Source organism: Myotis yumanensis, unplaced genomic scaffold (genome assembly GCF_028538775.1).
Source record: "Myotis yumanensis isolate MYYU_CA2020_CCGP unplaced genomic scaffold, mMyoYum1.0.hap1 SCAF_2, whole genome shotgun sequence".
Classification (NCBI taxonomy): domain Eukaryota; kingdom Metazoa; phylum Chordata; class Mammalia; order Chiroptera; family Vespertilionidae; genus Myotis; species Myotis yumanensis.
Window position 1 is genome coordinate 5,441,923 of NW_027223753.1, and position 70,410 is coordinate 5,512,332.

Sequence of the window (70,410 nt, forward strand, 5' to 3'; positions counted from 1 at the left end):
AGGGCTCCCAGCCTTGGTGTTTTTCTTTCACACAGGCTCCTGAGGATGTGCGCCTCCAGCAAACAAAGGACTATTTTTACCGCCGGATTGTTTCCTCTCCGCGTCCTAGGTCCCCAGCCAAGGTACACCTCCGCCCTCCCTCCCTGCCCGCTCCACAGGCTCTGCTGTGCCAGGTGCCAGCAGCTCAGCCACCTGCTGTCCCTGGGGCTGCCTTGGAGAGACCAGGGCGGCAGGTGAGGCTGGGGAAGAGCGCAGGGGTGCCAGAGCCCGGCCTGGGAGACCCTTTGCCGAGGTCGGCATCAGTCCCCTCCCACAGCCACAGCCCCCCACATCCCCGGCCTGCTGCCCCTCAAGCAAGGCTCCAGCCTAAGGGGAGGTCAAAGGTTGGGGGCAGCCCCGGGGTTGGCATTGCTGGTGCATGGAGACAAAGAAATAGGAAACCAGACTTTGAGTCAGTTCTATTGTTTTGAAATCCTCTCCAGCCAGTACATCCTCCATTGCCTGGCCTCGGGCAGGCACGGAACTGGCAAAGTCTGGATTCGAACCCAGGTCTGGTAGCTCTGAGCCCAGGGCAGCCATCACACCAAGAGGCATTTAGGGGCTTTGTCCCAGGTCTGCTGGGCTTTGGGCAAGAAGGGAAGGGAATAGGAGAAGGACCCTCAGGTCCTGGGGAGTGGGCGAAGGAGGGGCAGGGAGGGAGGAGGGGAGGGTGCTGGCACTTGGGGCTCAGGGCCCAGCAGCTCCCAGTCCTCCTGTTGCTCGCAGAGGCGGCTGCAGTGGGAAGGTGCCTCTGAGTGATGGTTTTTTTTAAACCACTTGATCATGATCAAGGATTTAATTTTATCCCCTTCCCTGGCTGGCTCTGATTCTATTTGGAGTTTAAGCGCAAGTGAGAAGAAGGGTCCCTGGAACACAGGCCGCCCACCCCAGGCTCTGCAAGGCCCCTCCCTGCCTGTCCAGACCCCTCAGCTCCGGCCCTTCCCCCAGGCAAAGCTGCTTAGCAGAGAGGAAGGCCCAGGGGTGGGGGTGGGGAGCAGGAGGCAGCTCCCGTCCTGGCTTCTGTCAGGGGGATCATCTCAGCCCTTTCATCCTCATCAAAAAGCGTTTAACCAGCACCTGGCTGCACCTGGCGCTGTGCCCCTGCCCGCCGGGAGCCAGGAGTGCAGACAAGGCCTTGCTCTGAATGACATAGCAGAGAGGATGGGGGGCACCATCGTGGTGACCTAATGATGAGCTTATGTGCTGACCACTCACTGTGGGTAGGTCATTCGGCCACGACCACTCACTGTGGGCAGGTCACTCGGCCACCTTGTCGTATGCATCATCTCATTAATTCTCGGCAGCAGCCTTATGCGGTGCTCCTGTTTTTCCCTTTTTTCCAATAAATGATTTGTCCTAAATCACACAGCTGCCAAATGGCCGGTCCAGACTCCATTCCCACAGCCAGAACGTCTCCCATGAAGATTTACACTGTGAGAGTAAACAGCCTAAATCAGGGTCAGGATCAAGTAACGTTTGACCAGGGTTTTACTGGGTTCAAAGCATTTTTGTGCAGACTTTGGCAAAGGCACAATAGTTTTATTATCATCCCCACTTTACAGATAAGAGAAGTAAGGCCAGACCTGCCCAAGGGCACAGGGTCACAGGAGGGCGGCAGGGCTGTGGCTGCCCTCGGTGGGGGGGCAGGTGTGCCTCCAGGCGGGATGGCCAGGTGCCAGCTGTGAACAGGAAGAGCTGTACAAAGTGGAAGAGCAGCTTATTCTAGAAAAACCAGCTTAGCCTGGAGGAGTGCCGGGCCCCCACCAGAGCCAGTGTGGGAGGGCAGCAGCTTCACTGGGGAGAGGAGGGGTGGCCCCAGGTTAACCCCATCAGAGGGTTAACCCATCTGACAAATATTTGTTAATAACCTACTACAATGGGACTGGATGGGGCTTGAGAACAGGGCCAAATACCAGACTGGTCCTGGGGTCACAGAGCTGGCCAGGGAGAGGGTGCTGGGCAGCCCAGTGATCCAGGATTGACCCCCACCCCCACCCGCTCCCTTCTGTCAACAACCTGGGCCCAAGTCCTGGCTGCGCCCCACTGACCTCTGGCAAACGATGGAACCCCCGTTTTCTCTTCTGTAAAACCACATACTTAGCTCCCACACGACTGAAGAGGGTGTATATGAATTGTGATGCACCTGCACACCATTCGCTGTCCTCAGACCAGGGCATGGAGACACCTGCATAAAAGATGTTTTTGGCCCGGCCAGTGTGGCTCCGTGGTTGAGCTTTGACCCAGGAACCAAGAGGTCACTGGTTCGATTCCTGGTCAGGGCACACACCCAGGCTTTGGGCTTGATCTCCAGTGGGGGTGTGCAAGAGGCAGTTGGTTGATGATTCTCTATCATTGATGATTCTCTATCATTGATGTTTCTACCTCTCTATTCCCCTCCCTTCTTCTCTCTCTAAAAATAAATAAAAACATTAAAAAAAAGTTTTAAAAAAATAGGTGTTTGTGGCCCTGGCTATGTGGCTCAGTTGGCTGAGCATCATCCCACACACCAAACGGTCACGGGTTTGATCCCTGGTTGGGGTCCGTACAAGAGGCAATTGGTGATGTTTCTCTTAGATTGATGGTTTCTTTTTCTCTCTCCTTTCCACTCTCTCTAAAATCAATTGAAAAAATACATAACCTCGGGTGACGATTTATAAATAATAAGTAAATAAATGATGTTAATGAAAACCCACCTCCTTCCACGGCCAAGGCCAAGGGCCAGGAGGCGGGAACTCTCAGAGGCTCTGAGTCTGAGGTCACACCTGGGGCTGTGCAGTGGGGGTGGGGGCTCCCCCAGGTGTGCAAACAGAGGCCACCTGGGCTCACTCCGCTGCTTCCCTGGACTCGGTGAAAGGCCTGCGGGTGGGGCTCAGCTCCCAGCAGCAGTGTCTGTCTGTCTGTCTGTCTCTCTCCCTCTCTCTCTCTCACCCTCTCCTGGCCTCCCTGCCCGCAGGCCTGGGAAACCGTCCCTGGGAACCATCCGTGAGGTTCCAACCTCTTGGAGGAAAGTGAAAGCGAGGCTCTGGCTGAGGTTCAGAAAGCCTTTCACTGCCCTTGCCTCTGAGGAGGCCTTTCTTTAAATTAGGATTCGCAGCCATGGTCCCCCAAATTTCCTAAACACCCAGCTGTCTCCCCAGAAGAGAAAGGTCCTTCATTGGACAGAGGAGCGTATTTTAAACACGGACTCAGAGTTAGTCTGGGCCTATTTCACCCTCCAGGAAAGGAAGAGGGGTGGGCAGCCATGAGCCACAGTGAGAGGGGTCGGGGAGAGAGGAGAGAGAGGACCGGCCAGGAAGGCAGGGCAGGTGGGTGGTGGCGGGGTCCCCTGGGGCCCACAGAGCTCCTGTGGGGCTGGGAAGCTGGCTCCTGCCCCCACCACTGAACCAGGGGCCGTGGAGGGATTGTTTTCGCTGCTACAAAGGGCCCTCGCTGTTCGAAGGCTGGAGCAGCCTGGATTCTCACCGCTGCTATTCACCTGTGGGAACAGGGAGATGAAGCACTTCATTCATTCTCCACCTCCCTCCCCCCCAGGGTTGGGAAACACCAGCAAAAGGCAGGGTGTCCTGCCTCCATCCTCAGCTCATCCCGGCCTCCCCCAGGCTCAGCTTGGCCCCCAGCGGTCTGGGGCCTGGGCAGTTCCAATCCTGGGTGGGCGTCATCACTGGCCATGCACCTGCACCTAGGAAGGTGGACCCGGGAGGTTGCCTGCTGCGTGGGCTGAGGGACCCGGGAAGACCCAGCACTCCCCCTCTCCTCCCCCGGCCCCCCGCCCCCCGCCCACCCCAAGCTTTCCATTTGCCTGCTGAGGTGTCCCAAGTCATCCAATTCCCCTGAGGCCGGGGAGTGAGACTGCTCTGGGAGGGCCCCTCCCTCAGCGCCAGTCCCAGGGTCTCCGTCGGGGCTGGGCAGGTAGGACAGGGCCACCAGCTCCTCCCTCTCTGCTCAATGGCCCAGATGAGGAGAGCCCTTACCTCCAAGGTTAGCTACCAACAGTGCCACTCGGAACACTGGGGTGGCCCTGGCCAGTTTGGTTCAGTGGATGGAGCATCGGGCTGCGAACCGAAGGGTCCCGGGTTTGATTCTGGTCAAGGGCATGTGCCCAGGTTGTGGGCTCATCCCCAGTAGGGGGCGTGCAGGAGGCAGCCGATTGATGATATTTCTCTATTATTGATGTTTCTATTTCTCGTTTCCTCTCCCTTCCTCTCTGAAACCAATAAAAATATTTTTTTAAAAAGAACACTGGCATGGAGGTGCAGGAGTTTACACCTCATGTGAGCCCTTGATATGTGCCCCTATGTCATTTCTGGTTAACATAGCTGTCTTCCTTTCCATAACTAAGCTCCTTCCTGGAAAAGGAAGTTACAGAGAAACTTAAGCTAAGGATGGACGCCTGCAGATGGAATGCATTGCCTTGTGAGGTAGTGAGTTCCCCGGGTATTCAAGCAGAGATGGGGCAAGCCCTCTTCAGAGATGCTGCAGAGGGGACTCACACCTCTGGCCCCTGCCTGGCTGCTAGGCAACCCCGTCTCCCTCGACACTAAGATTAAATGATGGAATTGTGCACCTGCCACCATATTCCATAAACCCCAGAGCATGTAGCACCCAGTGAGACTCTTTGAAAGGGAAATAGAAGTAGTGAGTCTATGTAATCAACAACAACAACAACAAAAAGTAGAAATGAAAAATTCTGGAACTTGCTTCCAAAGCAAAAATTCCTAAAGCAGAAATGATTTCAGCTTCCAAACTTGGATCACACCTGAGCACGGGTAGATCTTCCGTTTCTGGAATGACGCGAGGGACGGATGTGCTGGTCGGGCTTTTGTCACAAGCATTCTGAGAGCCACTGCCTCGCCCCGCACAGGGCGCTGGAGTGTCTAGACTGGAAGGGTCGCCACACCTTAGGGCAGTGGTTCTCAACCTTCCTCATGCCGCGACCCTTTAATACAGTTCCTCATGTTGTGGTGACCCCCAACCATAAAATTCTTTTCGTTGCTACTTCATAACTAATTTTGCTACTGTTATGAATCGTCATGTAAATATCTGATACGCAGGATGTATTTTCATTGTTACAAATTGAACATAATGAAAGCATAGTGATTAATCACAAAAACAATATGTAATTATATGTGTTTTCTGATGGTCTTAGGCGACCCCTGTGAAAGGGTCGTTTGACTCCCAAAGGGGTCGAGACCCACAGGTTGAGAACCGCTGCCTTAGGGGATACTCAGTGTCCGCTCACGAGCTCGGACGGTGAGGTCACCTCCGAAGCTTCCTGCTCGGTCAAATCCAGGATGACATTTGGAATCTCCAGGTCAAATGGGGGGGGGCTCAGCCTTCCCATGGCCCTGGCAGCCGGGCGGGTAGACCTGGAACCTCTTCCAAACCCCGAGCTCCTCTCCAGTCCCCGACAACTCACTAGCATGTTTCCACCCTCCAAGGCCCTTCTTGGGGAGGGAGGGCCCCCAGCACAGCCCAGTGATGCGGGGAAGTCGCCGCGGGAGACAGCTCCGCTCACGCACCAAGGTATTAAACATCTTTATTGCTAATTTTTCTCTCCGACAGGTATATTTTTAGTTGAAACAAGAAGCCACGGCAACATTTTCACTTTTCTTCTTCAGGAGATGAGACAGATCAGGGCAATCACTGTTACAAGAGGGAGCCCCAGGACCTTGACAAGGACGGGCTGGGGTGGAGAACACACCGTGGGCCAGGACGTGGACCCTTCCCGGGAGCGACAGGTACAAAGAGAGCGGGCAGCCAGCGACACCGGCATCCACGCCTGATAGCAGAGGGGCTGGAGAAGCTCACCTTTCCCCAGGGGCTCCGCTGGAGCTGCAGACCAGAGTGTGTGCTTGCGTGTTGGTGTATGTTCTCACACAGGCGTCTTCCTTCCCCCGGGAGGAAGATGCTCTGAGGCCCCTGGTGGGGTCCCCACAGTCCTCGTCCCTGGGGATCAATGGCCTTTGCAGTTAATGGTCCACTAACCAGGGCCAGGGGCCCGTGCATGGAGGAGGACACGGTGTTTAGGCCATGACACTCTGACACTCAAGTCTTGCTTCTGGGGCAAGATCAGCACAGGGTGACCCCCCTCCCCCGATTCGCCGCCCCCCCCCCCCCCCCCCCCGAACCATAGGGCTCTCCCAGGCTCAGGCCTAGGACACGCTAACATTCGGCCCCTGTGCTCCACGGCAGCCCAAGCCCTGAGAAGGGGAGATGTGGCTGAGTCTGCTCTGGCTCTGGGCTCCTGGGCGTCTACCTTAGGGGGAGGGGCGGCTTCCCCTCCCTGCATCTTCCTCCTCCTGCCCAGGTGGATCCTGTGAGAGGAGAGGGGAGAAGGGCAGGCTGCCTCAGGGAAGGGGGAGAGCAGGTGGGAAGACTGGGGTGCCCGTAGCCATTCAAAGACGGGGCGCTGCCATGAGCTTCGGGGCCGGGGCTGAGGACAGGCTGTGGTCTGTGCTCATTGAAGCCCTTCATAAAAGACGCCTCCCTTCCAGGCTGACTCGGAGGGACCTTTGGGAAGGAGGTGTACTGAGAGGCACAGGCCGCATGAGAGAACCAGAGTGTTGGCCGGGACCCACCGTCCAGCAGCAGACACTTGGGGAGCCTGGCTGGGGGCGGTCAGGGGTGGGTGATTGGAGGCAAAGGACTCGCAGGCTTTGTGCATCAAGCTGGGGTCTTTGTGTGGGTTCCGGGCTCCTGGGCAGACACTGTGGGGTCTCACAGCTGGGGGAGCAGCTCCTGCCCTTTCCAGGAGGACCCCCAGAGGAGGCCTCAGGAAGCAGATGCAGAGAATGGATTCGACAGAGCTGCCTGGTGCAGCTTCTGCTCAGCTCGGTCGGGCTCAGGCGGGAGGCCCGGCGCAGCGGGCCCTCCATTCTCGTCCAGGGAAGCTGGCCGGCCGCCAGCCTGGAAGTGATGCACGTAAATCCTGGCTAATGGCCAGTCACCGCTCAGCTCCCGCTGCTCCTTCAGGACAACACAGACCTCCTTGGGGGCCCCATTTTGCAGCTGCGGATGCTGCTGGGGTTCCTCGAGGTCCCCTTACTGGTGGAGTCAGGGGTGGTCACTAAAGCAAATGCACCTTCCAGGTGGACCCGGGCTGCAGAGGGCCTGCGTGCAGCAGAGGGGGTGAGGGGTGGGGGGTGGGGGGCAGAGCAACGGGAGTCATGGGGGAGCCAATGGGAAACGAAACACACAATCAAATGCAAACACAAACGAAACACGTGAAAGCAGCCAGCTGTGTAATAAATATTGCAAAGCGCACTTGGTTTCTTTCTTTTTTTTTCAAGTCAAATATAACAACCAATGTCCCAAACCCTGTATTCAGCATTCAAGAGAGAAGCTGTTGCTATCAGCAGAACACCTGCAGCCATTCAAGAAAAAAATCGTTTCCCGTTAGCCAGCCAATCAACATCCTTTTCGAGTCTGAGCAGCCAATCAGACCTCTTCACGTTCCTAAAAAGTGACCTAAATAAAGAAAGCACCAGAGCTCGGAGAGCTTCCTGGGAAGCCATGTACCCGAGGCGCAAATTTAAAAAATAAGAGTCAGAAATAAAAATAAAAGGTTTCCGTTGGTCAAGATTTAAAAATAAAAAGGTTTCTTCCTGAAGCCAATCATGAGTCCGTCCCTTGAAGCCAATCACAACTGCACAACCGGTGTTTTCCTCGATGCCAGCCCTGCTGAGTGGCCGTGGGGTGGGGTGGGTGGGGTGGGGGTGGGGTGGGTGGGGTGAAGAGGGGGAATGGGGAAGGTGACCCGCTGCCACTCAGCCAGACGAGGTCCACACAGATCTCTTGGCCGGTGCCAGCTTTCAGGATGTTCCCTGGGATTCGTAGCTACTGCCTCCGGTCCTCTGTCTCCGACCTGGAAAACGCCATCACCACGTCCTCTGCACCTGGGGACAAGCGGAAGAGACTTGCTGGATGGGCCTCCGGCACCAGGTGCAACCTGGGAGGAGGCGAGGAGGCTGTGGCCTCAGGTGCAGCATCAGTCCACCTCTGGGAGGTGCTTTCGAGTACAAAGCACTTCCCAGGAAGCCCACCTCCCCACAGGCCTCCCCTGCAGCCTGGCCAGGGGATATGCCTGCAACCGGCTGCAGGGTTGAGGGGGGAAGGGGTGAGGCTCAGGCCTGCTGAAGGCTGCACGGCTAGGAGGTGAGTGTGAGAACCCAGGGCTGCTGCTGGAGCAGGGCTCTGCTCACACCGTTGCTCCAAAGCCACCACAGTCAGGTCCTTCGGAACCTCCCCTTTTCTTCCTAAGATTCTTATCTTGATCGCTTAGGAGGACCTTGCTCATTATGGTTTCTACGAGCCAGGCCTCTTTGCCCAAACCCAACACCTGTTCCAAGGAGCAGGCGGTCTGGCTCCATAGGAGACAGATAACGGCCATAATCTTTATTGCTGCTGTTTTTAATCATGGACTTGAGGATCTGGCCCAGGCACTCATGAAATCACTTCCTTTGTCTTGTTTTCCATAAGGCAGGCTCTGACACGCAGCCAAAACCAGCAGGAGAGGGAGGGAAAGCGCCTGGAACCCTGACCTGCCTCCCACCCAGAGGTGCCGGGAGGAAGGAGCTGACTTAGCGGCAGACCCTGCAGGGCAGGTGAGGGGACCGGGGTCCCCCTGCGCCTCTGGCCCTGGCCCTCCCTGAGTCCTGCCACGTTCCCCCCTTTTCTAAAGGATGGCTCTTGGCTGCGCCCAGAATTGGCGTATTTCTCTTCTGTGCTAACTGGAGGAGTTCTCCCGGGAGGGAGGACTGGAACAGCAGACACAGAAAGGCCACTGAAGGGGGAGCGGGTGTGGGAGGCGCACAGTGGAACTGGCCTGTGAAACGGCTTCCGCCCCCAGGCATGGTGCTGGCCGCTTCCCCACCTCAGGGCACCCTCTCCTTCACTGGCAGTCGCCGGCTGACCTCCTTCCTACCTGGCTGCCTCATGGACAACGGAGGGGGCACCCGCCACGGGCGCTGCAGGAGGGCCCGCCCACAAGGCTGGATCATCGCAGAAATGCGCCTTCCATTGGCACCAGAGCACAGGTGCTGTCACCACCCACCTGCCTCGATGGGGCTCTGACAGTGCACCCTGAAAAGGGGAATAAGGTCTAAAGGAGCTCAGATCATCTGACTCCTGGGGATGGGGCTCCTTGGCTTGGGAGGCCCTGCAAATCCTCCCTGTCTTCTCGGGGACATTCTGTTCTCGCCTCAGTCCCAGGACCACGCAGAATTTCCCTAGCAACCACAGAGTCCAGGATTACATCATACCCTGCGTGGCAGCTGAGCTGCTACCTAACAGATGCCAGCCTTCCCCAGGCCGCCTCCCCAGCTCGCTCATCAGTGGGGGCTGGCGGGAGATCACTGGAGGGGCGCTGTCCGCACAGGAAGCCTGGCTCGCTGAGCAGAGGCAGACACTCGCTTTTCCTGGCCTGCCTTGGGGGCTTCCTCACAGGGCCCTGAGCTGCAGTCACACAAACAGCACTGGCTGCCCCGGGAGGGATGGAGTCGGCAGAGGGAATGGCCACTGCTCCCCGGAGGAGCCCAGGCCTAGGCGCAGGGCCCCTGACACCCCAGCTGCCCAGCCTGTGTCCCCAGCCTCTCCATTCTATCAGGTGGCCTGGCGCCCATCATCAGCAGGCCCCTCGGCGAGGACACACCTTTCCCTCCCCCTTTCTCCACGGGATTTGGGGGTAACCTAGCAGGGAGGGTGAGCTGCTCAGTGAGTTCCCATGAGTCAAGCTGTCCGAGCTTTAGAGCCACGAGGGCCCTCAGAGATGATCAGCATGTGGTGTCTCCCGTGGGTGCTCCCACTGTGTGGAGTCATGGGACTCAGAACAGGAAGACACTGCACAGAGGCCAGCAGCCCCGCCCACTGCCTCCAGGCGGTTGGCTGGCTAGGCTTCCTCCCCCCTTTACAGGTGAGGCCGTCTGCCACGTGGGCACTTCTGCCGACACGTCTGTACCCGGGCTCAGAGCTCCTGTTCGTCCCTTCCCACCAGGACAAAGAGAGCCAGAACCAGACAAGACAGCAAAGAAAAGAACTGCAGACCAGGATCTCATATGGCTACAGATACTCATCACACCTGTGCTCTGCAAAAATACTAAAAAAATACTAGCAAACTGAAAAAAGCAACACAAAATAATTACATCCTCTGACCAAAGAGAATGGAACCAAAGCCGGGATTTAAAAACCAACATCAAAGTGGCCCTCGGGCGCCTTGAAGAAAATTCAGCATGGAACCCAGAATGCCACCCTGGGAGTGCCCCCCCCCCACCCGTCCCATGCCCCGCCCCCTGCCTGGCCGCTGCCTGCCAGACACCTCCCCGTCCCATGGCTCACCTGCTATGGAAAGCAGGGCCCAGGCCCTGCTGAGGGCACAGCTCTGAACCAGGGCAGGGCACGCAGTGGGCCGTCTCAGCCCACGCCTAATGCCAGCTTTGCCCCTTTAACAGAGTCCAGTCAAGTGACTGGGGAGAGAAAAATGACAACTATGCAGGAGCTTGTGAAAGGGAAGCTGGCCCGGGGCCGGGGGCGGGAGACAGACAATGGGGAGCTGGTCTGTTTCAAGCTCGGGATGAATTCACAACAGCAGCATGGAAAGCCCAGATCCGGCTCCACACCCAGCACCAGCCTGGGCCCAGGTCCCAGCTGACGACGGGGAGCTACACGTGGCCATCAGGAAGCCCAGCTCACTGCAGGGTGCTGGCCCAGGAGGCAGTGTGGTTTGGAGAAAGCCCACAAGGCGCTCAGACAGTTGAGACTCTAAGTTGAAGTCTTTCAAAGGTCTTTGCATCAATACACTAGGCGCCTCAATCTGTGTCCGGAATTGTGAGAACATACCCCTATCAGCCACATGTGAGAACTGGGTCCGTGATGGTGGATGAAGAACAGGAAGGTACAGGGAGATGGCGCGGCCCTGAGGCCGATGGGTGGAGTGGCGGGACTCACAGCCTCTGTGTCTCAGATGTGGCCATAAACCCTAGTGGAGACCTCGCCCTTTTCTAGGGGCTCAGAACTCAGTCCTGGAAAAGCACTGAGTCTGGGGCTCACCGAGAGCTGGGCTGGGGCCCCAGGGCAGACCAGGACAGCTCCCAACTCCATCCTCCCTCTCCAGGAGCGACCACAGAGGGCCCAGCGAGGGAGGCAGGGACACTGCAGTTCCTGCTGTTCCACCGGGTGGCAGGGGGACCAGGGGACCCCAGAGCTCTCCCAGCTCCAGATCCTGCACTGCCCCGAGCAGAGCTGGCTCTTACAGGTGGAAGGGAGAGAGAAAGCAGCCCCGAGCAGCCCTAGCCAAGAAACTGACACAAGGTTCAAGATGCTGGGTTCAGCTCCCAACGGAGGCCGGCCCCGGGCCCCACAGTCCAGGACCCAGCCCTGTACAAATGTCCCCGGGGGAAAGGGGCTACTCCCAGAAGCGCCATCAGCCGTGGGTGGGGGCGCCCACATCACCCGATTTGGAGCCAGGGGCTCCTCCAGGCCCCGCTCCCACGGCCATGTGCTCTGGGGACAGGGGCCTCTCTGAAACCCGGTACCCCCTGTTTGCAGGGCTTCCCAGGGCTCCTCCAGGGTCAGATGTGCTGGGGTCTCTTGACCTCCTGACCTCGAAGGGGCCTAACACCTTCCTAATGAGGGTAAACCACTGGGGCAAGCATGTCAAACTCGCGGCCCACAACGAATATGTCTGCGGCCCAGCCAATATAACGGGTGAGCAGTTATTACAATTATGAAAGGAAAGAAGTCTCCTGTCAGATCCAGAATCACTGACATTTGCCTGGGCTCAGTTTTGAAAGTAATCATTGCGAACAAGATTTCCCCGAAATAGGAAAGTAGTAGCAGAGAAGAGATGCCAAGTGTCAGGAAGAAAACATTCATCTTATCATTGCTCTTGTGCTTTTTTTATACTATGCTTTTCGAAATAAACCTAATTTCTATGAAAACTGAACCTTTTGTTTTTCTGCGGCCCACATAAACTTAAACCTTATGTGGCCTGTGTTAGCCTTTGAGTTTGACACGCTTGCACTGGGGCCCAGGAAACTCAGAAATACAAACTGAAGCCCCGGTCTCCAATTCCCACACTGCGGGGGCAGGGGACAGCAGAGGGGTTCCCTTCAGCTAATGCTTCAAAGCCGTCCAGGGAGCCCAACCTGCTGGGCCCGGGCCCCCCTCCACGCTCACAGCCACCAGCCAAAGAGGGAACACGACCACACGCCTCCCCTGTGTCCCCTTCTCTGCCATGATTTCTGGTTGTGGTACCTCTTCACCCAATGACCTCATTGTCTTGCTGTCAACACCAACTAGAGTCTGCCACCCGCCACTCAACACGCAGCAGCTCAGCTACTGGCTCTGCAGAGAGGAGCCAGGCAGTGAGGCTCCTGGACAAACAGGTCTCAGCTGCTCCTCCTCTGGGGAAAGTTTCCATGGGGACCAGGAAAGGGATGAGGCTCGAGCACCACCCCAGACTAGGCCTCCTCCCAAACTCCGCCCACTGGGTGGCACTCACTGTTTATAGCAGCTGCAGCCTAGGAACCCGGGTTCTATAGGTCTCAGCTCTGATGCCCAAAGTTCCCAGGGGATGGCTTTTACCCAGAGATAGCAAGACATGGGTTGCCATGGGGACAGCAGCCCTGATCCACCAAGGAGTCAGCAGCCAAAGTGGGCTCCAGGCTTGGGCTCCCAGCTGACAGCACATCACCAGGCACCCAGGCTGCCAGGACGAGGGGCACACCAGGGAGCATGCAGCGGGCTCCCAGCAGGGGCGGGCCTCCTGACCAGCCATTGAGGGCCCTGCCTGGGCTTGGGCAGCCTCTGTGGACGCTGGGACCCTGGAACCTGGTTCTGAGCCTGACCTGGCCTACTTTGTGACGCAGGGCGAGTCCCTGCACATCCACTCCCGTTTCTTCATCTGCAAAACCTGAAGCATCACACCTCTTCTCCCCACCTGAGCGCCAGGACAACGTCCACACACAGGGCACCAAAGTTAGCATTTGTGGGGTCACAACTCGGGTTCTACACACCAGCTCTTCTCCAGTCCAGACCCCACCCCTTAACACACCTGCTCTAGTCCAGACCCCTCCCACAAACCCACTTGCTCTACTCCAGACCCCTCCCCCAAACCCACCTGTTCTAATCCAGGCCCCTCCCCCAAACCCACTTGCTTTAGTGCAGACCCCTCTCCCAAACCCACCTGCTCTAGTCCAGACCCCTCCCCCAAACCCACCTGCTCTAGTCCAGACCCCTCCTCCAAACCCACCTGCTTTAGTGCAGACCCCTCCCCCAAACCCACCTGCTCTAATCCAGGCCCCTCCCCCAAACCCACCTGCTTTAGTGCAGACCCCTCCCCCAAACCCACCTGCTCTAGTCCAGACCCCTCCCCCAAACCCACCTGATCTAGTCCAGACCTCTCCCCCAAACCCACCTGATCTAGTCCAGACCCCCTCCTCCAAACCCACCTGCTTTAGTGCAGACCCCTCCCCCAAACCCACCTGCTCTAGTCCAGACCCCTCCCCCAAACCCACCTGCTCTAGACCAGACTCCTCCCCCAAACACACCTGCTCTACTCCAGACCTCTCCCCCAAACACACCTGCTCTACTCCAGACCCCTCCCCCAAACCCACCTGCTCTAGTCCAGACCCCTCCCCCAAACCACCTGCTCTAGTCCAGACCCCTCCCCCAAACCCACCTGCTCTAGTCCAGACCCCTCCCCAAACCACTTGCTCTAGTCCAGACCCCTCCCCCAAGCCCACCTGCTCTAGTCCAGACCCCTCCCCCAAGCCCACCTGCTCTAGTCCAGACCCCTCCCCCAAACCCACCTGCTCTACTCCAGACCCCTCCCCCAAACCCACCTGTTCTAGTCCAGACCCCTCCCCCAAACCACTTGCTCTAGTCCAGACCCCTCCCCCAAACCACCTGCTCTAGTCCAGACCCCTCCCCCAAACCCACCTGCTCTACTCCAGACCCCTCCCCAAACCCACCTGTTCTAGTCCAGACCCCTCCCCCAAACCCACCTGCTCTACTCCAGACCCCTCCCCAAACCCACCTGCTCTAGTCCAGACCCCTCCCCCACACCACCTGCTCTAGTCCAGACCCCTCCCCCAAACCCACCTGCTCTAGTCCAGACCCTTCCCCCACACCACCTGCTCTAGTCCAGACCCCTCCCCCACACCACCTGCTCTAGTCCAGACCCCTCCCCCAAACCCACCTGCTCTAGTCCAGACCCCTCCCCCAAACCCACCTGCTCTACTCCAGACCCCTCCCCAAACCCACCTGTTCTAGTCCAGACCCCTCCCCCAAACCCACCTGCTCTAGTCCAGACCTGTTTCCCTAAACTCACATCGCCCCGTCCCACCCTCCACATGCCCCTGAACCCAACACACACAACCTACCTCTGGAGTCTGTCCTCTCAGGTCATTGAGGTGCCCCCTCATTCTAATTCTTTTGTTTCCCAAAATGTAAGCTCTCCCTGACCAGAGGCTTGACTATAGAGAAAGGGCCAGGATCTGGGAGGAGTGGGTGGTTCCCTGCAGGGTCAGGAAAGACCAGGTCTGCAAAGGCCTGCATGTTCCCGGATTCTAAGAGGCATCAGAATCACCAGGAGGGTGGTTTCACATGCCAGTTCCCCGGCCTACCTGCCTGATTTCACAGGGCTGGGGGGGAAGGGGGTGTCTGCATTTTAACAAGTATCCTCGGTGATTCAGTGTGGTCATCTGTGGCCCACACTCAGAGAACTCGATGCTACAGACTGTCCCTTGATCTCCGCTCCCCACCCATGTTGTCCCTTCTCGGCCAATGTTCAGAAAGAGGTCTGTCCTGCTTCCACTCCCTCGCTTTTCGCTTACTCCCTGGCCCACAGCAATCTGGCTTCCAGCTGGCGCTCCATAGAAACTGTTTTGGGGAAAGTCACCACTGGCCTCTCAATCAGAAGCCCAGGGACCCTGACAGTGACCCTGCGGACCCTGCCCCTCCCAGAGCTGCTCCTCCCACTGCCCTCCGTGCTGTGCCTACTGAGTTCCCCTTGCCCTCGCCCTGCCTGCTTTCCCTGGACGACCTCACCTGACCCCAGGCCTCACCAATACCCAAACCCCGTCCTCCATCTGCTCCCACCTTGCACCTGCGCTCTGACCTTGCTCTCACCCCTCCTGGACACCCACAGGCCCCTCCCACTCAGAGCTCCCCTCCCTGTCTCATCCACTAGGACCTCAGTCTCAGATCCCAACCCCACCTGCTCGCCCAGCCTGCAGGTTCTCTGTCCTAAATGTCCCGCATCACTTTGCACCGGCCATCACTGTGACCTTCCAGCTGTCTTCCTGCCTCGCCTTCTGCCCATGACCTCTCCCCAGCGCTCACCCTAAATCAGTGGTTCTCAACCTTCCTAATGCCGTTCCTCATGTTGTGGTGACCCCCAACCATAACATTATTTTCGTTGCTACTTCATAACTGTAATTTTGCTACTGTTATGAATCATCATGTAAATATCTGATATGCAGGATGTGTTTTCATTGTTACAAATTGAACATAATGAAAGCATAGTGATTAATCACAAAAACAATAGGTAATTATATACGTGTTTTCCGACGGTCTTAGGCGACCCCGTGAAAGGGTCATTTGACCCCCAAAGAGGTCGCGACCCACAGGTTGAGAACTGCTGCCCTAAATGGATGACAACTGACGCTTCTAGCTCCCCTTCAGGCCGTGGGGACCCCTTACAGTCTTCAGAATAAACTCCGTCCTGAGCCCATTTGCCTTTCGGCCACTCACCACGTGTAGACACGTAGACACTCAAAACTCTCGCACACTGGGCAGGCTCCGGGCTCCCCCGGCCTGTGCCGTCCTCCCCTAGGTCTCCCACGCACACACTCCCACGCACCCTTCCCGGCCCAGGCGAACGGCGCCTCTTCTCTGTGGCTTCCTCGTGAGGTGTCCTTCTCTCGGGACCAGTCCTCCTGTGATCTGTGTGCCCAAAGTTCTTTACACATTTGCTCTTGCGTCTGCCCTGCTGGACCAGCAGCTCGAGGGCGGGGCTGTGAAAAGGCAGGTGCCTGGCACACAGATCCCGATCCGGGGCTAACATGAGCAAAAGTGTCCCATCACCGGGAGAGCGGCCCCCTAGTGCTCTTGTCCAAGGCAGAGGTCGCCTCTTAGGGGCGTCTGGAGGCTAATTAGAGTTGCACAAGGGCATTGTTCTCAGTTCTAAACAATAGGCCCCGTGACACTGCAAGGAAGGTCAAAGCAGCCCTTTGCCAGCCGGAACCAGAATGCGGAACTGAGCAGCTGGCCTGCGTTTCAGCACATTCCTTACCCTTTCTTGGATTTTTATTTTTCTGTAACACAAGTTACCAAGTCCCTCTGGCTGATTTTTCAGTTGGATCCAATGTATATGTAATTTTTTGGGTTCAATTTCATTATTATTAGGTCACAGGTAATTCTCTCATAAGTGTTGATTAAAGTGAAAACAGATTAGCTTCCCATCCATAGGGTGAGTCCTCCGGGGCCTGACTGTGATTTCAGCCCTAAGCTTGTTAGCACCAGTGCCTCTGGGAGAAGCCCGGGTCCACGCGAGGATCCAGCAAAGCCCAGCTGTGGGCCAGAAGCTGGACTAGGGCTGAACACAGCGCTGACCTGGCCCCACGGACCCTGGCACAATGTGATTATGGAGACTCAGCTCAGCAGCGAGAGGAGCAGCGACGACCCGAAAGGCGCAAGGAGGGCTGCATGGAGGAGGTGAGAGAGCAGAGGAGGGAAGGGGTGCGAGAGGTTCCAGGAAGAACGCTGGCTGTAAGATGGAGATGGTGTCAGCACTTCCACCGACGCTGCTGAGGGGGCCAAGTGGGGTGACCGACTGCAAAGTGCTGTGCAAGGGGTGGGCCACTCCCTCGGAGCTGCTGGCTCCCTGCTGTTGCCCATGACCATGACCACAGCCCCTTTACCCGGATTCCGTGTAAACCTAAGATCAAATGACCTATTTTGGGCTCTCTGGCTGCATGCCCTGAGCCAGTAGCCTCGGCTTCAGAGGGTGGGAGCCAGCAGAGCCTGGGACAGCCCAGCTGGCTCCAGGCTGGGGACCTTCCCTGGAAAGTCTCTTGCAGAAAAAGTGTGATCAGATGAGGCTGGGACCGGCGTGAGGAGCCACCCAGCCTGCACCACAGCTCCCAGCCCAGGAGAGGGGAAGAGAAGGACAAGAGCTTCCTTAGCAAATCGGGGTCCCTCACAGCCCCAGGACACCTAGGCAAGGGCCCATACGAAGCACCGCACCAGGATGACAACTCTGCAGGTGACGGGCCACAGGGGGCCTCTGCCCTGTGCACTGGGGCCTGGGATGGGCACCCGCTGGGCCCCGTTCCCGGGGCGGTGCTGGGGCGGGAAGAGACTGGCGCTCTCGAGAACCACACACTCAAAGGCCTGCAGGGCCCGGGACAACAATGCTGTGCCTCCTGAGATGCCACGGTGACTGCCACGTCTCTCCTGTTGCTTGGAAACGCGTGGGGCCTGTAAGCCACCCCTAGAATTCTCTTAAAATAACTGAAGATTTACACATAGAAAGTCAACATGTGGCACAGCCTGGACCCGCTGACCGGCTCTATGGCCTTGGACTTGTTACTTAACCTCTCCAGCCACTGACTCTTTTTGAAAGTGAAGAGGCCTCTTGTGAGGCTTCCTGGGAAAACCCTCAACAAGCAACCAGGCTCAGAGCAGGACCTCAGTGAGTGTTTGCTGTTGTGATTTTTTTTTTTGACTCTTCCCCCTTCACCTGCTTTAATAGCTCTAAAACACCAAAGAGGAGGGCCTTGGGTTTCGCTGGCTCTGCTTTAAAACATCATGGCTTTCTGTTCCATAGGAGAGGAGGGGGCCGCAGAGGGCCCAGCCCACGGGGGTGACTGGGTTGTCCCCGGTCTTGTTGCATAGACAAGGCTGGGGTAGGAGAGGACACCGCAGCGCCGCTGCGAGGTTCCTGGGTGGTCCCACCCAAGCCAGACAGTGTGCTACCTCGTTCCACCACCAGGAGGCGACTGTTCCGTCTGGCTTTTCTTCCTTTGGGGTTGCTGGCCGGATGGGCGGGGAAGGGAGGCAAGAAAAGGGATGTAGTGTGGCATCGCCGTAGGTGAAGCGAAATCTAGGCCTGGGGCTGTCGTGGGGGGAAAGCTTCCTCTCTCCGCGGGGAGTCGGTGCAGGAGGATTCCTCCTTGACCTAAGCCTGGGAGAGGGGAAGTTACCGGCCAGGCAGCCGTTAAAGTTCTCTCGCCTACAAGGGAACCTCTTCCTCCCAGTTCAGAGGACGAGCTTTTAGGAAACGCTGCTGCCTTCCCAGGAATGCGCGTCACCCAGGTTGGGCCACCGTCCAGAATTGAAGTGTTTGCTGTGGCTCTGAGGGGGGCGGCCGCGCTGGCTTAACTGCATGGATAGTTCGGATCGGCTCTGAACTCCCTCCTTCAGCCCCCGAATGGACGGGCCTGGAATTCTAGAAATTCCACACCAAAGGGGGACATACCAAAGCGAAAGGGAAAGGAAGTTAAAAAACTAGATTGTCTTTCCCCGATCTCCCTTCCTCACTCCTGGTCGAGGCGCCCCCTGCAGGCCGCCGTCTCAGCACGCCTCCAGCACCTGCTGCAGGTGGAGGCGCACGTCGTGGGCGGTCTCCCAGGGCACCACGGTGGCGCGGAACGAGCTGGGCTCGGCCTCCTGCGCCTCCTGGATCAGGCGGTGCATGGGGTAGCCGCGGCGCGGGAAGGCCACGTCGCCGCCGGCCAGCAGCCCCATGGGGCAGAAGTCATTGGCGCCGTCGCCCACGTAGAACAGGCGCTCGAAGTGCACGCCGTCCTGGGCCCGCTCGCGCAGGTAGTCGCTGAGCACCTTGTGCTTGCACATGTTGCTGGGGCACCGCGCGCAGCTGTGCGTGTGGAAGGGCCGCAGCGCCAGCAGCCCCTGCGCGTCGGGCCCCGACGGGTTGCTGAGGATGCGGCGGAACAGGCCCAGGTGGCTGGCGGCGCGCAGCGTGCTCTCCAAGCCGAAGGTGTTGGCATCCGAGATGAGAATCACCTCGAAGCAGGCTCCTTGCTTGGCCACGAACTGCAGTAGGTCGCCCATGCCCAGGGACAGGGGGATGGCCTCGTAGACGGCGCGCAGGTCCCGCGGCCGCACGCCCTGCTCGCCCAGGTACTCGAAGACCCGCTGCATGTACTCGTTGTAGAAGCCCTCGCGGTAGGTGGCGCGCAGGCTCTCCGGCAGCCGCTGGCCATGCGCGGCGCGCACGATGGAGTCGTCGCTGTTTTCGTCCACGATGGTCTCGTCAAAATCGAAGGTCAGGAGGAAGCGCGGCGCGCCCTGCACTGCCATCCCGCCGTCCAATTCCCCGGAAGGACCGTGTCAGCGGGTGGGGTTCGTGCCAGAGTCCGAAGCGAACGAGCAGCAGAAGCAATGGGGCTTGGGGAGGTAGGAGCCTCCCGCTACTAGCCCAGGAGCCAGGCCACGGCTTACCCTAGACAGGCATCGGAGCCAGCAACTGGAAAACACCCGCTCATTGTTGGTGCACCACCCCAGCACCACCTGTAGGGACTGCTGGGCACTAGCCTCGTCCAGAGCTCCTCTAGAGCAGTTCTGTCCTGAATGATCAAATCATTTGTGTTGTCCAAAAGAGTTCCTCAAATAGAAGGGGCAAGGATCTCCGAGCTTCTCTGGGCAGGCTTGATTGCAGTCTCCTCCCTGGCACCCTGGTCAGGGCTTGTGCAGGAGGCAACCAGTCGACGTGTTCCTCTCACATCGATATTTTTCTCTGTCTCTTTGCTGTTGTGATTAACAGCAAAAATGAGAAACCAATGTCCAACAATAAAGGATCCGTCAAAAAATAGGGCACAGCCTTATGGCTGCATGTTATGCAATTGCTAAAATGTTACAACTTAACAAAAGGAAGATAAACAATCCAATCAAAAAATGGGCAAAGGATTTAAATAGACACCTTTCAAAAGAGGACATTCAGAAAGCCAAGAGACATATGAAAACATGTTCAAAGTCACTAATCATCCTAGAGATGCAAATCAAAACAACAATGAAGTACCATCTCACACCTGTCAAACTGGCTATCATCAACAAATCAACCAACGACAAGTGCTGGAGAGGATGGGGAGAAAAAGGAACACTCGTGCACTGCTGGTGGGAATGCAGACTGGTGCAGCCCCTATGGAAGACAGTATGGAGATTCCTCAAAAAACTAAAAATGGAACTCCCACTTGACCCTGTGATCCCACTTCTAGGAATATATCCCAAGAAACCAGAAACACCAATCAGACAGGATATATGCACCCATATGTTCATAGTAGCACAATTCATGATAGCTAAGATCTGGAAACAGCCTAAGTGCCCATCAGTAGATGAGTGGATTAGAAAACTGTGGTACATCTACACGATGGAATACTATGCTGCTGTAAAAAAGAAGGAACTCTTACCATCTGCAATGGCATGGATGGAACTGGAGAGCATTATGCTAAGTGAAATAAGCCAGTCAGTGAAGGAAAAATACCACATGATCTTACTCATTCATGGATAATAAAGACCATTATAAACTTATGAACAAAAATAGATACAGAGGCAGAGCTGCCTCAAACAGACTGTCAAACTGCAGCGGGAAGGCCGGGGAGAGTAGGGTGGCAGAAGGTGGGGGTAAGAGATCAACCAAAGGACTTGTATGCATGCATATAAGCATAACCAATGGACATAAGACACTGGGGGGTAGGGAAGGCCAGGGGACTGTCAAGGGCGGGGGGAAAAAAGGAGACATATGTAATACCCTTTGTAATACTTTAAGCAATAAAACAATTAAAAAAATAGGGCACAGCCGTATGGCTGCATGTTATGCAATTGCTAAAATGTTTTCTTGAAGATTGTTTAAAACATTGTAAAATGATCATAAGTAAAAAACTGGATGTCAAAACGGGTAGTAAAATGTTTATAGTATAAGGTCCCAACTTTGTGGTGGAAATAGATGCATATTTTTAAAAGGCTGACGGGAAATTTAACAAAAGGTAATAGTGATGAGAGCTATGTAATAGGATTCAATCCTTTAAGCTGTTTCTGTCTCTCCCTCTGACTGTGCGTTATTTTATAGCCAGAAAAGTGGTCAGTTATGCTACGGAGAGAGCAGCGCTGGCAACACTAAAGGCATGAACTCAGCACTCTGCCCGCCGGCGTTGGAAGCTGCAGCTGGGCCTTCTCCGCAAGGTGACCTTCCCAGGGAAGTACTGATCTCCTCTGGTTCAAAGCCAGGCTGTCAGGTCCCTGCAGCGCTCAGAGAACTGGCTCCATGTCTCTGCCTTTCTCAGGGACGGCAGGTTCCCAGCCCCACACATACAGGAAGGGAAACCACAGTCCCAGGCTCAAGGAACTCAGAGTTGGTCAGAGGCAGACCAGGAAACAGTGTGTGAGCAGCACAGTCGAGTACAGAGTACACATGTGATGGAAATCACAGGAGGGCCTGGCCTGCGGGAGGCAGGAGGGAGAGGGTAGTCAGGGCCTGGCCTGCGGGAGGCGGGGAGGGAGTGGGTGGTCAGGGCCTGGCCTGCGGGAGGCGGGGAGGGAGAGGGTAGTCAGGGCCTGGCCTGCGGGAGGTGGGGAGGGAGAGGGTGGTCAGGGCCTGGCCTGCGGGAGGCGGGGAGAGAGAGGGTGGTCAAGGCCTGGCCTGCGGGAGGCAGGAGGGAGAGGGTGGTCAGGGCCTGGCCTGCGGGAGGCGGGGAGGGAGTGGGTGGTCAGGGCCTGGGCTGCGGGAGGCGGGGAGGGAGAGGGTGGTCAGGGCCTGGGCTGCGGGAGGCGGGGAGGGAGAGGGTGGTCAGGGCCTGGGCTGCGGGAGGCAGGAGGGAGAGGGTGGTCAGGGCCTGGGCTGCGGGAGGCGGGGAGAGAGAGGGTGGTCAGGGCCTGGCCTGCGGGAGGCAGGAGGGAGAGGGTGGTCAGGGCCTGGCCTGCGGGAGGCAGGAGGGAGAGGGTGTCAGGGCCTGGCTCCTGGGCTCCTAGTAGCCGAGAGGCAGATGCAGAGGCAGAAAGGTGTGAACACGCGTGGCCTGAGACAGGAGCTGAGAGCCATTCCCTGTGGCTGCCTAAGGTGCATGAGGTCATGGTGGTGCAGGTTGGCAGGGGGTCTTGCTCGTCATGCTAAGGGGGCTGGACTCCAACCTCAGGCAGGAGAGAGCCATTGAAAGGTTTTAAGTGGGGGAGGCCTGCTGACATGGCCTTCAACAATCCCTCTGGCCACGGGGTAGAAAGTGCACTGTGGGGGGCAAGTGAGACGTCAGGGTGCCCGTTAGGAGCTTTTGCAGTAATCAAGATGAGAATTAATACAGGCTCAGGCCAAATGGGGTTCAAACCAAGATGGAGAAGATGAAGCAGATCTGAGCAGCATTAAAGCTTCGAGATACTTGGGGAAGAGAGGAGGACACGCCCGTCACGGCAGAGAACACAGGTGGGGAAGGTTCTGGACCTGGATCTGCTGAGTGTGGGACATCCGTGGTGAGGTGGTCAGTAGGGAGCCGCATGTACAGTCGGGTCAGCAGAGGGGTCTGCGCTGAGGGAGCATGTCTGTGGAAGTCACCGTAGCATATGTGAGCTCCCAAAGAGAACGTATGAGACTGAGAGTCGAGAGGACAGAATATGGAGGAGACCAGCGTGACAGGGAAAGAGGGCATTCACAGGGGGGTGAGCAGAGAGGTAGAAAACTGGGGGAGGGGAGAGAGGTGTGTCTCATGGAAGACAAGGAGGAAAAGCAGGGTTTCTAGAAGGATCATGGTGATCTCACCTGGCCAGAAACTGCTGAGTAGTCATAGGCGTGTGGGTGTGACCATATAGGCCCTGGAATCGGGGCCCTTCTGAGTGCGGGTCGTCCATGGGACACCCAGGCTGGCCTCAGCCACCTCTCAACTCTCAGTCTCAGAGCAGCAGAGGCCAGGCATGTCCACTGTTCAGTCCAGTACTGGGGGCCCCGGGACCCTCTGCTAGACCCATTTAGTGAGCTCTCAGGGGCAGGCCCACGCTCCAGGGTCTCCAGCACCTGCCTGGGCCCAGCAGATACTGGACACAAGTTTACCAGGGGGAGAGCGGGAATGGGGGAGGCTGGGAGGCCTGGGTGCAGCAGGAGGGGCCAGATTACAGCGGGCAACGAATGCCCAGCTCACTCTCCTCCCTGGGTCTAGGGAGGGCAAGCAGTGCCCCGGGTACCAGTCCCCTCCGGCTGCAGACGGGAAGCATTTGTGGTTCTAAAGATTGTGGGCAGGACCCCAGGACTAATGCCAAGCAGAGATCCATTGGAGGGGTGGCCTCCGGCCCCCTACAGAGGGGAGCTGGAACAGCAAGAGGCTGCAGACACCCAGGAGGGAGCAAGGGGCATCTGCTGAGAGACAGCGCCATCTTGTGGCAGGAGGCACTCCCACCAGGCTTCTGCTCCTAGGCCTTTGGGGGTCTTTCATGCTGGGGCCCCTGCACGGGAAGCAGTGAGCCAGGCTTTTGCCACCTGGGCAGCACTGGAGCCTCTGACAGCAGCATGCCCCGTGGCATCCGCTGAGGTCGGCTCTGCCCACAGAGAAGGCAGGCAAACTAGAATTTTAGCCGACAGCCACTGGGTGCCATGGGGAGGGCAGAAATGTAAGGTCTTACTCTCAGGCTTGTCCCTGCACAGCCGGAGGGATTGGACTGGCTGCTGGCTGGTTGCCATTGTGTGTGCGTTCGTGGTGTCTTTAGGCCAGTGGTCAGCAAACTCATTAGTTAACAGAGCCAAATATCAACAGTACAACGATTGAAATTTCTTTTGAGAGCCAAATTTTTTAAACTTAAACTATATAGGTAGGTACATTGTTATTAATTAGGGTACTCCTAAGGCTTAGGAAGAGCCACACTCAAGGGGCCAAAGAGCCGCATGTGGCTTGCGAGCCGAAGTTTGCCGACCACGGCTAGGCTCATGGCGAAGTAAGGGCACAGCCACCCTCCCCAGCTCAGGTCCCCAGGAATCCTGGGCTTTCTGCAGCGCATGCCTTCCGTGAGGCTCAGGTCAGAGTGACCGTGGCGGTGAGGGGCCACCTGCAGGACACCCCGGCAGCGGAGAGCCACCCCTGCCACCAGCCTGCCCGGAGGTTCTCCCCTGGCTCCAGGCTCAGCTCCAGGAGCTGCTTCCTGGAGAGAGAGGTGGCTGAGGCCAGCCTGGTGTCCGTGGACGACCCGCACTCAGAAGGGCCCAGATTCGGGCCCATATGGTCACACCCACACGCATGACTCACTGCTGACTGCTCAGCAGTTTCGGGCCAGGTGAGGTCACCATGATCTCCTAAACGACTCGACAGAGTTCACTCTTATTCTCAATTGTTGGTTTGGCTGAGCGAGGTAAAGAGTTCTCATAAAAATACTTTTAAAAACTTCCCTTATTACAAAAGAATTGTGTGAGCCATGTTAAAAATTAGCATTCTAAAAATGTGTGACTTGGAAAGTGAAAGTTCCTTATCTAGTGTTACCCTCTATCAAAAATTTCTATTAGCAGCCTGGTGTGTTTTCTTAAAAACAAAAAGTTTGCATTGTTTTCAGAGAGAGGAAGGGAGAGGGAGAGAGAGATAGAAACACCAATGATGAGAGAGAATCATTGATCGGCTGCCTCCTGCACACCCCCTACTGGGGATCGAGTCCACAACTGGGGCATGTGCCCTGACGGGGAATCAAATCATGTCCTCCTGGTTCATGGGTTGATGCTCAACCACGGAGCCACACCGGCCAGGCCTGGTGTATTTTATTTCAGCCTTTTTTCTATACATGCATGGGTGTGGGGGGAGAGATGAATGTGCTGTTTTCTATACTGACACAGTTCTACAGCTTGTCTTGATTTTTCCAGGAAGAACATTCTACCAGAGGCATTCTTACCACGCCCGCTCAAATTCAGGTTAACTCAGTGAGCCAAGACCAGGGTGGGAGGCAAGGTAAGCCCAGGGACTCAGAAACGTGAGGGTTCCGGGGAGATGTGGTTCGGCACTGGGAGAGGGGCCTGGAAGAGGAGCGCGCTCCAGAAAACAGACCCCAGGAGGCAGGGCAGACTCCACACCCGCGTCTCCCTCCCAGCTCCGCCAACAGTGCGGGCGGCCCAGCACAGGCTGCCCTGTGCGTGTGGCCCGGCGAGTGGCTGCCCAGGGAGCTGCCTGAGCCACTGGGACGTCCTGTACGTTTCTGCTGAGTTAGGTGCACAGGCCGGGTCATGCCCAGCGTCAGAGCTCGGGAACTGGGCCCTGCGCCAGGGCAGAGCCCTGTGACGTCCAGGAGAAGAAGGGCGGCTCCGGGACAAGCAGCCGTGTGCCAGACCCTCGGCCCTGCTACGGAGCCCCTCACATGGGACGTGCCACGCTGTTTTATGGCAAATAATTCAAACTAAGTGTCATAAGAACCAAAGAAAAAAACTGGAAGGAGACGCTGGCCAGGAGACTGGGCGACAGGGTCGCATAAAGCTTCCAGAAAGGAGGAGCCCCGAAAGTGCCCAGCAGCCTCCTGCTGCCCCAGGGCAGACAGTGGCGAGCCCAGTACCCAGATGAAGAATCGGGCTGCAGGTCTGCACCCAGGGCCCCTGGTAAGTGGCTGCCTGACCAAGGGCAGTAACTGTGTCCTCACCGGTTAAGTGGAAGTAATACAAATAGTAGCAATCTACACTTAAATTAAATGACGTGTATCAAGCACTTAGCACATGCCTGCTAGACAATATACTCAAATGCCACCCACTACCATGATGATGATTAGTTGATGGCACTCAAAAAAGAATGGACTCCCGGGGGCACACAGACACTTCCAGGGCCTTTGGGCCTCCCCTCTGGGCACAGCCAGGACACACCAGCCCCTGTATAGTCCGCACCCAGGCCAGGTCCTAGCACACAAGACAGGGTCACTCCCCCTGCAAAGGGTGCTGGGTGGGCAGGGGTCAGGCCAAAGGTTGAGGAATGCAACTATCAGAGCGTCTGCAGTGACAGGGGCCCCTGGACACCTCCACTTCTTGCCTCCTCCAGGCCTAGGAAGGGGTCCCGGCAGGCTGGGACCAGGCAGGGGCCCCCGGGGCTCCGGGGCTAGATGCGGCTCTGCCTGGGGCTCAGCTCTGTGGGGAAGAGGGCGCTGTGGCCCCTCCTTGTCTCTCACGGACCCCCACTGGGAGGGCTGCAGCTACGTTTTCTAAAGGAGCCTCACTGGGTGCCCTGGGAAGGGGTGGCCGCCAGGCCTCACTCACCCTGGTCGATGGAGTGCTGCGGCAGCTGGCTCAGCTGGCTGTTGACCACCCCCGCGTAGGTGCGCAGGAACTCCTCCTCGCTGGCCGTTAGCTGCAAGGGGAGAGCGGCAGGTGAGGGCGGACCATCGCTTCTGAAGGCACCTGCCACGCCTGCTTGGTCCCCAAGAGGTGCCAACTCCTTTGCTCCCTGGAGGTTTGACCCCTCCGTTCCAGAGCAAGCATCCTCCCATCCCTGAAACCTCGTGGTCCACGAGGCCTCGCCACTCAGAGCAGACCTGAGGCTGGACTCCAGGGTAGCGCAGGGCCACTGGGAAGGCGCTTCCCTCTCCGTGCCTGTCCTGCCCAGTGCCCCTGGGCACAGACTCACCCACCTGACCCAAAGGTGGGAAGATGCCCCGGCAGTGCCCCTGGAACTGCACTTCCCAGACTCAGTGCCACATGAACCAGCCACAGAGCCAAATCACAGGCTCAGCATCCCTCCCGGCCACGGCTGCTCCAGGCGGGAACTACAGCCTCTGCTCTGCCCCCTCAGGCACTCACGTTTGATCCCATCTTCCTCAGCATGAGCAGCACGCGGACCTTCTGCTGAATGTACATCTCCTCCGGACTCTTCCCGGGAGCCCCCTCGCGGTTCATCCCCTGGCCAGCTCTGGGGACTGCTGCAGAGCGAGAAGCATAGGGGGTGTCAGGACGAGACTGCCCAGGAGACAGGGAGCTTCGTGGGAGTGTCAGGCCACCCACTTTGCTGCAGGGTCTCGTTTTTGAGAGTCCAGAGTAGGTGGCGAGTTGCCTGTTCCCCCGAGACCCCACCAGCCCCTGTGTGCACAGAGCTCAGGCCAGGGAGACCGAGGAGATCCAGACTCCTGGCCAGCTCTGCCTTCTGCCATGAGAGATGGGCTGCATGCCCCCACGGTGTCCCAGGTTTTCAAAGCAAGCACCTCCACAGGAGTAGGAGGGGCACGATCAGAGGCAGCTGGCCAGGCCTCCGCTGGAGGAACTATGGGATCAGCACCCGGCCCCAAACCCCAAGGCAGCTCTCTCAGGCAGAGCCCCTGCCGAGACCAAGAGGCCAGCTCCTGGACTGGGCTCCAAGGAGTCCCTCGATGGGGACCGGCGGGCCGGGGCTCTCGGGCACCGGACCCAGGCTCACTGCCACCCCCCTCGCAGGCCCACCCACCTGTCCCAGGCCGCTCCTGCAGGCAGCAGCTGTGTCCAGGTGCAAGGGGGACCCGACCTGCAGGAAGGTCCCAGGAGAGAAGTCCCAGGGTTTCCCCTCCGGGAGAGCCAGTGGAGAGGAAGCCAGGCTGGAGGGGTTGGATTACAGATCTGTAACTCCTGGACGAGTCAGAAATAACGCGGCAGCTGGTGGGGGTGGAGCCTCGGCAGCCCAGTGCCAGGAGCAGCGCTCGGAGACCAAGGGAGCTGGGCCGGTGGGCCAAGAACACTCCTTGCACCATCCACCCATCCCTTGGGTGGCAAGCCCTGGACCAGCAGGCGCTCCCCAGCGGGGTGATCTCCTGGGGAGGCGGCTCTCTGTGCAAAGGGTGGACTCAGAAATGTGCCAGCGCCTGCACAGCTGCTTCCCTGGAGGTGCCCGTCAACTGCCCGGTCCCCATAACCTAGCAGAGCCCTGGCCCTAAAAGCCCACCCGACAGGCCAAAGGCTGGCCAGCTGGGGTTTAAGTAGCGGCCATATGCCTGATGCGACATGGTCCCCTTTCTGGACCTTCCCTTCTGCCACTAAAGCCTCAGGCTCCCTAGTCAACTGTCTACCCGCCTTCTACCTCCTCCGGGTGCAGAAAAGGGTCTAACAACCGGTCCCTGGGAAAGAGCGGTGAGGCGCCTCAACAATGGTCTCTGATGAGAGGCAGCCCCCCGCCACCCCCTGGGCCCCGTGTGCAGAGTGCAGCGGACAGCCCTAACTTCCCAGCACAGCTGAGCGGGCAAGTTGGGTTCTGGGTTTCACTTCTCACGCTGACCCCTTCTCACTGCCTTCCGCTCTCCCCCACTCCCACCCCCCGCAAGGATCTTTAGAAGAAAGCCAGAACAGATGACACCACTCCCCGACACCACAGCCTTTGCCAGAACCCCAGGAGGCCTGCACAGTCGGCCCTGCCCCTTCCCTCTCTCCCCTTGCCGCTCTGCCTTCCTGGCCCCAGTCTGGTTCTAGAACATGCCAAGAAGCCCTTTTCCCCAGCAGCCTTTGCACCGGGTGCCCCCTGGGCCTCCACTGGATTCCTTTCATCCTTCGTCTCACTCAAAGCCGCCTTCCCAGGAAGCCTTTCCTGGCAGCACAGCCAAAGCAGGGTCTGCACACCACCCCCAGCCCTTACAGCCACGTAGCCCTGGCTTGTCCCAATTTTCTGAAAGCACTTGTTGGAGCATTTGCTTGTGTCTCTTCCCAGCCTGACCGGAAGGCCAGGACACGTGTGCTTCACTCACCCTGTCCTCCTGTGCCCAGCACCAGCACCGTGCCTGGAGGAGCTTAAAGAACATGGCCCAGTGGCTGAATGCAGTATGGAGACCAGCCTGCGGTGTCTAAGCTTCCCCATCCCTCTAACATCCACACCAATTTAGGGCCAAATGTCGTGTTGAAAGAGGCCCAAGAACCAATCCAGCCTCCAGAACCAGGCTGAGCTTTCCCCGAGGACTCTTGCTCCTGAGCAGCTGGCGTGCTGTGGCCTGCCGTGTTCTCCAGAGGACATCTGAAATGCTCCAAGTTCCTCCAAACTGGGAGCGAGGCTTTCAGGATTAAATCTCCCAATCCTGTCCCGTGTCCCCAGGGCTAATATGGTCAGTTTGCTCTCTCCTTGTGAAAGACAGTGTGGAAGACATGTGACTGACCACTAGATGTCGCCACACACAAAAGAACCAGTGTTCCAGTGCCACAAGCCCTGTTCCCAAACCAACAGGCCCACCAAGCTCATGCCCACACTCTGATCCTACCCAGTGCCAGGCCCCAGAGCAAGATCCAGTTGTTCATTCAGGGGCAGTTCTTCTAGATGCTGCACATCCCAGGAGCTAGGGGTCCTGGCTTCACAGCGGGGGAGTCCCTTCCTCACTGTCCTTCCTGACAGCCACACTTCTTCCAACAGAGATGCAGGCTCAGAACCAACAGGAATGTCTGTGTGTGTGTGTGTGTGTGTGTGTGTGTGTGTGTGAGAGAGAGAGAGAGAGAGAGGTGGGGGGAGAGAGAGAGAGGTGGGGGGAAAGAGAGAGAGGGAGAGAGATTTTATTTTTCAGAATTTTGCTCTGTCCTGCACTCCTACATACAGATAGATGGGTGTTCCATCATCTTCCACCATTGTGGCCTGTCCCAAGGGACCTCCCACACTCATGCAGTGATCTAAGTGGGGGCCTCACAGGGTGTCTTGGGTACTTGAATACGTCTTTGGGGCCAGGTTACTCCCAAGTCAGCACACTTCCCTGGCAGAGACTGGTTCTTACCGTTTCTTCTTGCTTTGGGGAAAGAAGATTCCTGTTATTTCTAAAAGTTACGATCTTCCAGGATTCTTCCAGCTCTCGTATGAGCTGATCCCGCCCTGCCTCCTGACAGAGGGCACACCCAGGGCTGGATCTGGGGCAGAAGGTGGCCAATGAGCACACATTTCCACCCTTCACGATCCCATCTAAGCAGCCTAGGCCTTCACAACTCATTTAAATAATTTCCAAATAGAATCTGCAGCAAGGGTGTCAGGGAGAAGAAAATGAATAATTGAAGAGAGCAGGTCATAATAACCCAAACAACAGACATTGCAGTCGCTGGTACGCTGCAAGGATGTTAAAGTATGTTTGGATTTGGTGCCTGTCTACGCAAACACGCTGTTAAATTGTCATCACATTCTGACAAACATCAGATTAACTTCATCTGGAACTCTTATTCTCCCCTGTAGAGATCAGGAACTTGTCTCCATTAAAATGTGTTTAAATCACATAAGTCCAAACTGCAACTAATTTAGATACCAATTATTCATTCTGTGACTCAGCCATGAGGGCCACATGTAATGGTGCTTCTCACTTACGGTTTCCCGGCTAGCCCCATAAACACCCCCTCACCTAACATGGTAGCATTTCCATTCTAAATCCTAAGAAAATCTCTGCTAACTGCCCAATCAGAGACAGACTTGCTCCCTCTCTTGGAGATATAACATTCTGGAAGCACACTAGGGAAGGCATAGATGAGCTAAAGAATAGAAATGGAAATAAACAACTATTAACTACCCACATAAATAGTGAGGGAGCAGCCTGAGGCTATATATCAAGCCATAGGTAAAAGTGTCGGTGATTCCAGAAAATTACATCTGATTGGGACAAACGCAATGAACAGAAACTGAGGTACACACATTTGTTGCAGACACACAGGCATATTCATGCCCCTAACCCCCCCTCCCCCAACACACACACTCCTGTTGGTTCTAAGCCCGCATCTCTGTTGAAGGAAGGGTTGGCTGGTAACGGACAATGAGGAAGGGCTCACAGTCACAGGGAAGGATGCGAAGTGACAAATGGAGGCCGTGGCCTGAGAGGCCACATTGTGCTCCTGGGAGACATCCGGCCCAGTCTCTGCAGGGACTTAGTCTTCGAAGCAGCTGACCGCTCTTTAGAGCAGCGGTTCTCAACCTGTGAGTCGAGACCCCTTTGGAGGTCGCCTAAGACCATCGGAAAACATATATAATTACATATTGTTTTTGTGATTAATCACTATGCTTTAATTATGTTCAATTTGTAACAATGAAATTGGGGGTCACCACAACATGAGGAACTGTATTAAAGGGTCGTGGCATCAGGAAGGTTGAGAACCACTGCTTTAGAGGAATCGGGAGATGGTGCTGAGGGTCCGAGTGAGCCGGGCTGCTGGATGGTGCTTGCAGCAGTCAGACCCATCCTGATAACCTGCTCTGAAAGCTGCTGTTCTCTGACAAGCAGGCGTGGCCCTGAATACAAACACAGCTGCTTGCACTCATTTGTATTTATAAAGTGAGGCTAATGCTGCCTGAACACATTTATATGCATTGAAATAAACATTTATACCCGGGGTGATCTTGTCCCTGCTTGGAGAATCCTGGATAACCTCAGGCCGGGCCAGACAGCAGGGGCTCCTTTAGATACACAAGCCACCCCTGCTCCATGGGTCCCAACACTTGTCTTCTGTCCATTAAAAAAGATGATATATTAACTTGACCTGGTGTGGTGAACACACAATACAGTGTACAGGCGATGCGTAGCAGAATTGTGCACCTGAAATCTGTATAATTTTGTTAACCAGTGTCACCCCAATAGATTCAATAAAAAAAATAAAAAATAGCCCTACCCGGTCTGGCTCAGTGGATAGAGTGCTGGCCTGCTGACTGAAGGTTCCCTGGTTCGATTCCAGTCAAGGGCACATGCCTGGGTTGTGGGCTCGATCCCCAGTAGGGGGCATACAGGAGGCAGCCGATCAATCATTCTCTCTCATCATTGATGTTTCTCTCTCTCTCTCCCTCTCCCTTCCTCTATGAAATCAATAAAAATATATTAAAAAATTTAAAAAATTTAAAAAAGTGATATATTTTAAATGCTCACATTTGAAATTTACATTTGCATACAAATATAAAACAATGTAATTGTGCTATTCATAGAGCTTCTATAAAATATCACTTTAGAAACTACACAGGTTAACAGCCTGACAGTAACCAGCAGAGCCACACACTCACCTCAGGAATCACCCTCTGAAGGAATGAGCATTACTAGGGACAGTGGAGAAGGGAAATGAGATGCACTCACTTCGCGCTCAGCCTTGAGCCTGAACCCAAGGGCCCTCCCAACACTGATCTAAAGCCACGTCCCCAGACATCCTTCCCCTGGGTCCTTACCTGCTTCTGGAAATTAACTTCAGGCAAACAGGCGCTCAGCTGAGGCGGGCGGGCTGCGGCCGGGAGAAATAGGAAGGTGCGGCCCTGTGGAAACAACATAGGTCATGGGAGGAGCCAGGAGGGCCCAACGGCTGCCTGTCGGAGTCCAACCTGGAGCACACGCCCTTGCTGACAGATACCGGGCCGAGAGCGGGAAGCTCATGGCAACGGCTCTGCCGCAGTCCAGAAATACCTGTGTGTCTGGCCAGCCCAGGGGCCTGCACCAACACCTCTGGGATGAGGTGCTGACTGCGGCTGTGCGCGCTGTCATTTCCCACTAAAGCAGGTCAGCACACACCCTCCTCCCCCTGAGTTAGTCACCAAGTCCAACTGAAGCTGTGCTGGGACCACAGTGAGTCACTCCAGGGCAGCTGACCGGCAAGTCCCACACCCGCACACGAAGGTGCACCCTCCAAACCGAACCTGAGTCGGGCACAGGCACCTGGGCGCTCCCCCTCCTCTGTGCCCGGCGTGCATTGTGTCAGTGCTTGGTATATGGAAGCATAAACACACACACAACACAGTTGCAGATAACTTACAACCTACTCGCCTGGCCACAAAACCGCGTGTGCCAAACACACCTCTTCCAGGAATCAGAGAACACGGTCTTCTTGTCTTTTGTCTCCCACACTCCACTCATCGCCCAGGCCCTTTGCAGGTTATTAACAGAAGCAGGGACCGAGGCCAACAGGTGGGAGACACAAGGGGACAGGCAGGGGTCACCCGGGAGACTTGCCCTCGGGCCGCCACCTGGTCACCTCCTCCGCTGTGGCGCACAGACCTCAGCACCGGGGTTCAAGGTGGCCTCCCGGCTCAGCCCTGCAGTGAGGACAGGGGTCCGAGGATGACACTTTGAGAAACCTGTTCCAAGGGCAGGTACAGGACCAAGGGAGCTTTGAAACCCTGTGTCTTCCACGATTTCTGCAAAGAAAGCTGCTCGCTCACCCGAGGGGCCGAGGGAAACGTGTTTTCCGTAGAAAGTGAGATTTCAGAAGCCGCCCCTACAGGTAGACATGTCTCTGCCCTCTGGGTCTCTGTTCTGTGTATCCCTTCAACTACCGATGGCCCTGGGATGGAGGAGCCATCCCCCTCAGACTCCGCTGTGGGAACAGACATTTATAGCAACTAATTGCTTTTACTCCTCTGGATATCAAAGCACCCAAATACCAAGGGCCCTGGGGAACTTTCACCCACGTCCCCACATTCCTTCAAAACGAGATGAAAAGAGACACCTTCCCCCACTTCTGAGGGGCTTTCCTTTCTTCACCGACCACAACAGCCATTAGCCTCCTCCTGTCTACAGCAAGCATGTCAAACTCAAAGGCTGACACGGGCCAAATAAACAAGGTTGAAGTGTATGTGGGCCACAGAAAAAGAAAAGCTTCCATCTTCATAGAAACGTAGGTTTATTTTGATAGAGACATGCTGAATACAAAGGCTGAAATAAATGAGTCATCGTTAACATAAAATAATAGAACATTTCAATAAAATTAATATTTTTTCTTGAACATTAACTTACCAGACACTGAATAATTGCACAAATTAATAAGTGTAATGCAAATAAACCTATTTTTCTTATTCTCTGAAAGCAAAATATTTCCTGTTGCTCACACCAAACACGTCAGTACAAGACTAATGACGTGGCAATCGACTGCTAAAATATTTGCTGCTAGTATTAGTGGAGAGAAATGGTGCAATGCAACACGATTATAGTAATCAGTCATTAGCGAACAGTGTAGTTCATCATTAATAATTATGTATAACAGGATATTGTAAAAATTAAGTGACGAAATTTTTATTAAAACGTTTCTTACATACTGTTATATTGGCTGGGCCGCAAAAATATTCATTGTGGGCCGCATGGGACCCTCGGGCCACGAGTTTGACATGCTTGGTCTACAGGGCTCAGCCCTTCCAAGGAGCAGAGAGGAGCTTGGTGTTCGTGATTTTAAGGGGAAGGCAGCAAAGGCATGGTGTTCCTGGTGGGACTGTCCCGCTGTTCTACACCCCATTTTATGTGTTCCCAATTTACAGAGCAGGACAGCAGGGCCCGGAGCCTGAGGACCCCAGAGCCAGTGGAAGGCAGGAGCCATGCTCGGGGGCTGGGTTCTGCTTTCAGCTCTGCTCTGTCGCTGCTGAGCTGTGCAGCCTGAGGTCGGTCACTGCCCCGTGGGCCCTGCATTTTGCCATTTGTGGAAAGGAAAACAGGACCTCTACCATGTCCTCACTCGGGTACACCCAATCAGGGCTGGCTTCGTGGGCATGAGGCCTGGGCAGTTAGAAGGGCCTCACCTTGGGTTTAAGCTCTGCTGTCCCTGTCTTGAAATTCCTAATATTTTTTGGTCCCACAAGCTATATGGCTGGACTGGAATGAGAAAAAGGAAGTCACAGCGCTCTCCAACTGCCCAGGGCCCCACAACCTGAAGTAGACCCGGCATGGATGCAGGAAGGATTTGTGTCCGCAGCCCCGCGTCAGCCCTAAGAGCGGGATGCAGAGCGGGGCTATGACACTGAGCCTGCCTTCCCGGGGGGGACCAAATGACCGAGGAAACCGAACTACACAAGGTGAACAAAAAACAATACAAACAATACGGATAACCAGCCTAAAAGGTACAGCAGGTTAAGACACAACATCCAGCGCGCCAGCTGCTGTGCCAGTGCCTCCCCGAGCAGCTGTGAGGCAGGAGGAAAAGACCTGGACCCAGTGTGAGAAGTGGCAGAGTAAGGGCATGTGCAAAGCTCTGCGAGGACACAGAGGAGGAGGGACTACCTGCAAAGAGCTCTGGGGAGAAGACACGGAGCTGGGTCTTGAAGGATGAATAGGAGTTTGCTGGTAGAGAAGAAGGGCAAGGGCATGACAGGCACAGGGAACAGACATTCTCCGAACAAACAATTACTGAGCATCTTTAACGGCCAGGCCCTGTGCTGGGCACGAAGATACACAGGTGAGCAAAGCAGTTATGATCCACTGGGAGGAGTGGCTCCCAGGGAGTGGGGCAGACGGATGTTAATCAAGTCACACCCGGAGGTGCCTCCTCAGACACTGATAAATGACACAAACTTCTGAGGGGGAGCTGGGTTGGGGGCCACTTCTGTGCTCCGGGGCACGTGTCACTGTCCTGCAGCAGGAAGAGACCGGGCCTTGGGAGAACTGGAGGAAGGTGTGGCTGAGGCCTCGAGAGCTGGCGCTGGACGGCGGGGTGGTGGGGTGGGGGGGGTCTCTGAGAGGTGGGGAGAGGTGCTCGACAGTGGGGAGTCAGGGAGACTCTGACTTTATAAGACCAGCAAGGTGTGGCGCGGACCAGAGCCTGGAGCAGAGCTGGAGGGGACAGCCCCCTGGGCCAGGTGAGAGCTGGGCTTGGGCTGGGAGGGACAGGGAAGGGGACACTTTGGCAGGTGGAACCGTATCACTGTGACTATCTGCGGGACAGAGTCAAATGTGGGGACCAACCAGATCCTAGGGCACTTCTGGGAGACACAGCGCACTGGATGAGTGGAGGGGGTTGGGGGGCATATTTCGGAAGAAGGGGCGACCTAAGTGAACGTGAAGAAGTGGCATCCTGGCAATGCCACTTACCAGCTGTGTGGCCTAGGGAACGCATTCATTTCTTTATTCAATCAGTAAGTTTATTGAGCACCTACTATGTGTATTGGGATACATCAGCAAAAAAAGAAACAGTCAAAAATCCCTACATACAAACAAATAAAAAATAACAATGGGTAAATGATTAAAAACCGAGCCGGGGGAGGGGAAACAGGAGTGTGGGCGGTCGGGTTGGGCCTCCCTGAGCAAAGCCATGAAGGAGGTGAGGGAGCGTGCTGTGGGAATCCTGGAGCAGAGCTGGGTGGAGCCCCGGTGGGGGATTGGGGTGTGTTCAGGGAGCAGCAAGAAAGGCCGTGGGGGAAGCAGGAGGCAGTGAGGGAAGCGAGTAAGGGGACAGGGCAGGAGGCCAGGAGGCCAGGAGGCCTCTGTGAGAACCCGACCTTGACCTCTAAGAAAGGGCAGCCACTGTGGCCTGGTCTGACCACCCCAACGTGAAAATGGAGAAGAGACTGAGGGGTGAGAGCAGAAGTGGGAGACCAGTAAGGAGGCCGTGGTAGAAATTCAGGCAAAAGGCAGGCGGTGGCAGTGGGGCCGGAGTGCACAGGACGTCAGGAAGGCCGGGGGCACAGTGTGGAGTGTGAGAGGAGGGAGGTGTGATGGTGACTCCCAGGTGTGTGGGCTGAGCAACTGAAGGTGGGGGTTCCTATCAACCAAGAAGGGGGAGACACAGTGGAGCAGTGTTGGGGAGAGACCAGGAGTTAAACTTTAGACAGCTTAGAGCCTTCCCATCTCTAAGCCTCAGTCTCCTTATCTATAGAATGGGGGCATCAATGACACCTGCCTCAAGTGCTGGCTGAAAATTAAGTGGGATAACAAGTAAAGAAAGCACTGGGCATAGTGCCTGGGACACCCAATAAATATTAGTCACTATTACTAGTGATGGCAACAACGACAATGTAAGTAAATGACATTTTCATTGCAGGATGGGGGTCAAATTAAACAAAAATAAGAATTCAAAGGTGTAAAATACCCCAGCTTCCTTTTCTCCCCTTCCTTCCCAGTTCTCCCATCAGCTCCCAACTAGCTCAAAGGAATGCTAAGGGGTGAAGAGCTACGGGGGGAGGGGCGGGGACAGGACTCCCTTCCATGTTTTCTACCTGCTGGCCCGGATCGCTGGTTTCTCGGCCTTGGGCACTACGAACACTTTGGACCGGATCACTGACTATTGTATAGGTAGGATATTGAGCAGCACCCCAGGCCCTACCTCACACAGTCATGTTTCAGTCAGTGACAGACCCATATACAACAGTGGTCCCACAAGAGTATAATAGAGCTAAACTATTCCAGCTGTCTAGTGAATCACAGTCCTTGTAATTACACAAATGCCACTGTGTTACAAAAGCCTAGAGAACTCAGTACAGTGACATGCTGTCCAGCTCGCAGCCCAGGAGCTGTGGGGGAAGAGCGTGTCACCTCCAAATGTGTCTGTTTGGCGCGAGGACTATTTAGGCTGGTTAGCTTTAAGAAACAGGAACAGGGAGAAGCTCATGTATAGGGTGTCCCAAAATTCACGCAAGATTTGAATTTTGCGTGAGCATTAACAACAACAACAAAAAATAAAAGTCTAATTTTACTTGGTTTATTGAATCAGATTCTAATATCTGTTGCCCTTTGATTTCAATCCCTTCAATTTGATAAGCATTACCAAGTACCAATTATGGCCCGGGAGCAGGGACAATGAAGACCAATGAAGACCACGGCTTTGCGTATGTGCCAGCAAAGCCGTGGAGGCCATTTACCCGATGTGCTATTCCGTACATAACCCTATACTGTATACTTTATGAATCAATAAAAAATTTACAATTTTTAATTATAAACCTGTGTTTTCTATCAAAATTAATTCTTGCGTGAATTTTGGGACACCCTTTAGAAGTAGAAGCTCCTCTTTATAAAATGCATTTGCAGGTGTAAGGGAGTCTCCATCTGTACCAGGAACTGGGGATGACCTTGCCTCCAGAAACTCTTAGTGCGGAACTTAAATCGGCATCGCAACCTTACCCCGGTTTACTGTGCTTCTCCTGGAACTGCCCACAACGGACTCCCCACGCCCCCCGCCCCTTCTTTCATCTTCCGCTGAAGATGGTATTTGAGGTGATGGCTTCCACCATTTGCGTTGAGTTACTCAGCCTTCCTGGGTCTCTCCCATGTATACAGGAAATACACGTTATTAAAGTTGTCTGTTTTTCTCCTGTTAATCTGACTTTATTTACAGGGATGTCTCAGCCAAGAACCCAGAAGGGTAGAGGAAAAATTACCTTTCTTCTCCTACAGAGCCTGGGTGTGTAGAAGGCTGTACCACCTCGGTTTCTGTAAGTGCACTTTGATATTCGCACAACGAAATCGCCTAACGATGCAGAACATATTCCTAACATTAAACAGTGCATGATGTTGGTGCCAATAGCAGCCCCGCTCATGTGTGACAACTGTGGCCGAAAAGGGGTGCCACAGAAAAGAGCCTCACAGAGAGGCTGATCATCAATTCTAAATGGACAGGTCATGGTGGGAAGTTAAGCCGCAGGCATATAACTCCTTCAGTGAAAGCTTTATCTTTGCCTCAAGCAAGCCCTGTCTATTGTTTCTGTACACCTAGGCTAAGCCATCTTTAAGAGAACACATAATCTTTAAAAAAAAATTTTTTTTTATTGATTTAGAGAGGGAGAGAGAAACCTCGCTTTGTTGTTCCACCTATGGATGCATCCTTGATTAATTCACTTATGTGCCCTGACCAGGGATCGAATCCACAACCCTGCATATCGGGATGATGCTCCAAACAACTGAGCTACCTGGCCAGGGTGAGAACACGTCTTGTTAACTCTCCTGTAACCCCATCCCCACTTGCTTTCTCACACCTCCATGCAATCTTCCCTCCTTAGTTCCAAAAGCATAAAAGAAACTGCCATTTAGGAAGCATTTTTCTTTTTCTTTTTTTTAGAGAAGGGAAGGGACGTAGAGGAGGGGGAGAAAGAGAAAAACATCGATGTGAGAGAGACACATTGATTGGTTGCCTCCCACATGTGCCCCCACAGGGGCTGGAACGAACCTGCAACGCGCCCTTGGCTGGGAATCGAACCCGTGACCCTTTGGTCCGTGGGCCAATGCTCCAACCACTGAGCCAAGGTGGCCTGGGCTAGGAAGCATTTTTCTCAGTCTGTTGAGATCTTGCTTCCAGGCATATCCTCTGTTTGGCTTAAATACATTTTTTATAAAAATTCTTTACAGGTTTGGACGTTCTTACATGGACACAAACAAGAATGTCTCCAAGATGCTGTCATATGTCCCCTAAGAGGCAAAGTCACCTCTGGCTGTGATCAGCGCTTTAAAGAAATAGCTGACATTTTCTAGCTTACTATTAGCCAGGCCTTGTTTTTGTTTTTGTTTTTAAACTAACTTTTAATAAGTTTATTTTATTATTTTATTGACATAAGGGTTTGAGAGAGAGAGGAAGGGGGAGAGGGAGGGAAGCAGGGAGAGAGAGAGAGAGAGAATATCATTGATTTGTTGTTCCACTTATTCATGCATTCATTGTTTGACTCTTGTATGAGCCCTGACTGGGGATGGAACCTGAAACCTTCCCAACAATGCTCTAACCGACTGAGCTACCCAGCCAGGGCTAGGCCAGGCCTTGTTCTTTACCCTCCACTTATGTGAATCTGTTCAGTCTTCACATTCAGTCTTCACAACAAACATCCCTATAAGGTTTTACAAGTAAGGACAGAGATGCAGAGAGTAACTTGCTTGTGACCATCCACCTAGCGTGTCCTACTTAGTTCTGGGGTAGGAGTCAAACCCGCGCTGTCTGAGCTCTTAGCCCCATGCTGTCCTGCTCTCCAGTGTACAAGCGAATGGATAAAAATAAGCTCAGAGCCAGGAAGAGGGGCGCAGGACTGAGGCCTGAGCTGCAGCTCTGGCTGGGAGTCCACATGGGGCGGCTCCTCAGGTCCTCTAGCGACATCAAAACTGGGGCACCAGAGAGAATTTCCACAAGTTCTGCTCTCAGTAATTAAGCTGCAACCTCCCGGACTCTAGGGCCTCAGGGCAACTGCCTTAATTAATAAACGTTTCAGCCTCCTCAGTCCAGAGCCAGGCTCAGCACCCTCCAGCAGCACGAGCAAAACAAAAACAGGTCTAATGACGGCCTGGGCCTGCAAGCCAGGAGTTTGCAGGACGTGGCACCATTCTTAGGGGATGAGCTCGGATGAGGAATTTGTCCTGAGGTCGCCAACCCCAATTCAAACCTGACCCAGAGCTCCTTCCTGCTCGGTGAAGCCAGGCGGCCTGCAGAACAATGATAATTACTGTTGTTGCTACAGCACTTCCAAGGCCAGGCACAATGTCAGTCACGTCCAGCACACTGTCTCATTTAATTTGAGTTCTCACAACAAGCTTGCGAGGTAAGAATTATTCTCATTTTAAAGATGAAACAACAGAGGCTCAAGAGAAGGTAATCACCTGCTCAAGGCCACAGAGCTGATAAGGGACAGAGCCTGGATCGGAATCCATGCTTTCTCTCCATCTTAGCCCCTCTGGTTCAGAAATGTGTAGATGCACTAGCCATTTTAATGGACATTAAAGTGAAAATCTACTTTACAGAAAAAAAGGAAGCCAGAGCCCCAAACTACTGCCAATCAGAAAAGATGATAAAGCAGCATATCAACCAAATACAGGGAATGGTCCTTGATGGGACCCCAGGAGGGGGAGGGGAAGGAGTCCTAAAGGCCATTATTGGGCAATTGCAGGAAATTGAATAAGGAGTACTTATTAGATAATAGTATTGTATCAACACTATATTGTTGAGTATGATGATTACACTGTGATTATGTTGCAAAGTATCCTGGTTCCTAAGAGATACAGGCTGAAGTATTTAAGGGGGAAATGCCTCAATGCTTGCAACTTACTCTCAAATGACTCAGGAAAACAAGTGTGTGTGTGTGTGTGTGTGTGTGTGTGAGTGCGCCTAGAGCAGTGGTTCTCAACCTTCTGGCCCTTTAAATACAGTTCCTCATGTTGTGACCCAACCATAAAATTATTTTCGTTGCTACTTCATAACTGTAATGTTGCTACTGTTATGAATCGTAATGTAAATATCTGATATGCAGGATGGTCTTAGGCGACCCCTGTGAAAGGGTCGTTCGACCACCAAAGGAGTTGCGACCCACAGGTTGAGAACCCCTGGCCTAGAGAATGCGTGAGCAAATACTGCAAAATGTTAACATTGGTGAATTGAGGTAAAAGGCAGAGATAGGGGTGTTCACTGTACTATTTCAACTTTTCTGTAGATTTGAAATAAAAATTAAAAGTCAGGCCCTAGCTGGTTTGGCTCAGTGGATAGAGCGTCGGCTTGCGGACTGAAGGGTCCCGGGTTCGATTCCGGTCAGGAGCACATGCCTGGGTTGCAGGCTCCATCCCCAGTGTGGGGCATGCAGGAGGCAGCTGATCAATGATTCGCTCTCATCATTGATGTTTCTATCTCTCTCTTCCTCTCCCTTCCTCTCTGAAATTAATAAAAATATTTTTTAAAAATTAAGAGTCACGAAAATATTAAAAAGCCACTGGGAAGTGAGGCGTGGCAGTGGATGTGCCCCTGGATGTGTGTGGGGCTCTGTCTGTCACCCACCCGATCACCCCCCACCAGCCAGGGCTGGCCCTCACGAGTGGGGAGCAGCAGTGAAGCCCAAATACAGATGGGCCCATCTCCTCTCCGGCCAAAGACTTGCTGGCCCAGGTCTGATTCCAGAACTCTCAACAATTACCATGGAATTACCCTCAGAGCTTCCACCGGCCCCTCACAGCAGTGCTGCGGGTCCTGCTGCAGGCGCAAACCACTCTGACGAAGGCCCTTCACGAAGCGCAAGAATCAGATCCACCTGACAGGACTGAAAACAGCCCAGTAACAACCAGGACATGGCCATCCTTCCCAGCTGCCCTGATGACCACGAGGAAGGTCTCAACACGGAAAACCGAGGTTAGGCTAGACGGGGGCACCTGGAGGTGCCATCAGGGCCTGGGCTGCACCCTCCTTTCTGTGGCGTGACTCTCCCTCTGAGCAAGCCCCACCGGCCGCTCTTGCACACGGCACCACTTCGCCCTGGTGCAGGGCAGGCAGTCAGATCCTGGCTGTCCTGTTGGGGGCATTTGGCAATGTCCCAAGACATTTCTTCTTAGTTTTTTAATATATATATTTTTTGATTGATTCCAGAGAGGAAGGGAGAGGGAGAGAGAGATGGAAACATCAATGATGAGAGAGAATGATTGCTCGGCTGCCTCCTGCACGCCCCCTACTGGGGGGTCGAGCCTGCAACCCAGGCATGTGCCCTGACCAGGAATTGAATGTGACCTCCTGGTTCATAGATTGATGCTCAACCACTGGGCCGGGCTCTGGCTGTCATAACTGGGAGGAGGCTACTGGGTAGGTGCCAGGGAGGTAGCTAAGCGTCCTATGATGCACAGGACAGCTGCCACAACACGGAGTTGTCTGGCCCCCATTCCATAGCACTGAGGGAGAGAAACCCTGCTCAGTGTTCCCTCAGAGTGGCCACTGCACCAGGCCCCTTCAGCCCCTCCGGGCCTTCCCACCTGCTGGTCCCTCGGCCTAGAACACCCTTCCCTACTGACTGCTCCCCAGTCTATTATGACCTTCTCTGGGCAGCCTGGAAGCCGGTGTTGGCACCCCCGCCCCAATTTCCTCCACTCACAGCACTGCCCTGACATGGCACCTGGGCATCTGCCTCTCTGTTCCCAGCTTCACACTGGATGCCGCTGAGGGCAGGCCACAGGCTGGCTTGAAGGCCTTCATAGGCCCCAGGCAGCCTTATTCTCAGAGACAGGTTAAAACGGACCCCCATCTCATTAAATAGAATTCTCACATAACTCATAGAGTGGAGGGAGCTGATCCTTTTTGGTTTTTCCTCAGGTCTCCAATTTCCGTGGCCCCGGGAAGAGCCTGAGGTCCTTGTGCTGAAGGATCTGGACGGTGGAAAAGTGCTGCCGGTCACGTCAGTGTTAGAGTCACTGGGGGACCACGGAGGAAGCCTCCCGGCCTCCGGATGGCCTTACCCGAGAGAATCTGAGCCTCGGAGGGACTGAAGGAGCTTGTCTGTGCATATTAACACGTTGATGTAGCTGGACTGGTCTAAGGCTTCCGTTCAGAACTTCTAGTATAAAAATGTATGTGATTTTGTCCTGATTCAAGAAAAAGTTACCCAACCTCACTGTCTCTATGAGTCCTGAATTGGGAGAAACCCCCCTCTTTACAGCTAAGAAAGAGTACCTGGCGGGCCAGCCCTGACAGCTCTGAGAACAATCAGACAGGAAGGGAATGTGGAGCCTGGGAGGTTTCCGCTGCCCCGGGCACTCCCCATCCTGGGCAAGTCATTAGCTCCAGAGTTCTGACCAAGGGACATGCAGGTGGCGGTTTTATCTCCTCTCCGCACAGCAGGGGAACAATGACAGAAGGAAAAAAAGGCATCTTTTGACCGACTTTAAAAAGATTCTTTTTTTCTTCCCAGAGAACAGCTGGAGCCCTGAAACCTGGTCCAGAACCAGCGCCTACAGAATCCGGCTTGGAAGGTCCTCTGACTCAGTCTGACTCGTGACCTTCGGCCTCTCGCAGATTCCAGGGGGTGGGCAATGCAGGCTCCCGAGCCCTGGCCTAGTTATAAGTGAATGTAAGGGCTGGAACCCTCAGCTCTCAAGTGGATGGAAGGCCCACCCCCCTCCTGGGCTCCCAAGCTGGGTCCCCCTCGTGGGCTGAGCACCTGGCAGCGTCAAAAGCCGCCCACGCAAGCCGGTGGCAGAAGGTCCTTCTCTCCTGTGACCTAGATTAGCGTCTGAGGTGCCCCAGCCTGCTGACCCCCTCCTCCCCTCACCAAGGGAAAACTCGGGTTGTACCGTGGTCGGTGTTCTCAAGGAGTCAGCAGAAGTCAACTTGAGGCTGAATGGACCAGCTCCTAAAAATCCCAGGGAAGGAGCCTGGCCAGGAGGCATCACAGACCTTCGTCACCGTCAGAGGAGGCCCGCTTGTTCATTTCGGCCACAGAAACACCGGCAACCCTGCTGCCCAGGGCAATGTCAGATCTGCAGGGTTTCTTTGTTTTGAATGAGGACGGGGGAAAGTGACATGGTGCTGTGGTGCTGTTTATTTGTCGGGAGCTGCAAAAGGTCCCTGCACTGGAGCCAGATGGACACATTCACACCGTTCACACCAAACCTCCTTCTCGCAGGGACAAGCCTTGATCCCACAGTCAGGCCCAGGCACGGCCCGCCCGCCCGGCCCTCCCAGAGCCCACCGGCAGGCTGGTCCGCCCAGAATCACTGCCCTCCCAGCTCTTCCTCTGTTACAGTCGCCTAGAATTGGGTCAAACAAATAAGCCTCCTGAACCTGGTTCACTGCAGCCCCTCAGAATCCAGGGTCAGGGCGCCTCCGGGTCCCCACTGCAACAAGTAGGTCATGAAATCAATCGGGATGCCTGCAGGGCGAGAGCTCGGCCCCCAGGAGTGCAGGCCCCTAGATGGGCAGGCTGCAGCCGCTTGGCCTCCAGAGCCGGCCCCCTGCTCACTGCCCAGCTCTGGGGGTGGCTGTCCTCAGGCCCTAGCTGACGGGCTCTAGGTGTGGTCTCCTGGGTGAAACTTCTCTAAACGCTTAAGAAAATAGGTTTTAGCCTGGCTGGTGTGGGTCAGTGGTCGAGCATCAACCTGTGAACCAGGAGGTGGAGGTTCGAGTCCCGGTCAGGGCACATGCCCAGCTCCATCCCCAGTAGGGGGCGTGCAGGAGGCAGCAGATTAATGATTCTCAACCTTGATGTTTCTACTAATATCTCTCTTTCCTTTCCTCTCTGAAATCAACCAAAATATATTTAAAAAAAAAAAAGAAAACAGGACTTCAGGTTACTGCCCCCTCTTCCTATAGGCTTCCAGTATATAGGTATGTGCTAATTTGCATAAGAATATAGGTATGTTTGTTTACCTCTAAAAATAGCCACACCACTGCTACAGTTTGCAAGGATTCATCACACCTGCACTGTCCCAGGAGCCACACACTGTGTGTTTGGATAACTGCTCTGCCCCACTCCTTTCCTTTCCCTCCAGCTCGCTCCGAACAAAAAATAATCCAAGGAAGGAGGAAACCTCCCCTAAGAGGCTGCTGAAGACTTGGTTTCCTTCCTTCCGAAATGTTGAACAAGCTGATAATCAGAATCAAAAGTATTTTAAACAAAGACAACTCCAGACCTACATGGCTTGTTTCTGTCACTCACTGGGGAAGCAGCGTGAGGACGAGGATTCCTGGGGGGGTCACTAAACCTGTCCAGTGGGAAGGTAAGGGGGGGGGGGGGGCGGGGAGGCAGGAGGCAAGGTGAGGACTGACCAGAGAAAATGCACACGCTGCTCTGAGAGGGGAAGGCACAGCACCTAATGCAACGGGTCATGTGTCTACCCCTGTCACCTGGAGGGTTTGCTCGGGGCCACTGTGGAAGGCTCAGACCTGTGGACAGAATGGAATGGAGGCCACAGGGGCTGGGAGGGCTCCAAGAAACTGTCCCCATTCCCAAGGGGTGGAGGCATAAACACCCAGACAGGCGCACCCAGATAACCCGGTTCAGGAGCCAAATCCCCATCATCCATTTGTAATGACATCCCCGTTCCCAAAGCCACTAAACCATTAGTCACCAAGCCACGGAAAGGTGGCAGAAGCTCCTGGCAAGGCTGGCCTGTGAGCGCTCCCCTGGCAAAAAGACTCCTGTTTTTACGGCCAGTTACTGCCCTAAGGCTGTCACGTTTCATGAAATGAAACCCAGCAGTCCTTGACAAGCCCATGTCCACAGATCCCAAGCAGACAGACCTTGACCTCTTGCAAGAACTCTCACCTGAGGGGAAAAGCTTCCATCTGGGTTTGCTCAGCGGTTAGTACAGGCACCGTCGGTGGTGATATTCCTGAGCATGACGGCATCTAGGAGAACTAGATTCCCTTGCAAATTTACGTAGAACACACAAGGTTAAAAGAAAACAAAACAGAAAAGCAGGCATCAGTGCAGGCCAGTTTTTACCTGCTTCTAGAAACGTCATGTGTCTGCCAGAAAGACACTCAGTCATAAACAAGTCCAAGTCCAAAAAAGAAGAGCTCACCCAAAATAGGAGCTCCTGAGAGAGAGGGAAACGGACGGCTGGGTGTGCTGTAACAGGGGCAAGAAACCAGAAATCCAGGACAATGGCCAGGGGAGCCAGGCAAAGCCAAGGGGACTGAACCCAAAATAAATTCCAGGGGAACAAAGTTATTGTCCTTTTCTCCTTGCCTTTTTCTTTTGAAAAATTTCAAAGCCACAGAAAAGCTGAAAGAACAGCACCAGGAACATCCCTATACCTGCCCCTAGAGCCCCCGCTGCTCACCTTGTGCCGCCTTTGTCTCCCGCCTCTCCATGTTGCGGGTATATGAGGGTACGTTTGCTTTTTATCCTGAGCGTTTGAAAGTAAGCTGCAGATATCATGATGCTTTGCTAAGTGCCTCATTACGTTTCTCCCAAGGCTATTCTCCTGCAGAACCATTTTCACCCCAAGGAATTGAATATTGACCCATATCCAAAGTTCCCCAACTATTTTCATCCCCAAGGAATTTAATATTGACCTACTAGTATATCCAAATCTCCCCAGCCCCTCTCCCCTCTCTTTGGCCGTTACTGGTTTTTAACCCAGGATCCAATGGAGGATCTCAATTGCATCTGATTCTCGTGCTCTTTCACCTCCTTTAGCCTGGAATGGCTCACCAGCTTCTCCTTGTTTATCACGACATTAACATTTTTTAGAGTTCAGGACAATTTGGATTTGTCTAGATTAGAGTAAGCATTATGGCAAGAAGCTGACACTGTCGACACCCCACTGGAGGCACACAATGCCAGTCTGCCCCATTCCTGGTGATGCCGGGTTTGATGCCTTGGCTATGGAGCAAATTTTGAAATTTAGAGAAGCGAGATTATGTATATTAGAAGAAAACAGAAAAACAACAGTGGGATAAGAAAAAAATATGAAATAAAACCTAGAAGTGATTAAAGAAAAGATTTAAAAATCTGATTATATAAAAAGCAAACTCTCTGCATGGGGGAAAAAAACATAATCAAAAGAACAATGGCAAATTGTGGAAATATGTGTAACATATATCACAGCTATGGGATAAACTTCCTTAATATATAAATAGTACCTGTAGATCAATAAGAAAAAGACTGCCAAACCAAGAAAGAAATGGTCAAACAATATAATAGATTGCCCATAAATGGCTCTTAAAGATGTGAAATGATGTTTTATTTCCTCATAAAGAAAATGCAAATTAAATTATAATATACCACTTTCCACCAATCAGATTAGCAACAATCAAAAAGTTTAACAACAGCTCTACGGTGTTTGGCTCAGTGGATAGAGCATCAGCCTGCGGACCAAAGGCTCCTGGGTTCAATTTTGGTCAAGGGGCACATGCCCGGGTTGCAGGCTCAATCCCCAGCAGGGGGCGTGCAGGAGGCAGCCAATCAATGATTCTCTCTCATCATTGATGTTTCTCTCTCTCTCCCTCTCCCTTCCTCTCTGAAATCAATAAAAAAAATCTTGAAAAAATTTTAACAACTTCTACCAAGGTATCAGGGAAATAGGTATTCTTGTACAATCTTAGTATGTAAAAACATGAGCATCTCCATGAAGGGCAATTTGGCAATACTAAAAATTGAAACAGATGTACCCGTTGCTTTAACAATTCAGCCTGAAGGAATTTATCCTATAGATACACTTACACAAATGCACAAAGATATGTGTAGAAGAATATTCCTGGTTCGTACTAACAAAAGACAGAGAACTTAAGTGCTCACTAGTTTTTAAAAATTAAAATGTAACCAATCAAAAGAATGTCATGAAACCATTAAAATGAGTGAGATAATTCTAAAGGACCTTAGACAAGTCACTTAACCTCTCTGTGCCTCAGTTTACTCATCTGCAAACTGTCAGCAATAACAGCACTTAGTTCATGGGGCTGCTGTGAGGAGTGAATGAGTTGATATAAGTAAAGCACTTTCAGCGATAGCCACAGGAAATGCTCCAGAGGTATTAGCGGTGGTGGTGGTGACGTGGAGAGTTCTGGTATTCATTGCTGAGTGGAAGAAGTTAAGGTGCAGAGCACTGTGTTACAGTATGAAACAGCAGTGCATGTCAGGCCTGTGTGTGGTCGCACGTGTGCATGGTGCACGTGTACACATGCAGGATCTCTGGTTAAGATGCACAAGGTGGCCAGCATGGTCTCTTAGGGGATGGGAATCCAGGGAGGAGGAAGACCGTGTTCTCATATAGCCTTTTGAATTCTGGACTATGTGTATGCATCACCTACTCCAAAGAATGATTTTCTTTTAAAGGAAGTGGAGTCGGGTCAGAATATGAGAACAAAAGAAAGATCTTTTCTGGGAGGTCGCCAGTCCAGTGCAGTGCCTGGTGCTGAGCATTCGAGCTCCCCGTCACTGCTCACAGGCCTAGGAAAACTCTTCTCTTCCAAGAGATGGGAAGTGAGGGTGGGCAGCCACCACCCGGGGCGACCGTGAGGCGATGGGCACCTGCTGCCTCGCAGGTGGCAGCAGCAGCTTCACACCAGATGGGAGGAAGGACATTTGTTCTGGTGACTCCACCCACCCCAGTCCCACCATAAGCTCCGAAGGCTGCTCCGTGCAGGAAAACAGAGCCAGAGCCTGGACAGATGCCCCCACAGCCGGCTTGCTGACCTATAAGCCCCACCAGGTCCTACTAAAAATCACTGGCACCCCTGTCTTCCTGCAACTCCAGTGTCGGCCAGAGGAACACCATGTGCCTCAAAAGGCCACTGGGCAGTGCCAGCAATGGGGACAGGCACAGTGGGGGGGAGGGGGCGTGGCTGAACAGCCTCTGCTCAGTCCGGAAGCTCACAGGGCTGAGGTCACAGCCTAGCAGAGCTCCCCTTAGCAGTTTCCCTGCCTCACCTTTTGCTCCTTCCTTTGTAAATAAGTGGATCATTTAGGGGCTCTTAACCACCACTTCATCAGCTTAAAATCCCCAAATCATGTTGGCAGTACTCACAGCTCCATGCATTTAAAGCAGCTCCCTCCACCCCCAACCACACACAGGAGAAACATAAAATTACAATCGGAAAATCATTCAAATGTCCTCCACCGGCAGAGAATGGAGCAGAAGGATGATCTGCAAGGATGAGGGTCAGGATGGGTCTGTCGGAAGCCGGGCTGCCTGAGGCTGTGAGGCCTTGGTCTGGGCAGGGAGGCCAAGACTAACCTTTGGAACCTGGGCCCCTGGTTTGCCTGGTGATTTAGCAGGAAGAGCAGGGCGGGGCTCACATTGTGAGAGGTGTTTCAACCCACAAGGGACCCTGATCCCCACAGGGAGCTCCGCTGGCAGCATCCAGGACTGCAGGACAACAAGGCGTAACTTCATCTGCCTCGGGTTGTTTTCGGTTCAGGGACACGGACCACAGAATTCCACAGCAGGAAACATGTGGGTTGGATCCTCAGGAGATACTCAGGCCTGAAAAAACCTTAATTGGAGCTGGTCTCCAGAAGACTCCCACCCAGCTCTCCACGTGGGAGGGGATATGAAAGTGGGTCACATTCTCCGAGCTGAACCGGCGTCCCTGTGGGCCAGTTCAGGGACTGAGTGACCCTGTCTCCTTGCCGAGCCAGCCATTTCCTCCAGATCAGATGATGAATGATTCTGGGGCCCCCCAGACCAAGGGGGCAGCTGACTAGCACCAGGAAGACGGCGACATGTCGGGGTCTGGGTGAAAGTAACATCGCCCAGAAGTACACCACGCTGTCCTGGCGCCTTCCTCTCTCTCCGACCGTGGGCAGAGGCCTCTGCCAGCCCTTTGCCCTCTCCACCCCAGGCCTGGCTGGAGGGAGGCAGGAACACTGTGTGCTTTCTCATGAACTGCTGGGCCTCCCCGGCCTTGCTCTTTGAAGGGACCCCGAGGCCTGGTGCTGGGCAGACTGAGGGAAGAAAGAACCTTCCCCCACCCCACTCTGTGTATATTGACGCCAAATGGGGGGTCGAGGACACAGGGGTCCCCGGCCATCAGTTCTTTTGGGAACACCGTGAGCATGCCGGGGAGCACTGAACAGCCACCCCACAGCCTACCTGCCACCATATGCCTGTTTTCCCAAGTTAGCAGAGGGAGACCTATCCGGCAGAGAGAGAATTCTGGAGAGACATGTCTGGCAGTTATTCATAAGAAAGGCACTAGGTTGGTGGCATAACTTCAAAAAACTTTGGAAACAGCCCACCCCCATGATCTTGAACTCTCCCCCTGAACTCCAGTAACACAGGCTTAAGGCCTTGAGAGGAAATGGAGTTCTTACTAACCACCACCAGGTGCTAATCCTATCTAATAATAGACAAACATGGTAATTAACTGTACCTCCTACACGCTTCCCATTGGCTAATCAGGGCGATATGCAAATTAACTGCCAACCAAGATGGTGGCCAGCAGCCAGGCAGCTGAAGCAAACAGGAGACTTGCTTGCTCCAGTGATGGAAGAAACCAAGGTTCCCCACCTGCCGCTGCCGGCCTCTGAGCTGCACTCTAAGAAACAATGTTGCAATTATAGAAGCTAAACAAACCCCAGGTACCTGGTTTCAGCCAGCTGGGCCTCAGAGCTGGAGCTGCAACAGTGTTTCAATTATAGAAGCCAAACAAACCCAGATACCTGCTTTCAGCAGCCGAGGTCTCAGAGCTGGAGCCGAGCCTCAGAGCTAAAGCTGGCTCTCAGTTCCAGTGACAGCCATAGAAGGTAAATAAATCCCAGAATAAAAAAAAAGAAAAGAAAAAAAAGGAGAAGTTGGGAGCTTCAGTTACCCGCCAGCCTGAAAACGGCCCTCAGCCCCTCACCCAGACTGGCCAGGCACCCCAGTGGGGACCCCCACCCTGAAGGGGGTGTGACCAGCTGCAAACAGCCATCATTCTCTCATCCCGGCTGGCCAGGCACCCAAGCGGGACCCCCACCCTGATCCGGGACACCCTTCAGGGCAAACCAGCTGGCCCCCACCCGTGCACCAGGCCTCTATCCTATATAGTAAAAGGGTAATATGCAAACTGACCCTAACAGCAGAAGGACTGGGAATGACTGGTCACTATGACACACACTGACCACCAGGGGGCAGACGCTCAATGCAGGAGCTGCCCTCTGGTGGTCAGGGCGCTCTCACATGGGAGGAGCTCTGCTCAGCCACAAGCCAGGCTGATGGCTACCAGTACAGTGGTGGTGGTGGGAGCCTCTCCTGCCTCCTCAGCAGCGCTAAGGATGTCCGACTGCAGTTTAGGCCTGCTCCCCGCTGGCAAGTGGACATCCCCCGAGGGCTGCCAGGCTGCCAGAGGGATGTCTGATTGCCATCTTAGGCCCAATCCCCCAGGGAGTGGGCCTAAGCCAGCAGGTGGTCATCCCCTGAGGGGTCCCAGACTGCGAGAGGGCACAGGCCTGGCTGAGGGACCCCCCTCCCCCGCGAGTGCACAAATTTTTGTGTACCGGGCCTCTAGTCTACACTAATAAAAGACAAAGATGCTAATTGACCATACCTTTGCTACACCCACCAGCCAATCAAAAGAGTATGCAAATTAACCCAACAAAGATGGCCATTAAATTTGCATACTGCAGGCGGGGTGGGACAGCGCAATCTGCCACCTGCCCTGCCGCCATCCGGGCCTGCTGTGTGCGACCCGGGGCGGGATCTGGGCCTGCCATCTGCGACTCAGCGTGGGATCCGGGCTTGCCATCTGCCACCCGGGGAGTAGGCCTAAGCCAGAAGGTGGTTATCTCCCGAGGGATCCCAGACTGTGAGAGGGCACAGGTCGGGCTGAGGGACAACCCCCTCCCCCACCAGTGCACAAATTTTTGTGCACCGGGCCTCTAGTTGTTAATAAATATGCCCACACCGAGGGCAGCTTTTGGTAAGTGGGGTGCATAAGGGCTCTCTTCTGTGAACTCTTCCCTTGCTCTTCTGAAAAACCAAACCCAGCCCTCCACCTTCAATGCCTGCCCAGGGCAGGTACCCATGGGGGCTGATGTGTACCCCTGGAAATCATATCCTGACTTTCCCTGAGATGCAAAACACTCATCAGCAGGCTTTTTCTTTATTCACACAACTCCAGCTAGATAATAAGCCTCTTGGCCCTAGACTATAAGGGAATAATTCTTTTTACCCTGCTCACCACAGAATTCCCAGTGGGACCCGCACTGTAATCAAAGCTCAGTAAATATTTATTAATTGAATTAATGAGTTCAATTAATAAATATTAATTGGGAGGGAAGGAAGGACAAATGGAAGACAGCCATCGCTCCTTGGTATCTCTGTGTTTTGGGCTTTTTTAATGAAAACATCATAGGCAGGATTAGAACCCAAGCCCTTTAACCCCTTCTCTGCACTGCTATGAATGTCCTCGACCGTGTGATGATGTGTGGCACACACACCTGCGTACAGATGCTTACACAGTACATGACCATGAAGATGGAGAAAGACTCATGGCCCTCACTCACTGAGAAACTTCAGGAGGAGGAAAACAATGTTTGGGCCAATCACGCCACCTTCCCCGCTGGGACTGTTGTCTTCCCCTTTTAACAAGGCTTCGTGGAGGATCAGGGCCTAATGGGTCTTTAATAACTGAGTATAACAGCAGTTGGTGCTCAGCACCCTTTCATAAAAGAGGTTCAAAAGCGCCTTGGCTCACACATCACAATGGCCCTGCGAGCTATGAAGGCACAGGTATCATTATCCACCTTTACCGTTGGGGAAAGTAAGGCAAATGGAGGCTAATTAGCTTGCCCAAGGTCAGAAGAGACAGGGAAAGGGCGTAGGATTCACTCTTTGCAGCAGCCAGTGAGCTAACTCTGGACCCTAACCATGCCACCCAGCGGGGCTTAGGCGAGATTCTGTTCTTCTCTATTGTTTCTGCTAAGAAGCAGCGTCTAACAGGGTGCTCAGAGCTCACTGAGCCTCAGGAGCCAAACATACTTCGGTTTGAATCTGACTCTGTTCCCGACTAGCTTGACCTCACACAAGTTACTTAACCTTTCTAGGCTTCGGCTTCTGAATCTGTAAAATGGTAATAATGGTGTGTATCTCAGACACGACAGTGAGGATTAAATGAGATAATGTATGTGAAAGGCCACTATCATTCATTTCCTCATTTTCTAAATGAGCACATATCACTCTTGTAAAAGAACAAACACACACACAAAACACAGTTACTTGAGAAAATGGTTGCACCCACACTGTTCAGGTTTTACAAGGCTACAGATGACAGATGACTAACCGGCATTTAGCATCCTGCCAGTGAAATGCCCCAGGACCGACGGTGACTTACAGCACGAAAGTCCTATTTGATTCCCACTAACTCCTTTTGGCCTCTCAAGGTTAAGAGCAAGTGGCATCATGGACACCAACTGACAAGGAGATGCCTGAGTGAGGAGTTGAAAAGTTGGCCAACTGCACCCAGTCTAAGGAGGCCAACTCTGGATTCCTGGCGAGCTGGAGCCCTCGGTTTGAAATGCCATTCTCTGAGTGCTCTGCTGAGCTTCCCAACTCCACCAAAGACAGCCAACGCTTTCTAGGTACCACTGTGTGTCTGATCAAGTGACCAAACAGTGACAGTGTGGCCTGCCCCTCTATAGAGGGCCTGGTGACACCAGTGGGAGACTGGAAGAGAAGGGTGTGGGGGGATGGGTTGGGGTGGCAGAAAGCTGCCCTGTCAATCTTGGTATTCCCCCAACAGAGACACTGTGACATGTTTGTGTGTGGGTGTCTTTGGTGCACATCTGAAGAATAATAGCAAAACTCCAAGGTCTCTTTAGAGTCAATACCAAGGTAAGAAGCTCTAACTCATGCAGAAGCAAGCAGAGAACATAGGACATGCCCTTGTATAGGACAAGATGCCAAGATCTGGCAGTGTTCATTCATTCAACTGAAGAAATGTTTACTGATCACTTGTGTACTCAGGGGGAAAGAAGGCTCAGTGGAGTCTGCAGGACACACAGACACATGCCTGCACCTTCACTAATCTCGCCAATGGCCCCATATCTCCTAGGTATCTTGGCCAGAAAAATGAGGAACTTGATGGGAATAAACTCATCATTGCTGGCCTCCTGGCCTCCCAAAGTCTTCCAAGGACAAGGAGAGCCCACTCACTGCAATTCCTAGTGTTCTGTTCTGTTTGCCAGGTGGCCCACCAGGAAAAATTCCTGCACAGTGACTTCCCACTGTCCAGAATTAAAGAGTAAAATACAAACTCCTCACTGTGGTCACAGACTCACCCCTACCAGCTCCTCGCCCACCTCGTTCCAGTCCACTGGGCTTATTGCTCCTGTTCCTGCTGTCCTCTCTGCCCATCGACGGGGTGTCCATTCAAAGTCACGTCCTCAGCGCTAGCTAAAGTTATGACTGAATCCTCACCCCAGTCACTCTCCACCTCATTGCCCACTTTTATTCTCCCTGTGTCTCTTTTCACCATTCTAGGTTATTTTGTTCACTTGTCTATTTGTTTACTGGCTGTCTCACTACCATATAAACTTCATTAGAGCATGTATCTTGGTGATCTTGTTCTTGGTTATATCCCCAGCACCTACAACAGCGCCTGGCACTTAGTAGGTGGTTCAATGAGTCATTCAATTTAACAAATATTTACTGAGGACCTACAAAGTTTAGGCACTGAACTGTAACAGTAGACACACACACAAAATAAAAAAGACAAAATCTCTGCACTCAAAGAGCTAAATTCTGTTGGGAGATCAGATAAATAAATAATGGTGAAATAATAGCTGCTACTTACACCAGGCAGGCACTCCGTGCTGTTCAAGCTTCTGATAGGCACTGCTTAATTTAATCCTCCCTTCTTTCAATAATGAAAGTATTACTATTTTATAGATGGGGAAACTGAGGCACAGAGGGACCAAGTTACATGGTGTAATGAAGTTTCTATTGTAGGGGTCAAGGTCACGGAGCTCATAATGGCAGAACCAAGATCCAAACCCAGCAGCTGTTCCTTGTAGGCAGGGCTGGAGAGAGCAGACCCATCAAGGAAGGGCTGCCCTGTTCTGGGAGCTGTGAGATGGAGGTTGCTGGGCTTAGCAGTGTTGCACGCTGGATGAGGAGAAATCTGGAAATCTGAAAGGAAGTGTGGTCTGATGGAAAGACAAGGAGGGACAAGGGTCAGGAGTGCTGGCTTCTAGTTTTAGATGCCGTGAAACACCCAGGCACATCAACCAATACTTGATGAGTCTACTTTCTGTACAGGACACTGATTGAGGCTGTGAGAAATGCAAAGATGAACCCAATAGAGATCCTGGTCTCAGGAAGCTTCGAGTCACGCACGTACCCGTGGAGCTGAAACAGAGGCAGAAAGTGGCGGGTGCCATAAGAAAATGTACAAACTGCCATGGGATTTCAAGAGCCATCCAGCCTCTATGGGCCACAGGTCCCCAACCATTAAAGTGGGGTGGCCTACCGAACCCCTGAGGTCCTCTAGCTCTGACCTGTTCTGACAGCACAGATTTGGAGCGGCCTGGAGATCAAGTTTTATTCTGGTTCATGGTACAAGTTCATGGCCATTGATCTTGTCCATGTTCTCCTACCTAAGAACAGTTCCAATCTCTTTGGGCAACATCTTACAGCAGCAAAAGGGCTATAATGTGCTCATGTAAATAATGCAGTTAGATGTGGGAACACAGCCTAGCATGCTCTGCCCTCCTCCACTTCAAATGGTTTTTAAACCCACAAGCCCTCTTTCCATCAAGGAGGAGGTAACCCTTCTGTGAGAATGGTTATATCGTGGGGACTACTCCCTACTCCCCTTGTTCACATTTGTACCCCTAGAGCAGGGGTGGGGAACGTTCAGCCCATGGGCCATATAAGGCTGAGAAATCATTTGGTCTGGCCCTGCCAAGGCATTAGGGGTGAGTTAATTAACTGTTTGACCAAATATAGCAGGCTAATTTTTATTTTTTATTTGCTTTATTTATTTAAAATTTTTTTATTCATTCATTTATTTTTTAATCCTCACCCAAGGATATTTTCCCATTGATTTTTAGACAGAGTGGAAGAGAGAGGGAAAGACAGAGAGAAATATCGATGTGAGAGAAACACATCAATTGGTTGCCTCCTGCACACATCCTGACCAGAGCCTGGCCAGGGAGGGGGGAAACCTGCAACCAAGGTATGTGCCCTTGACCGGAATAAAACCCTTCCGTCCACAGGCCGAGGCTCCATCCACTGAACCAAACCGGCAAAGCTAAAAAAATATATTTTTATAGGGGGAGAGGGATAGAGAGATAGAAATATCGATGAGAGAAAAACATCATTGATCGGCTATCTCCTGAGCGACCCCTACTGGGGATCGAGCCCGCAACCTGGGCAGGAGCCCTACTGGAAATCGAACCGGTGACCTCTTGGTTCCTGGGCCAACACTCAACTGCTGACCCACACCGCTGGGCAGCAGGCTAATTTTTAAGTTGATAATTTTGTATGCTGTTATAAATATCCAAAAGGCTCTTGGCAGAAAAAAGGCTCCCCACCCCTGCCCTAGGGTCTAGCACAGTCTGGCTCACAACAGGTGCTGAGAAAGCTTCGCTGAGCTACATACACCTGGGCATGGTCAGGTTTAGAAGCTCTCTGCTTGACACAGAAATCTCAGCCGATGTTCCATGAAGGTTTGCTTTACAGCTCAGCTTCTCCCAGGGGAGCAGACTGGTTCCACCTCTTCACTTTCACTGTTACCACGCTGGTCCCCCAAGCCTCCATCCCCTCGTGCCAGGCAGCTGCAATAGTCTGTCTCCCAGCTGGTATCCCTGCTTCTATGTTTGCCTCTTGTAATCCAGTCACGACATAGCAGCCAGAACGATCTTTGAGAACTTAGATTTAGATCTTATCACCTCTACTGAAAATCCTCCAATGGCTTCTAACTGCACGTGGGATAAAACCCAAACTGGTCCTTCCCACCTTCATAGCACTTACCGCTACTGAAGTTAATGTGTCTGCTTATTTGTTTACTCCCTCCTCTTTCAAATGTGGGCTACAGGAGGGCGGGGCCCCCATGCCTGGACTAGTGCCTGACACATAGTAAGCTCTCACTAGTGAATGCATGAATCTCTAGCCCATAGAGGCAACTTGTATTTACAAGGACCACGAACTCCACCCAGAAACCATGAATGACACACTGGCATTTAACAGCAGGCACCTTTAGGGTTCAGTCCTGCTTTAAGTGACGGGAAACTTGGTACCTATGGATACTTTAATGGCCCAAAAGATCAGTATCATTTACCATCGAAAGCCAGGAACTAGAGCCCAGCAGTTGTAGCAGGAAGCTAAGAGTCAAGGCACTCGGGAACGGCACCTCAGAACAAACTCCCACTTGCCTCGGGGTCCCTTACCAACACCCTGTGCCTCAATTTACCCAGCCGTGAGCCAGGCACACTCCCCTAACCTCTGAGTGGCAGGACACAAAGTAACAGCTACAGCATACTTAGATCCTCAGACAGGAGGTGCTGCACGCCACACACCTCATTACTCATCAAACTCTTGATTTGCTGCCAACACAGGCCTCCTGGCCTTCCCAGGGGCTAACCTGACAGCAGGCACTGCTCCGACAAGTTCCGCGCACACAGAGGGAGGGGGGCGGGTGGGCCCAACAGGGTGCGTGTCCAGAGCTATGAGTCCTGGTGACCAGGTTCAAGAAAAAGGAAGGTGGCTGGGCTGGGGGTGATGAGAGGAGGTGAGAAGTGCAGTTTGGGGCTCCCAGTGGTTAATTTTGCAGGCTCCCCAGCAGCTGGCCAGGCAGGTGACACATGTGCCTACAGTGCGTACCTTTCAGGAACACTCACGGGAGAGGCGGAAAGGGGAGACGGTAGTTCAGCAAACTGGAGGGAGGAAGGGCAGCCCGGTGGCCAGACCTTGGCAGCATTCAGTTTGGGGAAATATGGAGGAGCCCTCTGCACAGGGTCAGGATGCTGAGTGGGGCTCAGGTGAGGGGAGAGGACGCGGGACCTGGAGTGCTGACCGAGGGTGACAACCAGCCGACGCGGCAGGTGAGCTACCGAGTGGGTGGCGCGGCCACCTGTGGAGGCGCCCTCCGCGAGGTGAGGACCCCGCAGGGTGGTCTTCGGCGGGGCCGGCGAGCGGCGGGGGGCAGCGGCGGCCCGGCGGGGCGAGGAGGCCTGGCCCAGACCTGGGCGCCGCGCCGGGGCCCCCGCCGGCGGGTCCGAGCGGGGTCGGGGGTGCCCTCCGCGGCCCCTCCCCGGGAGACAAAGGGCCGGCGGCTCCCCCGATCCCAGGGGCGGCGCGGCCCGGGCGCTACAGGCGCGGGCTGGCCTCGGCGCTTACCTGGGCCGCCCGACCCGGCCGGGCCGGCGTGGGCTGCGGGTCCGTGCGCGACGCGCGGCGGCCTATTCCGGGGCACGCTCACCCCGAGCAGCCGCGGCGGCGGCAGCAGCAGCAGCAGCAGCAGAAGCAGCGGGAGCGGCCACCTCAGCCTCCGCCTCCCGCTCCGTGAGTCACCGCAGCGGGGAGGGAGGGAGGCGCCAGGCCGCCGGGGGAGGGACCGGCGAAGGGGGCGGCATCTGGCTCCGCGCGGGCGGCGGAGGCGCGGCCACGGCAACGCCCCGCGCCGGGGGCGGGGCCTGCTGGAAGGGGCGGGGCCAGGAGCACGCGGGGGCGCTCATTGGTTACATTGGCTAGTGGGCGGGGATGCCTTTTGAGGGGCGGGAGCTGCAGGGTGTTTGGGGACGCTCATTGGGCGCCTCGAGCAAGGGGCGGGGCCACGAGATGGGCGGTGTAACCCGGTAGCGAGTAGTGGCGGAGCTGCACTCAGCGCTCAGGGGAGGGCGGGACCGGAGGTGGGCAGGGGAGGAGGCGGCCTGAGGGCGGAGCCGGGTTAGCAGAGCTGTCGCCGAGGTGAAGCAACTTTGCGAGTCCCTCGCTGCTCCGGGAGCACAGTGATCCCGTAAAAACAATGGCCTCTTCCACACACGGGTCTGTGTTTAAAAATGGGAGCTCCAGACCGGGCGGAATCCTCAGTGAGACCGGTTCACCCAGGATCGCTGAAAAACCTGAATGGACGAGGTTGCAAGACATTCAGAGGCGTGGTCTTCCTGAGTCTCAGCTGGGTTCGTTGCTGCGTTTGAAGCAGTTAGGCCCGCTCTTGCATTGGGGGCCTAACCTGGGATCCACGAAGCCCAGAAAGCCTAGGGATGGGCCTCCGTGGGCCCGTTAAACTTCGGATATCGTGTGTATTGACCAATACCAATGAGTGCATTTTTCTGGGGGAAAGGGACCCATGTTTAAAATGTTTCTGTAGAAAGTCTGACCCTGCTTTCTGGCTCTCTCTGGAGAGAGTACAGGGAGAAACAACCCTATAAATTTATAGGCAACATGGAAGTTGCTTTGCACTCGCACCTTTCCTATGAAAGGGATGCGTGTACTGAAGTGTGGTCTCATTTTCAACATTTTAACTTAATAGTTACACAATGTGACACTAATCGCAATCTAAAAGCCCTCCCGCCCCGTTTCCCCCTTTTCTGTCTCGTCCTCTTCCACTTCCCCAGAGTTCTTCCCCTTCCCTGTGCAAGAGACATGAGGTGCTTTTTTTACTTTACTGTGTTCATTTTCTGAAATGTCCATATTACTTTTTAACACTGTACTGTAGTTACAACTGAGGAATATTTTAATCTTACAAAAAATCATTAAATTACAAAGTCTGAAAGGCCAGAAATAGATCTTAATCCTGTTTATATCCCCATCGATGTCCAGACTACCATGCCCATAGCAAGAGCTCAATAATATTGGCCAATCCAAGTGTACCCGCTGGCCCTTCAAGTTTTCCAGAGCATGCCAATGCAAAAAAACCTTACCCATTCAAACTATTTTTATGTAAGTATCGACATTTAAACAAATGAATTAAAATTGAAAAAGTTGTTTGCTATTCAAGACACAATGTATAAATTATATTTCTAAAAACGATATATGCTTAAGGAGGAAGGTGGGAAAGGAATGCATAAAATGAAAATGTGTCAGTGTAAAATAAATGTTTTTCCTTTTTTCCAAAATTACAGAAACATAGTTTTTATAGTTCAAAATTATAACAAGTTCATCAACACAGCCAGTGCCTCAACTACCCCATGAGCTTAGAACTGGAAAATTCTGCATTTCTAGATAGCAGTATTGTTTCAGGATAACTAAGGCTCCATCCATCTGTAGGGTCTTAAAATGAAACATTGAAGGCTTAGGAGATAGAGAACATCTGTTAGTTCTGACAGCCCAGTACCACCTCTTCTCCTTGGGGAACTGCTCCTCCCTACCTTCTACCACCCAGAGGTGTGACGAGGTTACAATTACAGTATCTACACTAGTAGTTCCCGACATGGGGCACATGCCCCACGGGGGGGGGGGGGGGGGGGGGGGGTAATTTGATTTTTAAGGGGAGCAATTTGAGAATGAATATTAACAGTTAACTTTTTGCATTTCTTATGGTTCTAGGGGCCTCATATACAGTATATAAATATATATTGTGACATATTTATGCATTTCAGTTCTCCATTATATGTTTTGAAACTTTATTTGCTATTTGTTCATAGCAATGGGCAGTGTAACCCGGTCGTGAGTAGTGCTCCTGGCCCCACTTCATATTATGATTTTTAACAATTAGTGATTTCTTCCTCAGTACTTCAACTGTCCTTTCGTTCTTTTATTTTTCTCTTTCATGGATGCCATGTTCTTTGGAAGCTTGTGTAGACCAAGTTAATGGCCTTTTAGGCTTCCTCCACGTGAATAGGAGTTCACTTTTTAAAAAAATATATTTTTATTGATTTCAGAGAGGAAGGGAGAGGGATAGAGAAATAGAAACATCAATGATGTGAGAGAATCATTGATCGGCTGCCTCCTGCACGCCCCCTACTGGGGACCAAGTCTGCAACCCAGGCATGTGCCCGTGACCAGAATCAAACCCAGGACCCTTCCGTCTGCAGGCTGATGCTCTATCCACTGAGCCAAACCAGCTAGGGCTAGGTGTTCACTTGTTGAATAATAAGAATTATATGTCATAGGGGGGGCGGGCATCAGGATTTTAGAGATGCTTAGGTGGGGTATGGCCAAAAATGGTTGGGAACCACTGATCTCCACTCTGCCCTCCACTCAAACAAACAAACAAACAAACAGGGAAGACAAGGCACTCGAGCTGGACCAATCCAAGTGCTGCATTCTCTTAACCACTGGCTAAGTAGGATGTAACCCCAGTGGAGCCTATCGGAGCTGTTCCCTGACATTTTCTGAATGAGAGATGAAGGGAAGTTCTGTATTTCCTATTGGATCCAGAACTTATAAGGAAGTGACCTCAAAAATGTTTGCATCAGCTTCCACCCACCACGTGGAAAATTCTGAAAGAATGAGGCAGTGTTACTGGACAGAAACAAAACTTCGGAGGGAGGGAAGAGGGAAGGGAGAGAAGAGGAGCTTGTCCCGTGGTTTCAGTTGACCTTGCCCCAGTTTTGCTCACACCATCTCACACTTAATAGGTCCACAAATCTCCCTCTCCTCCGGTGCTCCCCGCTTCAGGAACTGGCACTGCTCCCCAACTTAAAAGAGTATCCTCGACCCCCTCTCTGTTTACCCCTCATATCTAGTCCATGCTGTTTCCACCCCCAACCCATATCTTGAATCTCTCCACTTCCCACCACCTCCACTTCTCTATCTCAGTTTAAACTATCATCAGCTCTCCCCTTGACTCAAGCAATAGATGTCAAGTACTCTCTCATTCAGGCTTTTCCCACCACTCCCAACCCATTACCCACCCAGCAACCAGAGGAATCTTCTTAAAATGTACAGATGTTGTTAGACTTTCGCAGCTCAACGGATTCTTTCTTTTCATGATTAAGTTCAAAATCCTCATGGCTACGAGACCCTGTATAATCTGGCTGCAGCCTGACCTTGAACCACCCTTGCTGACCAGGCTCCAGCTACACACAGGCCTCCTCCCTATTCCTTGGTCACAAGGTACTTCTTTGTGCTTTGGGACTTGTGAGTGTGCCGTTCCCTCTGCCTCTATGACTCTATTTCTTCCACCTCTCCCCTTTCCACCTGGCTGAATAGTTGATCTTTTTTGGTCTTCTTCAAGGAGACTTTTCTTAACCTATGCGAGATCCAGTCCCAGCGTGGCCATAAATTCCAGGAGGGCAAGGAGTTCACGGTGAACCACTCCCACCCAACACAGTACCTGGCACATGCAGATGCCAAACAACTATTATTGCATGAATAACTAAATGGGCCCTGGACAGGTAGCTCAGTTGGTTAGAGCATTATCCTGATATGCCAAGGTTGCAGGTTTGATCCCTGGTCAGGGCACATACAAGAATCAACCAATGAATGCATGAAGAAATGCAGCAATAAATCAAAGTTTCTTTCTCTCTCCCCTTTCCTCTGTCTCTAAAACCAATCAATAAATAAATTTTTAAAAAATGAATGTCTAAATGTATAAATAACCCACCCAGGACTTTTCACCCATTGGCCAGCCATTCCTACTTCCCCAACTCCAATGCTAGCAACACAGTAAAGTTTTCAGGCCAAGTATGAAACAACGGTGGAGCCACAGCAGGCTGCAGGGAAGGAGGGCTACTTTGGAGCAGTTCTGCTGACCGTGGTCCTCAAATTTTACCCCGTAAGAGGGCCTTCCATTCTACGAGCTGAACAGGTGCTAGGTGAGAATGGGAAAGAAAGAAAGAGGCTTTGTATTGAATAAAAAGAGAATTTTTAGTTAAGAAAAATGAGAACCAATTCTTTTTTGAGAACCAAGTTTTACTAGTAAACGTGAACAATACCCAGTAATGTAGAAAGTTTAAAAAAGCTATTTTTTGCTTTGGTCCCTATGTTTGTATCCTGTTTACGTTTGGTACAGCGCTAACTGCTCTGAGGACAGTGATGAGGAGGCTGCGTGCACAGGGGATAAAGGGTGTCCCTGTCACACGTCACTCTCCTGTGTTTTGCTTTGGCAAATAACTTGTCATCTAATTTTACTTTGGAGATAACAAGGAATTATTAAACAACCATAAAAGCGTTTTGTAGATTGGTGAATATACATATTTTGTGTCATGTGTGGGGTATGTGCAGCTGTGAACAGCTGGCTCTCTGCCAACCTGTCCCCAGGGTGTCAGCTTCTGCAGCCTCTGATGGGTAGATCATCCCTATATCCCAGAATCCTGCTTGTATTGTGCTTGGGAACAGTATAAATATAATTATTCAGTTCTTTGAGAGACCAGCATGTCTTGTAAGTGTATTTGGCTTGTGGAGTCTCCAACATTCTAGTCACTTAGTAAAGACAAACTAACATAAGACCTCAATTTGAATCCAAATACTCAAGTCTGTTAGCCTTTAAACATCACCTTTCCCCCCTTCTGGTTATCATCCAGTTAAGTATAAAAAAAATCACCATCCTTAAAAGCAAATAGCCCCTTCTCTCTAGGAATACATGACAAACAGCCGTCCTTCCCCTCAGCACTTACCAGTGCATTTTCAATCTGTTGAATGTTATCAGTGTATTCCGATGAGACTGAAAAGACCATTCTGGACAAACAATTCCCTCCACCCCAGCAGAGGTGCAGACTGCCCAGGAGTTTCTTTTTTTTTTTTTTTAATATATATTTTATTGATTTTTTACAGAGAGGAAGGGAGAGAGAGAGTTAGAAACATCGATGAGAGAAACATCGATCAGCTGCCTCCTGGACATCTCCTACTGGGGATGTGCCTGCAACCCAGGTACATGCCCTTGACCGGAATCGAACCTGGGACCTTTCAGTCCGCAGGCTGACGCTCTATCCACTGAGCCAAACCGGTTTCGGCAGCCCAGGAGTTTCTTGTAAACAAGTAGCGGGGCCTGTTACTATGAACGTTGTGTAGCTTTGCTCCTACCCTTCACTGTCTTAAGCGTGGAACGTTTCAAACCTTCCTGAGACGATAAGCCTTCCTGTTTTGACATTCCAGTGCTTAGCTAGGAGTTTTCTTAAATCCTTCGCTATTTGTAACACTGAGGTCTGTAACATTTGTGACATTGCTCAATCTAAATGAACCCTGTGGTTTGGTCTTCTCCCCACCGCCTCCCCTCACTGCCTTCATTACTGTTCTTCCGGAAAATTCCTTCCCATCAGCAGTATTTGCCCCAGCTGGTGAATCAGATGGAGCTCTTTTTTATAGATAATAAACACTAAAGGCCGAGGGCGGAAAGTCTACACCCTGGTGCCAGCTAATGAAGAGCCTCACATGAAAGCTTAGGCAAAGGGGACAGGCATGGTGCAAATGTCCTGGGATCCAAGATTACTCAGTCTTCTCCCACACACTGCATAACAGAGAGTAATGATTATTAATTATTTAAGCAAAGAACACGAGAGCCAACACAGGCAGCACTCTAGGATCCCCCGTTGAAAGCACTTTAATTAGCACAAGCTACAGGGCCAAGGGAAATAGACCAAGATACGTAATAGCTAAAGCGTTTTTCAGAATTCTCTATCACTCATTCTCCCTTAAAAAAAAAAAAAAAAAAAAAAGACAAACTTAGGTTATATTTGTATACACTGCCGACAAACTGGAATATGAAAATGAATGGCTTCCACAGGCTCTGGTCTGTGATGGCAGGTGTGTTGGCGGGGGGGGGGGGGGGGGGGGGGGGGGCGTGACATGAGGAGGCTCAGCCAGGGCTTTGTAGGTTCCAGTGAACCCTGAGGCTGTGAGTCCCAAGTCTCCCCTTGAGATGCGTCTTTCCTGTTCATACACAGTAAGGTCACCGAAACTCTAAAAGTTGTAACTCCTGATTTTCTTCTTTATACTCTGAACTGAAACCTTCATGAGATTTTCACTTCAAATTTCAAACTTTGTGTCATTCCTGGTTTTACATAAATACATATCATGGTACCGAGGGTTTCTCCCTACTAGAGAAGCTGTAAGACTCTTTAAAAAGTTAAGAACTCCAAAAGACATAGTTTTGACCTTATTTTCAAATTCTTGGGCCATCTTCACTTGTTTGAAATGCATTGGTAGTTCTACTACAGTCCAACCTTGCCACAGTCAGTTCCCCTCCAGATAACGGCATTTCCTCTTATAATCAGTTTCCCTTTCTAATTCAGTAACAGTTAGACATCGAGCTCTCATTATAGCTACCCTGGCTCTGTGACGAACAAGAGACCATGCTTCCTTTGCAGTGTCTTTTTCGAATTGTGTTCCAACATTCACACGATCTCACACTAAGTTCTTACAGGACCTTTCTTTCTATTGAACTAATTCAGATCTTCCACATCACATGTGACCTCTCCTCTGGCTTTTGTTCAGTCTAGTCTCTGTAGTCAATCACTTATTCAAAAAATATTGAGTACTTCCCAGGTACATGCCACTGTGCGAGGCAAGGGATAAAGTGCAAATCAGACACATATTGTCCTTGTCCTGATGAAGGGTCAGACAGACACCGATGAGTTACTACTGAATAATTCATCGCAACTATAGTTGAATGCTAAAAGCTGAAATACAATGGGATGGGAAACCATATAATTGGGAATCAGACCTTGCATCAAGGAGAGTTCTATGGGAAAGTCACACTGAAGCTTACACTTGAGGTGTAAGTAGGAGTTAACTAGACAAGAGTGGGGAGAGCACACAGTAGAACTACAGAAAGGCCATGAGGAGAAAAGAGAGCCTGGTGACATCACACAACTGAGCGAGAAAGCCAGATGGCCGGAGTGCAGAGTGATGGGGAAAGAGGCCCCAATGAGGCTGGGAGATGCCACGCCCAGATCCAAGAGAACGTCATAGGTCTATTTTTTTTTTTTTAGTATTTTGTAACCATTTTAATAATTTCTTATTTTCCAAACACTGCTTTCATAACAGAAGTGTTTTACACTTGCACAATATTAATGACTGTATTGTACATGGAAGCCGCGGTAGGCTGGTTACACAATAAGACTGCAAACAAACAGTGGTACTTTCCTGACGTTAGAAGAGGACGTGCCGAAACCGGTTTGGCTCAGTGGATAGAGCGTCGGCCTGCGGACTGAGGGGTCCCAGGTTCGATTCCGGTCAAGGGCATGTACCTGGGTTGCGGGCACATCCCCAGTAGGAGATGTGCAGGAGGCAGCTGATCGATGTTTCTCTCTCATCGATGTTTCTAACTCTCTATCTCTCTCCCTTCCTCTCTGTAAAAATCAATAAAATATATTTAAAAAAAAGAAAAAAGAAGAGGACGTAAAACCGAAACATCACCAAAAGTACATAAAAACTCATAGGCGTAAACACCCAAGTACGTTAAAAAATATAATCAGAAAAAAATGCAATTGTTAAAAAGTGGCTTAGAGCAGAGCCACTGTCACCAGCAGCTGCAAATGGCAATTCGGGTTGAGAGCTAGTTCGGACAACTTCACACGACCCCTGCACATGCTGACTGATGCCCCTTTGCAATGTGCAATCAAGGCTGCAGTTCCACCAAGAGGCTCTGAGGTCACTACGAAAGGCAGGCACACTTCTACCCCTCACGTTAGCTATGGCACCAGTTGGAATTACATACCTTATTCATATCTCCAGCTCCGAGTATGTGGGACTTTATTATACATAAAAATCTAGAGAATTTCATAGGTCTTTATTCCAAAAGTAATGAGAACCATTGAAAGGTTTAAACAAGGGCGTGACATGGTTGGATTTGTATTTAAATAGATGACTATGGCTTTAGCATGGAGAATGGACTAAAAAGGAACAAGAATGGTGTATCAGTCAGCTATTGCTGCATAACAAACCACCTCAAAACTCAGTGGCTTAAACAAGCATTAGTTATTTTGCTCAGGTATCTGTGAATTGCCTAGTGTGGGCCACTTCAGGTCACGGGTTGACTATGACTCTGCTGGGCTGGGTTGGGGTCAGCAGGGTTTAGCTGAAAATTGGGATTGTCTGCTCCACATGTCCCCTCATTCTCTTTGGACTAGATGCTACCTGGGTCATACTCTTTTGATGAATGGCAGAAGAGAAAGAGTCCCAAGGCAAACTGTGGGCGCATACTGAAGACCTCTCCAGGAGTCACATCCACAAACATTCTCTTGACTAAATTGTTTCATGGCCAGGCCCTAAACCAGTGATGGCAAACCTTTTGAGCTCGGCGTGTCAGCATTTTGAAAAACCCTAACTTAACTCTGGTGCCGTGTCACATATAGAAATTTTTTGATATTTGCAACCATAGTAAAACAAAGACTTATATTTTTGATATTTATTTTATATATTTAAATGCCATTTAACAAAGAAAAATCAACCAAAAAAATGAGTTCGCATGTCACCTCTGACACTCGTGTCATAGGTTCGCCATCACTGTCCTAAACAGTGGGGTGAGGAAGTCTATTCCACCCCAAGGGACGGAGGTGTGAATATTTGTTGAGTAACACTCTACTATATCACAGCAGTTATGACCAAGGCATTTTCCATTCTGATGGAAACGACATAAATGGTAGTCTTGCTCTCCTCATCCTAAGCCACCTTGCTTTAGCTCCCAAACAAGAGCTTTATTTTCCCCAAAACCCTTGACGGATGCGATGGAAAACTGGTGTAATATTACCAGTCTAGAATTACTTTGATCACTTACAGAACAGTTTAGGCCAGCGTTGCTACTTCATAACTGTAATGTTGCTATTGTTATGAATCGTAATGTAAATATCTGATATGCAGGATGGTCTTAGGCGACCCCTGTGAAAGGGTCGTTCGACCACCAGAGGGGTCTCTACCCACAGGTTGAGAACTGCTGGTTTAGGGTCTTTGACCCCAATTTTTTCATTGGGTCTTTGGATGCAGTACATATATGGTTTGTAGGTGATCAGACGCACATGAGTAATGATGAATGGTTTTATAAGTTTTAAGAAATAAATCGATCCCTTTTTGCACTTATTTCTAAGTAAACATGAGATGAATTTCCTCCTGTCAGGGCTGGCTCCAGCTTGCCCAGAAATGCTCACTCTTCTGCCCATGGCTCCAAGGCTACCTACTAAGTCTACAATGTTTTCCAAATGGAAAGGCATAGTAGGTAATTTATTTGGAGGGGTATGGCACATTACTCTATACTCCCATCAATTTTTAGATATAATTTGGGGTTTTCTTTTTAAAAATAATTACTTGAGGAGAAAAGAAAATCTGTGGTTTTGTGTGTGTGTTTATTTACCAAAGTCCCGATTTCTTTTTAAAATATATTTTTATTGATTTGAGAGAGAGAAGGGAGAGGGATAGAGAGATAGAAACATCGATGAGAGAGAATCATTAATCAGCTGCTTCCTACACACCCCCCTACTGGGGATCAAGCCTGCAACCCAGACATGTTCCCTGACCAGGAATTGAACCAGTGACCTCTTGGGTCATGGGTTGACACTCAACCAGGGCCACACCAGCGGGGCAGTCCTGATTTCTTATCTCACATTCTTGGGCTCAGCTTTCACTGGGTTCTTCCTTCCCTTCCCTTCTTGCAGTTAGGCACGCATTCACAGCAATAGTCCTGGGTCTTTAATAAGAAGCTAGCCTTGCTGTGGACATCAATACTTTGGGTGGGGTGGGAGGCTGAGGGGAGAGTTCATGTAACTCAGGAGCAGCCCTGTGGGGAGTAAAAGTGAACTATTTTTAGCTGAATTCAAGTGGAGGCAATTCACTTCAAGAATCCAAAGGCTTCAGCAATATCTCAGACTGACTTTAATGAGTAGTTAGACTGAAATAGCTCCAGGCTCCAGGGGGCAGAGCAACCTACCGAGGACCTCTCCTGGAGATAAAAAGGCACTTTTATAGCTTGCAGCATCTAGTGTCAGCCTCTTCCGCGCCCCTAGCACAGCGCTCAGCATGCAGCATTTCTGCTCATCTTACTAATTGGTGGCTAAATACAGGCAGAAAAGAAAGGGACACTCATTTCACCAATAAGTAGAAAAGCTCCCTTAGGAAAGAACAGAAGACAGCTCACAGGGAAGAGGAGTCGAGTGAGTCCTTAAGAAAGCACCCAGGTGACACTTGTGATTTTTTAAAACTCTGAGCAGGCAATTTCTACTTAATTTCTTTTCAGAGTAGGAGACTGAAGCAGCACGCTAAAGGGGCTACAGTGTCTGCAAGAGATAAAGGGACCAGTTTTAATTTGCCTTCCATTTCTGCTGTTCATGACACCCTGCAGAGGCAGACTATAATATTAACACACAAATGCCCACAAACATTCTTTCATTAGGATGTCTTGGGTTATCATAAGATCTCTGTAGCCCAATTTACATTCAGAGAAAATATAACAGAAAAAGTAATTTAGTTCACCTCCAAGAAAGGAAAAAACAGGAGTAACAGAATTGTCAGCCTTTTCACCACATTAATTTCATATTATGATCTTTATTTTATTTCCCATTACTTCAAATATCTAGAATATGAACACAAGCTTCCTTTAGTCAAACCAAACACAATGCCTCCATTTTATTTATTAATCTTAAAATGTTTAAGATTTTAAGTACAAGTGGTACTATTTAGCTTTTATACAGTTCCTTATATTGTAGTTTCAAAGTAATTTATATAGTTAATAACCATTCCTCACAAAAATGTCTACATGAATAGCTGGAAGATGACTTGAGAAAATGGGGTAAAAATTAAGTATAAGAATGGCCGAATTAGTACTAGAAATGGAATGATGAGGTTCAGGACATGCTACCCCAAAATCTGGCAACTTGGCATTTGAAGATGAAGGAATTTGAGCAGTGACAGGGGCAGGAAGGACTTTCGACTTTCCCCTGCAACAGGTCATAAAGCCTTCATGAGAGGTGCCTTCCCAATACCTGGAGGAAAGGGGAACCTTACCTCGAAGATAAGGGACACAGAGGGGAATCTGAACAAAGAGGTGTTGCTAAGTCTTCCTCTGTTTGCTGCATTTCATATTATGATCTTTATTTCCCATTGCCTTTGCCCTATCACATCTTTCCATGACTTTCCACTCTTCATCAAAGCTAACATAGCCCTGGCTGGGTAGCTCATTTGGTGGGAGTGTTGCCTTGTACACCAAAAGGTTGTAGATTCAATTCCTGGTAAAGGCACAAGTCTAGGTTGCAGGTTTGAGCCCAGATTAGGGTGCATATGGGAAGTAACCGATCAATGTTTCTCACATCGATGCTTCTCTCTCTCTCCCTCCCCCTCCTTCCTACAAAAAAAAAAAAAACAATAAACATATTTTTGGGTGAGGAATAAATTTCTTTTTATAAAAAGCTAGCATTACAAACACTCAGGTTTGTTTCTCGGGTCTTCATTTCTTTATGAAGGCTCCCATGTCACATAAAACTTATATTAAATAAATTTGTATGATTTTCTCTTGTTAATCCAGTGGTTCTCAACCTTCCTAGTGCCGCGACCCTTTAAGACAGTTCCTCATGTTGTGGTGACCCCCAATTTCGTTGTTACAAATTGAACATAATTAAAGCATAGTGATTAATCACAAAAACAGTATGTAAATATGTGTTTTCCGATGGTCTTAGGCGACCCCTGTGAAAGGGTCGTTTGACCCCCAAAGGGGTCACGACCCACAGGTTGAGAACCACTGTGTTAATCTGTCTTTTGTTATAGGAACCTCAGCCAAGAACATAAAAGGGTAGAGGAAAGATATTTTCCCTCCCCTACAGTAGTATTCCAGCTTTC

At 52.3% G+C, this 70,410-nt stretch overlaps 2 protein-coding genes across 2 annotated transcripts; both read right to left on the reverse strand.

The window, feature by feature from the left end:
- Nucleotides 1-7,259: 7,259 nt before the first annotated feature.
- CTNNBIP1 (catenin beta interacting protein 1) lies at nucleotides 7,260-58,279 on the reverse strand. The gene is made up of 5 exons (XM_070404039.1): nucleotides 58,102-58,279; nucleotides 32,097-32,180; nucleotides 26,786-26,904; nucleotides 26,246-26,336; nucleotides 7,260-7,934 (listed from the first exon to the last, which is right to left on the reverse strand). Exons 3-5 carry the CDS (start codon nucleotides 26,879-26,881, stop codon nucleotides 7,876-7,878), a joined length of 246 nt encoding a protein of 81 aa, XP_070260140.1. The 5' UTR covers nucleotides 26,882-26,904; nucleotides 32,097-32,180; nucleotides 58,102-58,279; the 3' UTR covers nucleotides 7,260-7,875.
- On the reverse strand, nucleotides 17,768-19,852 carry LOC139001611 (phosphoethanolamine/phosphocholine phosphatase-like). The gene is made up of 2 exons (XM_070403124.1): nucleotides 19,507-19,852; nucleotides 17,768-19,378 (listed from the first exon to the last, which is right to left on the reverse strand). The coding sequence occupies exons 1-2, from the start codon at nucleotides 19,545-19,547 to the stop codon at nucleotides 18,613-18,615; spliced, it is 807 nt and encodes a 268-aa protein (XP_070259225.1). The 5' UTR covers nucleotides 19,548-19,852; the 3' UTR covers nucleotides 17,768-18,612.
- Nucleotides 58,280-70,410: the final 12,131 nt, after the last annotated feature.

Bases quoted from the DNA above. Each gene is read 5' to 3' on its own strand.
- LOC139001611 (XM_070403124.1), bottom strand. From the start codon at position 19,547: ATGAGCGGGTGTTTTCCAGTTGCTGGCTCCGATGCCTGTCT. The intron at 19,379-19,506 runs AGGGTAAGCCGT...CGGTCCTTCCGG, and splicing joins GCTGGCTCCGATGCCTGTCT to GGAATTGGACGGCGGGATGG.
- CTNNBIP1 (XM_070404039.1), bottom strand. From the start codon at position 26,881: ATGAACCGCGAGGGGGCTCCCGGGAAGAGTCCGGAGGAGATGTACATT. The intron at 26,337-26,785 runs GTGAGTGCCTGA...CTCCCCTTGCAG, and splicing joins TGAGGAAGATGGGATCAAAC to CTAACGGCCAGCGAGGAGGA. The intron at 7,935-26,245 runs GTGAGTGAGGCC...GCTTGTCCCCAG, and splicing joins GCAGCACTCCATCGACCAGG to GTGCAGAGGACGTGGTGATG.